This window comes from Oncorhynchus gorbuscha, linkage group LG06 (genome assembly GCF_021184085.1).
Source record: "Oncorhynchus gorbuscha isolate QuinsamMale2020 ecotype Even-year linkage group LG06, OgorEven_v1.0, whole genome shotgun sequence".
Lineage (NCBI taxonomy): Eukaryota > Metazoa > Chordata > Actinopteri > Salmoniformes > Salmonidae > Oncorhynchus > Oncorhynchus gorbuscha.
The window spans coordinates 100,103,540-100,170,313 of record NC_060178.1 but is presented as its reverse complement, the minus strand read 5'-3'; the positions used below and the strand labels follow the sequence as shown (position 1 = coordinate 100,170,313).

The window sequence follows — 66,774 nt, the reverse complement described above, 5'->3', positions numbered from 1 at the left end:
TAAAATTAAAATACTCAGTCATGGACACTCTTACACTCTTACTGACAGTTGTGGCTGCTTCGTGTGATGTATTGTTGTCTCTACCTTCTTGCCATTGTGCTATTGTCTGTGCCCAATAATGTTTGTACCATGTTTTATGCTGCTACTATGTTGTGCTGCAACCATGTTGTCATGCGGTGTTTTTACCATGTTGTATTGTCATGTGTTTCTGCCATGCTATGCTGTTGTCCTAGGTCTCTCTTTATGTCGTGTTGTGGTGTCTCTCTTGTCGTGATGTGTGTTTTCTCCCATATTTTTATTCTTAATCCCAGGCCCCTTCCCCACAGGAGGCCTGTTGCCTTTTGGTAGGCCGTCATTGTAAATAAGAATTTGTTCTTAACTGACTTGCATAAAGGTTAAATAAAAAAGGTATTCTAGATGGGATTGACAGAACGAGCCACACGATGGCAGCATCACCAACTTGGTCAAGTATGATATGTCTACACAAGGAAAATCTCTCAGAAGCATTTGTTTAGTTTCTTCCTTCAAAGGGTTTATCAGTTGGGTTGTGATGCTCTTTTACTGTCTAGACAGAATGTCTTGAATTCCACATAAAAAAATATTATTGAAAAGTAATTCACTCTGGAACCAAACAGAATAATGAATTATTTGATGTAACATACTTGTGTAAATCATATGCAATGGTTATCAGATAATGCTCTCATGTCATGTTTGTAAACTCCCCAGATGAGACACTTAAACTGGGAAATAAATGCACTTCCTTTTGCATCCCTTTGATATTTTAAATAGTAATCATGCTCCAAATATGTAACGTTTTAAAGCCTGTTATATTAAATGAAGTGCCCTTTAATATAGACCACATGGAAAATGCTATAAATCTGCTTTTTAATATAAATACAAATTTGCTGAAGTACCAAAATTCTGCATTTTGATAAAACAATTAACCTTAACATTTCTCCACGTTTTCACCATCATTGTAAAGCCCTAGTTATTTTGTTTTAATATGGTTAAAGTATTAATTTAAATAAATAAAAAATCAAAAGAAACATTGAACATCTAATAGTCAAATCCTGGTGTAAAAGCAGGTGAGCTGGTCCTACTCTTTTTGGCCATTTTCTGGTGTTTGTGGCGGAAACCTTAGTGGGTCGAGCATACAGTACCACGACAACCCTGTTACCCATAGATAGCCAGGCTAGAAATGTTTTAACAATTTGAATTGTTTAGTGAATTACCACTTCCTGTTGCACAAAACAAGCTTCACAAGAGAATGTCTGGCTTATTTAAGATGAAAGCCCTGTTACGATCAACCCTGTTACGATCAACCCTGTTACGATCAACCCTGTTACGATCAACCCTGTTACGATCAATGCTGTTACTATATTTGGCATTTAATAGAGACTTACAATAGTATTTTTTTAATTTAACCTCTTGAGATGGGAAAACATGTTTTTATTAAGTTGAACATCTGCTCTGTGACAGAATATTACAATTAGGTGAATCAAAAGTTTTTACACTACTCAAAATGTACCTAATTGGTGGAACTACCCAGAACAATCAAAATAATCCCAGGTGGGTAAATCCCTAGACTTCAGTTTGACATAATCTATATGAAGAGACAAAGTGGAATTTCATCTAGAGAGGAAGTTGAAGAAGTCTCATAAGATTGCTAATTATGATTATAAGTGACCCCATAATAAAACATTGATTTGGCACAATGCATGGTTGTGGTTCACTTGTGAAGTTGAAATACAGATTGAACATGATACCAGATTGAACATGATACCAGATTGAACATGATACCAGATTGAACATGATACCAGATTGAACATCTGCAGATGACTTCGTCAACCATTTTGAAAAGAAGATCGACGACATCCGATCCTCGTTTGCTAAGTCAAACAACACCGCTGGTTCTGCTCACACTGCCCTACCCTGTGCTCTGACCTCTTTCTCCCCTCTCTCTCCAGATGAAATCTCGCGTCTTGTGACGGCCGGCCGCCCAACAACCTGCCCGCTCGACCCTATCCCCTCCTCTCTTCTCCAGACCATTTCCGGAGACCTTCTCCCTTACCTCACCTCGCTCATCAACTTATCCCTGACCGCTGGCTACGTCCCTTCCGTCTTCAAGAGAGCGAGAGTTGCACCCCTTCTGAAAAAACCTACACTCGATCCCTCCGATGTCAACAACTACAGACCAGTATCCCTTCTTTCTTTTCTCTCCAAAACTCTTGAACGTGCCGTCCTTGGTCAGCTCTCCCGCTATCTCTCTCAGAATGACCTTCTTGATCCAAATCAGTCAGGTTTCAAGACTAGTCATTCAACTGAGACTGCTCTTCTCTGTATCACGGAGGCGCTCCGCACCGCTAAAGCTAACTCTCTCTCCTCTGCTCTCATCCTTCTAGACCTATCGGCTGCCTTCGATACTGTGAACCATCAGATCCTCCTCTCCACCCTCTCCGAGTTGGGCATCTCCGGCGCGGCCCACGCTTGGATTGCGTCCTACCTGACAGGTCGCTCCTACCAGGTGGCGTGGCGAGAATCTGTCTCCTCACCACGCGCTCTCACCACTGGTGTCCCCCAGGGCTCTGTTCTAGGCCCTCTCCTATTCTCGCTATACACCAAGTCACTTGGCTCTGTCATAACCTCACATGGTCTCTCCTATCATTGCTATGCAGACGACACACAATTAATCTTCTCCTTTCCCCCTTCTGATGACCAGGTGGCGAATCGCATCTCTGCATGTCTGGCAGACATATCAGTGTGGATGACGGATCACCATCTCAAGCTGAACTTCGGCAAGACGGAGCTGCTCTTCCTCCCGGGGAAGGACTGCCCGTTCCATGATCTCGCCATCACGGTTGACAACTCCATTGTGTCCTCCTCCCAGAGCGCTAAGAACCTTGGCGTGATCCTGGACAACAAACTGTCGTTCTCAACTAACATCAAGGCGGTGGCCCGTTCCTGTAGGTTCATGCTCTACAACATCCGCAGAGTACGACCCTGCCTCACACAGGAAGCGGCGCAGGTCCTAATCCAGGCACTTGTCATCTCCCGTCTGGATTACTGCAACTCGCTGTTGGCTGGGCTCCCTGCCTGTGCCATTAAACCCCTACAACTCATCCAGAACGCCGCAGCCCGTCTAGTGTTCAACCTTCCCAAGTTCTCTCACGTCACCCCGCTCCTCCGCTCTCTCCACTGGCTTCCAGTTGAAGCTCGCATCCGCTACAAGACCATGGTGCTTGCCTACGGAGCTGTGAGGGGAACGGCACCTCAGTACCTCCAGGCTCTGATCAGGCCCTACACCCAAATAAGGGCACTGCGTTCATCCACCTCTGGCCTGCTCGCCTCCCTACCACTGAGGAAGTACAGTTCCCGCTCAGCTCAGTCAAAACTGTTCGCTGCTCTGGCTCCCCAATGGTGGAACAAACTCCCTCATGACGCCAGGACAGCGGAGTCAATCACCACCTTCCGGAGACACCTGAAACCCCACCTCTTTAAGGAATACCTAGGATAGGATAAAGTAATCCTTCTCACCCCCCCCCCTTAAAATATTTAGATGCACTATTGTAAAGTGGTTGTTCCACTGGATGTCATAAGGTGAATGCACCAATTTGTAAGTCGCTCTGGATAAGAGCGTCTGCTAAATGACTTAAATGTAAATGTAAATGTAACATGATACCAGATTGAACATGATACCAGATTGAACATGATACCATATTGAACATGATACCAGATTGAACATGATACCAGATTGAACATGATACCAGATTGAACATGATACCAGATTGAACATATCTAACATCTATAAATGAGTAGTATCAACTCACAGCTGCTGGGTATTAAATGAGCTCAAAAGGTGATAGATACTGTAGGTGATAACATGACAGTCACGTCTCATCTGCACTGTAGCCACTTTGTGTTGAATAGTGACATAAAAACAGATTGATTTTATATTTGGACAAATAACTAACCGTGAACCAAATCTGATATAGGCCTTTACCCCAACCTCGTCCAGGCCAGCCCCCCACCCATGTCTGTAACCTCTTCTCAGGGACTTAGGCAGACTCAGAGGCATGGTGCACTTTGAGTGTCTTCAAAGGGTCTGTGTCTGGTTCTACAGAGACCTATTCAGAAACCATCTTTCACTGGGGACAACCCCCTGAGGGGAAGATGCATATGTTTAGCTGAGAGAGTTAGTTCAGATTTACGGGATCCATCCAGCAGTTCATGTGCAGAGAATTAGTCAGCTAACTGTTTTAATCTGTAGATGGACTCACATTTAAACCAACATGCAAATCACACCTGTTCCCCACTTCTTTTCTCGTGCCTCGTTAACATATGAGCAGCTTTCGATTTGGCTCTTTGAAAATGTCAGCTCCAATAAGAATCAACGGGCCGAACCACATATGTTAACTTTTATATTTTTTACTGAAGTGTTTTAGTATTGTCTTTGAGATGCAACTAAAACTATTGCCAATGGGCATGATGCTCCTGTGACCCAATAACCCAATGACATGTGGCCTAATAGACCCCCATTTTAGGGATTCATGTTTTTCTCTTGTTAAAACTTTTTTCTTATCATGGAAGAGTTCAGTTACAGTTTTTCTCAATCATTCATACATTTTTTGGAACAATGTTGTCATTTTCAAAACAGTGCACACAAAACCCTAAACTCTGTGGCCTTCTGCAAAACAGTAAATGCATTTTCAAAATCTAGTTGCCTTCTAAAAGCAATGCATTTATCAAAACTATACAATAGTGTCAAAATTGTAAATATAAATGAATTTTATCAGAAGAACATGACTGTCTGCAAACAGCTGACTAAAAAGGGCCAAACATAATCCAAAAAACAACCAAAACAAACTGCAAATGCATCCAACAAGTTTGTAGAGTCACAATCTTTATGTAGTCATTGTGTGCAAGGAATATGGGGCCAAATACTAAGGTTTGGACTACTTTAATACACCATAAGTGAATTTGTCCAAATATTTATGATTTCGTCAAACTAGATACATAAAGAGCTTTCATTTCTAAACTGTAAAACAGATATGTATGAAAATCCCCACAAATAAAAGGTGACATACTGTACTGTCACCTAATATGAAACAGTGATCTCAAATCCAAAATGCTGGAGTATAAATACATAAATGTATATATATAATATAATAATATATGCCATTTAGCAGACGCTTTTATCCAAAGCGACTTACAGTCATGTGTGCATACATATATTTACATTTACATTTAAGTCATTTAGCAGACGCTCTTATCCAGATGTGGACTGTAGGTTCCTAACAATTTATTCTGATGATAGGTTCCTTTATAATGCTCCCCAGTTAACACCTACTCAGGACCCTTATTAAAGTCTATTTTTGGACGAAAGGAGAGAGACTGGCCCTTAAAAACCACTGTCCAGTGTTTACAGATGTCTATAAAGCCATTGTAATGATGACCTAATTACAATATGAGTGAAATAGTTTTCCTTCCAAAAAAGGATAATTGACCTTACACTAAGCCTCGCCCCCATTGGTTAGTGTTGCAACCTCAGACAACATTTTCCCTGGAAGCCCATTTCGAAACTCAACCACTGGTGAAATCTCCCCCCAATGATCTCAAACAGTGTTTCTAATACACAATGAAATTAAACACAGACTACCCCTTGCTAATCAGGAAACTTTTGGGTATGTTTTGGTGGACTGTCATTACAATGGCTTCATGGGGACCTGGTAAAATTATGTTTGTAGTGTGGCTAGCCACTGAATGGCTCTGAATTCACGGTCAGCATGCTGTCAAAGCTATAACCACTTTTGGAGATAACCAGCGCTCTCATATCCAGCCTAGTTGTCATGCCCTGGTCGAAGTATAGAATGTTTGTCTTCATTTATTTGGTCAGGCCAGGGTGTGACATGGGTTTTTGTGGTGCGTTTTTGTCTTGGGGTTTTGTGGGGTGTCTAGCATAGTTTATGGCTGCCTGAGGCGGTTCTCAATCAGGTGATTATCGTTGTCTCTGATTGGGAACCATATTTAGGCAGCCATATTCTTTAAGTGTTTCTTGGGTGATTGTTCCTGTCTCTGTGTTTGTAGTCATCAAATAGGCTGTATAGGTTTTCACGTTCCATTTGTCGTTTTTGTATTGTTCATGTTTTTGTCGTTCAATAAACATGTATGGAATTTACCACGCTGCATTTTGGTCCGACTCTCCTTCGACGGAAGAAAACCGTAACAGAATCACCCCCCACAAGAGGACCAAGCGGCGTGGTGACAGGTAGCGACAGCAACAGCAGCGAAAGGAGGAATGGACATGGGAAGACGTTTTGGATGGCAAGGGTTGTTACACTTGGGAGGAGATACTGGCTGGAAGAGATCGCCTCCCATGGGAACAGGTGGAGGCACTTAGGAGAACAGAGGCAGCCGGAAAGAGGAGCCGACAATACGAGGGAACAGGGTTGGCAAGGAAGCCCGAAAGTCAGCCCCAAACATTTCTTGGGGGGGGGGGGGGGGGTGGCTCAGGGAGAGTGTGGCAGAGTCAGGGTTCAGACCTGAGCCAACTCCCCGTGTTTATCGTGAGGAGCAGCGATCACAGGACTTCTGGACTTGGGAGGAGATATTGGACGGAAAAGGACCCAGGGCACAGCCTGGTGAATATCGATGCCCCAAAGAAGAACTGGAGGCGGTAAAGCGGAGAGGCGCTGGTATGAAGAGGCAGCACGGCGACGCGGATGGAAGCCTCGAGAGTCAGCTGCAAAAATGTATTGGGGGGAGGCTCACAGGGAGTATGGCTATGCCAGGTAGGAGACCTGCGCAAACTTCCTGTGCTTACCGGGGGGCTAAAGAGACCGGGCAGGCACCGTGTTATAGTCCGGTGCGGTACATACCAGCTCTTCGTATTGGCCGGGCTAGAGTGGGCATCGAGCCAGGTAAGGTTGGGCAGGCTCGGTGCTCAAGAGCTCCAGTGCGCATGCACGGTCCGGTCTATCCAGTGCCACCTCCACACACCAGTCCTCCGGTGGCAGTTCCCCGCACCAGGCTTCCTGTGAGTGTCATTGGTCCAGTACCACCAGTGCCAGCACCACGCACCAGGCCTTTAGTGCGCCTCGCCTGTCTAGCGCTATCAGAGCCTTCCTCCTCTCCAGCGCTGCCAGAGTCTCCCGCCTGTTCAGCGCAGCCAGAGCCTTCCTCCTCTACAGCGCTGCTGGAGTCTCCCGCCTGTTTAGCGCAGCCAGAGCCTTCCTCCTCTACAGCGCTGCCGGAGTCTCCCGCCTGTTCAGCGCTGCCAGAACCTTCCTCCTCTACAGCGCTGCTGGAGTCTCCTGCCTTTTCAGCGCAGCCAAAGCCTCCTGCCTGTTCAGCGCAGCCAGAGCTGCCAGCCTGCATGGAGCAGCCTGAGCTGTCAGTCTGCATGGAGCAGCCAGAGCTGTCAGTCTGCATGGAGCAGCCAGAGCTGCCAGTCTGCATGGAGCAGCCAGAGCTGCCATGCATGGAGCAGCCAGAGCTGCCATTCTGCATGGAGCTGTCAGTCTTCATGGAGCAGCCAGAGCTGCCAGTCTGCATGGAGCAGCCAGAGCTGCCAGTTTGCATGGAGCAGCCAGAGCTGCCAGTCTGCATAGAGCTGCCAGTCTGCATAGAGCTGCCAGAGCTGCCAGTCTGCATGGAGCTGCCAGTCTGCATAGAGCAGCCAGAGCTGCCAATCTGCATGGAGCAGCCAGAGCTGTCAGTCTGCATGGAGCTGCCAGTCTGCATAGAGCAGCCAGAGCTGCCAATCTGCATGGAGCAGCCAGAGCTGCCAGTCTGCATGGAGCAGCCAGAGCAGCTAGATCCACCAGTCAGCCAGACTCTTCCAGATCCGGCAATCAGCCAGACTCTTCCAGATCCGCCAGTCAGCCAGACTCTTCCAGATCCGCCAGTCAGCCAGACTCTTCCAGATCCGCCAGTCAGCCAGACTCTTCCAGATCCGCCAGTCAGCCAGACTCTTCCAGATCCGCCAGTCAGCCAGACTCTTCCAGATCCGTTAGCCAGCCAGGATTTGCCGGATCCAATTACCTGCCTGAGCTTCCTCTCAGTGCCGGGCTTCCTCTCAGTGCAGAGCTTCCCCTCAGTGCCGAGCTGCCCCTCAGTGCCGAGCTGCCCCTCAGTGCCGAGCTGCCCCTCAGTGCCGAGCTGCCCCTCAGTGCCGAGCTGCCCCTCAGTGCCGAGCTGCCCCTCAGTGCCGAGCTGCCCCTCAGTGCCGAGCTGCCCCTCAGACCAGTGGGGTTCTGGGTGAGGACTACTAGGCCATGGTCGGCGGCGAGGGTGGACTATCCTAGGACGCGAGGGGGAGGAACTAAGACATTAATGGAGTGGGGTCCACGTCCCGAGCCGGAGCCGCCACCATGGGCAGACGCCCACCCGGACCCTCCCTATTGTTTTGATGTGCATCCGGGAGTCCGCACCTTAGGGGGGGGGGTTCTATCACGCCCTCGTCGAAGTATAGTATGTTTGTCTTCATTTATTTGGTCAGGCCAGGGTGTGACATGGGTTTTTGTGGTGCGTTTTTGTCTTGGGGTTTTGTGGGCTGTCTAGCATAGTCTATGGCTGCCTGAAGCGGTTCTCAATCAGAGTCAGGTGATTATCGTTGTCTCTGATTGGGAACCATATTTAGGCAGCCATATTCTTTGAGTGTTTCTTGGGTGACTGTTCCTGTCTCTGTGTTTGTAGTCACCAAATAGGCTGTATAGGTTTTCACGTTCCGTTTGTTGTTTTGTATTGTTCATGTTTTTGTCGTTCAATAAACATGTATGGAATTTACCACGCTGCATTTTGGTCCGTCTCTCCTTCGAAGGAAGAAAACCGTAACACTAGTCTCATAGACTATACGTAACATAGTAAACGTAAATCTGGGACACTCAAATTAGTATATGTTACATTTGGTATGGTGAACGGCACCTCAGTACCTCCAGGCTCTGATCAGGCCCTACACCCAAACAAGGGCACTGCGTTCATCCACCTCTGGCCTGCTCGCCTCCCTACCACTGAGGAAGTACAGTTCCCGCTCAGCCCAGTCAAAACTGTTCGCTGCTCTGGCCCCCCAATTGGTGGAACAAACTCCCTCACGACGCCAGGACAGCGGAGTCAATCACCACCTTCCGGAGACACCTGAAACCCCACCTCTTTAAGGAATACCTAGGATAGGATAAGTAATCCTCCTCACCCCCCCCCTTTAAGATTTAGATGCACTATTGTAAAGTGGCTGTTCTACTGGATGTCATAAGGTGAATGCACCAATTTGTAAGTCGCTCTGGATAAGAGCGTCTGCTAAATGACTTAAATGTAATGTAAATGTAATGTAAATGTTACATAAAACAGGTGGCTACTCAAGGCAAAAATGAAAGTAGGATGGTTGGGTGGGCGTATAACGTCTAGCAACCCAAAGGTTATGAGTTAAAATCTCATCAAGGACAACATAAGCGTTTTAGCTACTTTGCAACAACTGTACTTAGCATGTTGGGTAACTCTTCCCCTAACCTTAACCCTTTAATCCAACTCAAACCGAACCTTATCCCCTAGCCTAGCTAACATTAGCCACCTAGCTAGACTTTGTAACATATTATATGTTTAGCAAATTTGTAACATATAATACAAATTGAAATTCGTAGCATATCATTCTTAGTCCTTAGTTTCCAAGATGGCGTAGCAGCCAGGCGTTTTTTGTCTTTGTCTTGTCGTGTATATCTTTTTCTATATTTTTTATTCTCATATTTTGTTATATATTTTTTTATCCCCAACTTCAACATACTCTCCTGCAACCTGCCTCACCCAATGTGGTATGGATCTGCTATTTCTTTACTTCAGAAACCGGAACCCCCAACAGAAGCTAGCCAGCTAACTAGCTACTAGTCAGCTAGCCACTGCTAGCGGTCATCAGCTAACCTTTAGCCCGGACAACTCCTGCCAGTCTGCACAACGCGATTCAACCTAGAGCGTATCTCCATATTCCCAGATACCTACCGCAAGCTCTGAACCTCTTCACCTGGATCATCGCAGCTCGCTAGCTGCTATCTGATTGGTTTCTCCTGGCTAACATCTCTGTCCCAAAGCATGCAACAATTAGCCTAAAGCTAGCCTATGCTAGGCCCATCTCCCGACTAGCTGAAAAGGTCTATCAGCCACTCCTTGGGCTACAATACCCATTTTGCCATTTGGCCCGGACACCTTTTATTGCTAATACGGAGCCCCGCCGATCCATCACAACTGGACTACCGACGTAATCCGCCAGAGTTTTTTAAAAACTGGCTCCCCCGTCGCGATGTCCCCTGTAGCCTGCTAGCCGCTGCACACTAGCTGTCTAGAGCACACCAGGCTGTTAGCTGAAAAAGACCATCAGCCAATTTTTTGTGGCTACTATACCTATTTTGCCAATTGGCCTGGGCCCTTGTACTCCACGGAGCCGTGCGGAGCCATCATGACTGATGGACAACTACAACTGACTTCTTCCATCACGACGTCCCTCTAAGGCCCTTCTGCTAGCCTGCTATCCCCGACCCGCTAGCTGTCTGAATCGCCATGTCTCCAGCTCGCCGAGCTACTCATTAGACTCAATGATCACTCGGCTACGCATGCCTCTCCCTAATGTCAATATGCCTTGTCCATTACTGTTTTGGTTAGTTATTATTGCCTTATATCACTGTAGAGCTTCTAGCCCTGCTCAATATGCCTTAGCTAACCCTTCAGTTCCACCTCCCACACATGCGGTGACCTCACCTGGTTATATGATGTTTCTAGAGACAATATCTCTCTCATCGTCACTCAATGCATAGGTTTACCTCCACTGTATTCACATCTTAACATAAGTAAAAAGAGGCTATTCTTTTAGTACAGTTCACAAACACAGTTTGATTATGCTTACTAAATAACTAAAACTCTGTTTTCTGTCATTTTCTACATATTTACAATATTCTGTACATTATGCCTTGAATCTATTCTACTGCGCCCAGAAACCTGCTCCCTTTACTATCTGTTCCGAATACACTGGACGACCAGTTCTTATAGCCTTTAGCCGTACCCTTATCCTACTCCTCCTCTGTTCCTCTGGTGATGTAAAGGTTAATCCAGGCCCTGCAGTGCCTAGATCCACTCCCAAACTCCCCAGGCACTCATTTGTTAACTACTGTAACTGTAAAAGCCTTGGTTTCATACATGTTAACATTAGAAGCCTCCTCCCTGAGTTTGTTTTATTCACTGCTTTAGCACACTCTGCCAACCCGGATGTTCTAGCCGTGTCTGAATCCTGGTTTAGGAAGACCACCAAAAACCCTGAAATTTAACACTAACTATAACATTTTCTGACAAGACAGAACTGCCAAAGGGGGCGGAGTAGCAATCTACTGCAGAGAAAACCTGCAGAGGTCTGTCTTACTATCCAGGTCTGCGCCCAAACAATTTGAGCTTCTACTTTTAAAAATCCACGTTTCCAGAAACAAGTCTCTCACCGTTGCCGCTTGCTATAGACCACTTTCTGCCCCCAGCTGTGCCCTGGACACCATATGTGAATTGATTTCCCCCCCATCTATCTTCAGAGCTCTTGCTGTTAGGTGACCTAAACTGGGACACGCTTAACACCCCGGCCATCCTACAATCTAAGCCTGATGCCTTCAATCTCACACAAATGATCAATGATCCTACAAGGTACAACCCCAAATATGTAAACACGGGTACCCTCATAGATATCATCCTATCCAACCTGCCCTCTAAATACACCTCTGCTGTCTTCAACCAGGATCTCAGCGATCACTGCCTCATTGCCTGCGTCCGTAATGGGTCTGCGGTCAAACGACCACCCCTCATCACTGTCAAACGCTCCCTAAAACACTTCAGCGAGCAGGCCTTTCTAATTGACCTGGCCCTGGTATCCTGGAAGGATATTGACCTCATTCCAATAGTAGAGGATTCCTGGTTATTCTTTAAAAGTGCTTTCCTCACCATCTTAAATAAGCATGCCCCATTCAAGAAAATGTAGAACCAGGAACAGATATAGCCCTTGGTTCACTCCAGACCTGACTGTCCTTGACCAGCACAAAAACACTCTGTGGTGTACTGCATTAGCATCGAATAGCCCCCGCGATATGCAACTTTTCAGGTAGGAACCAGGCAGGCAGTTAGGAAAGCAAAGGCTAGCTTTTTCAAACAGAAATGTGCATCCTGTAGCACAAACTCCAAAAAGTTAAGGGACACTCTAAAGTCCATGGAGAATAAGAGCACCTCCTCCCAGCTGCCCACTGCGGCTGAGGCTAGACCCCTAACCCGTTCAACAGCGCTGCACTCCCACAGCAACTTCCCCAAGCCTCCCCATTTGTCCTTCACCCAAATCCAGATAACTGATGTTATGAAAGAGCGGCAAAATCTGGACTCCTACAAATCAGCCGGGCTAGACAATCTGGACTCTCTCTTTCTACAATTATCAGCCGAAATTATTGCAACCCCTATTACTAGCCTGTTCAAACTCTCTTTCGTATTGTCTGAGATCCCCAAAGATTGGAAAGCTGCTGCGGTCATCCACCTTTTCAAAGGGGGAGACATTCTAGACCCAAACTACTACAGACCTACAGACCTACAGACCTATATCTATTCTGCCAAGTTAACAAATAGATCACTGACCATTTTGAATCCCACCGTACTTTCTCTGCTATGCAATCTGGTTTCCGAGCTGGTCATGGGTGCACCTTAGCCACGCTCAAGGTCTTCAACGATATCATAACCGCCATCGATAAGAGACAATACTGTGCAGCTGTATTCATCGACCTGGCCAAGGCTTTCGACTCTGTCAATCACCGCATTCTTATCAGAAGACTCAACAGCCATGGTTACTCAAATGACTGCCTCGTCTGGTTCACCAACTACTTCTCTGATAGAGTTCAGTGTGTCAAATTGGAGGGCCTGTCTGTTTTGTCACCAAAGCCCCATATACTACCCACCACTGCGACCTGTATGCTCTCGTTGGCTGGCCCTCGCTTCATATTCGTCGGCAAACCCACTGGCTCCAGGTCATCTATAAGTCTCTGCTAGGTAAAGCCCCGCCTTATCTCAGCTCACTGGTCACCAGAGCAACACCCACCCGTAGCACGCGCTCCAGCAGGTATATCTCACTGGTCACCCCCGAAGCCAATTCCTACTTTGGCCGTCTTTCCATCCAGTTCTCTGCTGCCAATGACTGGAACGAACTGCAAAAATCACTGAAGCTGGAGACTCATTTCTCCCTCATTAACTTTAAGCACAAGCTCACAGATCACTGCACCTGTACACCGCCCATCTGTAAATTGCCCATCCAACTACCTCATCCCTCATACCGATCATAACGTCATCCTCTATGAGGAAATAGCAAGCATTTTTGAAACTTCTTTTTGAAAGTTTGAGGTAGGGGTTTTTAAGTGTTTTTTCTCCAGTTTATGCTTTGGCCACAAATACGAGTACAGGACGAGTCAACAACATTATTTGGGTATGAATATGAAATTTGATATGATCAAATTTGATAATTTTGGGGGTGGCAGGTAGCCTAGTGTTTAGAGTGTTGGACTAGTAACCGAAAGGTTGCAAGATCAAATCCCCGAGCTGAAAAGGTACAAATCTGTCATTCTGCCCCTGAACAAGGCAGTTAACCCACTGTTCCTAGGCCATCGCTGAAAATAAGAATGTGTTCTTAACTGACTTGCCTACTGGATGGGTATTTTAAGTAGCCTGACTGCTGATTTTATTGCTCTTTGGGGTTTATGTAAAAAATTTGGTGAAATGTGTTTTTTATTTATGAGGAGTGTCAAATCTTTCTGTGATTTTATTGTGAAATCGGTGATATAAGCGTAACTTTTTGCTTTTGTCAGCCCAACCCAAACCCTATATGCAGAACATACAAACGTTACAGCAAGACTACATTCAAGCACACAGGATCTGGTTTGTTTTTCATTCTTTACAATCAGTCTGTTCCATTTTCAGACACTCCGCCTTAGTTAGCTTTAGTTTATCATCAGCCTTTATGTAACTAAGACATCGTGGCCACAAGTACGTCTCTGATAACTGCTGACTTACTTTAAACTGTCTGGTGTACCAGAGGGGTGTCATCTGGTCTACTAGCAGACACCTTATGAGTCATCCTGTAACTCAGACTCATACATGATCATGATGCAAAATGAAACTCCCTGTATCTCATTTTCAGCAGGTACTTACGGTTATTCACCCCATAGGCAAGGTGTACATAGCCTGTGTCGGTTAGTCACCCCATAGGCAAGGTGTACATGGCCTGTGTCGGTTCGTCACCCCATAGGCAAGGTGTACATGGCCTGTGTCGGTTCGTCACCCCATAGGCAAGGTGTACATGGCCTGTGTCGGTTCGTCACCCCATAGGCAAGGTGTACATGGCCTGTGTCGGTTAGTCACCCCATAGGCAAGGTGTACATGGCCTGTGTCGGTTCGTCACCCCATAGGCAAGGTGTACATGGCCTGTGTCTGTTAGTCACCCCATAGGCAAGGTGTACATAGCCTGTGTCGGTTAGTCACCCCACAGGCAAGGTGTACATAGCCTGTGTCGGTTAGTCACCCCACAGGCAAGGTGTACATAGCCTGTGTCGGTTCGTCACCCCATAGGCAAGGTGTACATAGCCTGTGTCGGTTAGTCACCCCATAGGCAAGGTGTACATAGCCTGTGTCGGTTAGTCACCCCATAGGCAAGGTGTACATAGCCTGTGTCGGTTAGTCACCCCATAGGCAAGGTGTACATAGCCTGTGTCGGTTAGTCACCCCATAGGCAAGGTGTACATAGCCTGTGTCGGTTCACACCCCATAGGCAAGGTGTACATAGCCTGTGTCGGTTAGTCACCCCATAGGCAAGGTGTACATAGCCTGTGTCGGTTAGTCACCCCATAGGCAAGGTGTACATAGCCTGTGTCGGTTAGTCACCCCATAGGCAAGGTGTACATAGCCTGTGTCGGTTAGTCACCCCATAGGCAAGGTGTACATAGCCTGTGTCTAAATGAATAGTTGTGAAAGGATCTGTTGGGTATTGCTACCATGATCAACTTGTTTTTTTTTGCTTTTAGATAACAGGGTCAGCATTGGTTACTAACGCGGATACACCCACTTCCTATTGCAAAACAGAGCTTGCAGCTCAACTTCCTGAATTGAAACTGAAATTCTGAGCTATAACAATTTCACATAGGCTTAACATAAACATATGTTCTAACCCTTGACCATGTGCAACAACATGGTAACTGCCAGATGATAATACAGCCACCCACTTTGCATGCAAAGTTATTTTCAGATCACATGTTAATGGCGGTAGACTGAACCACGCAAACACTTTTCCTCCCTCCCACTCACTCCTGAAATGTCACATCTGCCCAACAACAAATATCCCTTCCCTCAGCAGCATTAGCTTCTTATGAAGACTTTCCTTTCTGCTGTGACTCAACTGTGAGGATTCTGAGTAAGGGGGTTGACTCTTTTTCAAGCACTATGAACCAAGGCCTTAAGAGGTACAGCTTTGTGGGTTTACTTTCAGAATTACATTGTTAGAAAGAGTGAAAAAAACTACCTGACGAAGTGAAAAAAAGATATACAGTACCAGTCAAAAGTTTGGACTGTCACGCCCTGGTCCTAGTATTTTGTGTTTTTCTTCATGTATTTGGTCAGGCCAGGGTGTGACCTGGGTTTTTGTATGTGGTGTGTAGATAGTGGGATTGTAGCTTAGTGGGGTGTTCTAGGTTAGTCTATGGCTGTCTGAAGTGGTTCTCAATCAGAGGCAGGTGTTTATCGTTGTCTCTGATTGGGAACCATATTTAGGCAGCCATATTCTTTGGTTGTATTGTGGGTGATTGTCCTGAGTGTCTTGATGTCCTTGTTCGATGTTAGTTGACACAAGTATAGGCTGTTTTCGGTTCGTTTATTGTTTTGTAGTGTTTGTGTTTATTGGTGTTTACGTTGTGTGATTAAACATGGATCGCAATATACACGCTGCAGTTTGGTCCGACTCTCCTTCACCATATGAAAACCGTGATATGGACACACCTACTCATTCAAGGGGTTTTCCTTATTTTTACTATTTTCTATATTGTATAATAGTGAAGACATTGTAACTATGAAATAACACATATGGAATCATGTAGTAACCAAAAAAGTGTTAAACAAAGCAAAATATATTTTCTATTTGAGATTCTTCCAAGTAGCCACCCTTTGCCTTGATGACAGCTTTACACATTCTTGCCATTCTCTCAACCAGCTTCATGAGGTAGTCACCTGGAATACATTTCAATTAACAGGTGCACATTGTTAAAAGTTAATTTGTGGAATTTCTTTCCTTCTTAATGCATTTGAGCCAATCAGTTTCGTTGTGACAAGGTAGGGATGATATACAGAAGATAGCCCTATTCGGTAAAGTCCATATTATGGCAAGAACAGCTCAAATAAGCAAAGAGAAACGACAGTCCATCATTACTTTAAGACATGAAGGTCAGTCAATCTGGAACATTTCCAGCACTTTGGAAGTTTCTTCAAGTGCAGTCGCAAAAACCATCAAGTGCTATGATGAAACTGGCTCTCATGAGGAACGCCACAGGAAAGTTAGACCTAGAGTTACCTCAGCTACAGAGGATAAGTTCGCTAGAGTTACCAGCCTCAGAAATTACAGCCCAAATAAGTGCTTCAGTGCTCAAGTAACAGACACATCTCAACATCAACCGTTCAGAGTACAGTCGTGGCCAAAAGTTTTGAGAATGACACAAATATTAATGTCCACAAAGTTTGCTGCTTCAGTGTCTTTAGATATTTTTGTCAGATGTTACTATGGAATACTGAAGTATAATTACAAGCATTTCATAAGTGTCAAAAGCTTTAATTGACAATTACATGAAGTTGATGCAGAGTCAATAATTGCAGTGTTGACCCTTCTTTTTCAAGACCTCTGCAATCTGCCCTGGCATGCTGTAAATTACCTTCTGGGCAACATCCTGGCTGATGGCAGCCCATTCTTGCATAATCAATGCTTGGAGATTGTCGGAATTTGTGTTTGTTTTTTTGTCCACCCGCCTCTTGAGGATTGACCACAAGTTCTCAATGCGATTAAGGTCTGGGGAGTTTCCTGGCCATGGACCCAAAATATCGATGTTTTGTTCCCTGAGCCACTTATTTATCACTTTTGCCTTATGGCAAGGTGCTCCATCATGCTGGAAAAGGCATTGTGCGTCACCAAACTGTTCCTGGATGGTTGGGAGAAGTTGCTCTCGGAGAATGTGTTGGTACCATTCCTTATTCATGGCTGTGTTCTTGCGCTTCACCGTCTGGCAGTCCGGTGGACGAATCTGGGTTTGGCGGACGCCAGGAGAACGGTACCTGCCCCAATACATAGTGCCAACTGTAAATTTTGGTGGAGGAATAATGGTGTCTGACTGTTTTTCATGGTTCGGGCTAGGCCCCTTAGTTCCAGTGAAGGGAAATCTTAACGACACAGCATACAATGACATTCTAGACATTTCTGTGCTTCCAACTTTGTGGCAACAGTTTAGGGAAGGCCCTTTCCTGTTTCAGCATGACAATGCCCCTGTACACAAAGCGAGGTCCATACAGAAATGGTTTATCGAGATCAATGTGGAAGAACTTGACTGGCCTGCACAGAGCCCTGACTTCAACCCCAGAGAACAGATTTGGGATGAATTGTAACGCAGACTGCGAGCCAGCCTAATCGTCCAACATCCATTGCCCAACCTCAATAATGCTCTTGTGGAAAGCCTTCCCAGAAGAGTGGAGGCTGTTATAGCAGCAAATGGGGGGGACCAACTTAGATGTTCCACGAGTAGGTGTCCACATACTTTTGGTCATGTAGTGTATGTTCTATAGAATTTGACGCACCTACGTGCAAACACACACACACAGTTGAAATAAGCAACAAGACCATGTCAGGTTTTCTTAATAAAAATAATTCATTTCAGGACATATAAATAAGTATTGAAACGCACAGTACAGATATTATTTGATATTAATAAATACTTAACAAAACAAAGCTTTTCATACAATACCCTATTATTGACAGGTTACACAAAAATGTCTCACAACTTTTGCATGTTTTGTTACAACTTTGCATGTTTATGTGTAACATTGGAATGTCGTCCCTATGTATCTCAAGGAAAGTACCAGAGCAGCTTATTAAGTATTGTGTAGTATGTAGTGGGTGAACCCCGTCTGAACGGGGTTCAGACCCATAACCAAAGAGCATGTACTGACAACTAATTACCCTTGTAATATATTATATTATGTGTATCATCTGCTTAAAGCGCAGATCTATATCTGCCATAAGTCTAATCAACAAAATACATTTTTTGCAGGCGTCAGATATGCATATTGAACAGGTGTCGGATATGCATATTGAACAGGTGTCAGATATGCATATTGAACAGGTGTCGGATATGCATATTGAACAGGTGTCGGATATGCATATTGAACAGGTGTCGGATATGCATATTGAACAGGTGTCGGATATGCATATTGAACAGGTGTCGGATATGCATATTGAACAGGTGTCGGATATGCATATTGAACAGGTGTCGGATATGCATATTGAACAGGTGTCGGATATGCATATTGAACAGACTTCAACAATGCCTTAGTTAAGAGGTCAAATCAATGCTTTGAAGACGATGGCATGTTTTTGGGCAGGAAGGAAATGTCAGTTCAAATATATAGATTTAAAAGAAGAAAACACAGGCATGTTTTTATATCAAACAGAGTAGTAGAGTGAGGCATCATGTGAGCAGAGCAGATTTCAGCAGACCCCTACGATAAAGAGGTACTATACTGCAGGCCAAGTTCTATGGGTGGTGAGGTATTTTGCTGCAGGCTTGTATTTGTATTTATTATGGATCCCCATCAGCTGCAGCCAAAGCAGCAGCTACTCTTCCTGGGGTCCAGACATGCCACAGCTACAAGGTATGAACCAAGCTAAGGGCTGTGTTGCTGTTTTTCCCCACAGGTGTTTGTTAACGTTCTCCCTCCCTCCATCCTCTGAATGAGGTGTTGAGCTCTACGGGGATTTCTCCTGGATTTATGTTCTCCCTCCTCTGAATGGGGTGTTGAGCTCTACGGGGATTTCTCCTGGATTTATGTGTTGAGCTCCTCCTGGATTTATGTTCTCCTCTGAATGAGGTGTTGAGCTCTACGGGGATTTCTCCTGGATTTATGTTCTCCCTCCTCTGAATGAGGTGTTGAGCTCTACGGGGATTTCTCCTGGATTTATGTTCTCCCTCCTCTGAATGAGGTGTTGAGCTCTACGGGGATTTCTCCTGGATTTATGTTCTCCCTCCTCTGAATGAGGTGTTGAGCTCTACGGGGATTTCTCCTGGATTTATGTTCTCCCTCCTCTGAATGAGGTGTTGAGCTCTACGGGAATTTCTCCTGGATTTATGTTCTCCCTCCTCTGAATGGGGTGTTGAGCTCTACGGGGATTTCTCCTGGATTTATGTTCTCCCTCCTCTGAATGAGGTGTTGAGCTCTACGGGAATTTCTCCTGGATTTATGTTCTCCCTCCTCTGAATGGGGTGTTGAGCTCTACGGGGATTTCTCCTGGATTTATGTTCTCCCTCCTCTGAATGGGGTGTTGAGCTCTACGGGATTTCTCCTGGATTTATGTTCTCCCTCCTCTGAATGGGGTGTTGAGCTCTACGGGGATTTCTCCTGGATTTATTTAATGTTCTCCCTCCTGGATTTATGTTCTCCCTCCTCTGAATGAGGTGTTGAGCTCTACGGGGATTTCTCCTGGATTTATGTTCTCCCTCCTCTGAATGGGGTGTTGAGCTCTACGGGATTTCTCCTGGATTTATGTTCTCCCTCCTCTGAATGGGGTGTTGATGTTCTCCCTCCTCTGAATGGGGTGTTGAGCTGGGGATTTCTCCTGGATTTATGTTCTCCCTCCTCTGAATGGGGTGTTGAGCTCTACAGCGATTTCTCCTGGATTTATGTTCTCCCTCCTCTGAATGGGGTGTTGAGCTCTACGGGGATTTCTCCTGGATTTATGTTCTCCCTCCTCTGAATGGGGTGTTGAGCTCTACGGGGATTTCTCCTGCCTTTATGTTCTCCTTCCTTACCTCCAAACACACACTCCTTTCCTCACTGGCAATCCCATTGGACGAGATCAACTGAACTCTGCTCTCATCTATAAGTAACTCATTAACTAGGAGTCCGTGTGAAGGTAATTGCCCAGCATTACCACATAGAGAACACACTGTAACATGGTACAACTCTCAGGACAAGCGCTAACTTGGACTTCTACAGTAGAGATGCAAAACGTGGTTGACAGCAAACAACGTCACAACGACATATGTACTGCCTGTAGACATCTGTGTGGTGGTGGGAGAGGTTGAAAACAAGAGCACAACAGCATATGTACTGCCTGTAGACATCTGTGTGGTGGTGGGAGAGGTTGAAAACAAGAACACAACAGCATATGTACTGCCTGTAGACATCTGTGTGGTGGTGGGAGAGGTTGAAAACAAGAGCACAACAGCATATGTACTGCCTGTAGACATCTGTGTGGTGGTGGGAGAGGTTGAAAACAAGAGCACACAGCATATGTACTGCCTGTAGACATCTGTGTGGTGGTGGGAGAGGTTGAAAACAAGAACACAACAGCATATGTACTGCCTGTAGACATCTGTGTGGTGGTGGGAGAGGTTGAAAACAAGAACACAACAGCATATGTACTGCCTGTAGACATCTGTGTGGTGGTGGGAGAGGTTGAAAACAAGAGCACAACAGCATATGTACTGCCTGTAGACATCTGTGTGGTGGTGGGAGAGGTTGAAAACAAGAACACAACAGCATATGTACTGAGGTTGAATATTATGGAGTTTTAACTACCGTTTTTCTCTGTCATGTAACATAACCTCTACGTTTCACTTCTGTTCAAGTAGCACCATTCAGTACTTAAGGGTACTGCCCACTCACAATCACTCAGATACTGTACATTAGCTGTCTAGGTATATAACAGTTTTGACTGTACCTAATCCTGTTTAAACCACATTTCTACTGACCAAACTCTCATTTTGTTAGTGGTCGTGATGGCTTTGGCACAACTTTGCAGTTGTCAGAATTTTGGTCGATTGCTTGGCCGTATTATTAAGCAGCTTAGGTATTGCGCTTTTTCAAGATACAATCAGTAGTACAGCATGATACTGTACACGTTGTCCGTTGTCTGACACGTATACCTCACCTTTCATCCTGTACACGTGGGATAATAATAATTGCACTAAGAGGTATTCTGCCTGCCATTTCTACTGCCCCTGCTCTTTTCTCTTCATGAGCACATGTTAAAACGGGCGTCTGGCCTTAGGGTCACTAGTTTCAGAGATGCTTTGACTAGCATGGTGGCACGACCATTTTAATCTTCCCCAAACCTTTGGGCTCACCCCCTGTAGACCTGCTTAAAGTGGTCACATTCGTTACAGAAGCCTTGCTTCTCTATGTTGGCATAGTGGTCACAGCCTTGGGCTTTACAACTCTGCTTCATCGTCTCCTTAGGTGCCCCTGCCCTCTCCCTGCGGCTCGCTCTCTGCCCCCGTGTGGCCCGGCACTCTGGACACGGGTCTGTGCAGCCGGGGGAGAAGTTACTGCAGCCATTCCACCTGCACGTGGCCTGGGTCTGGGTCTTTCTGGGTTTGTCTTGTTCTGGTTTAGCAGTCCGCTGCAGATAGAGAAAAACAAAGAGGAAACAAATCATTCTACACTCTGAAACTGTAAAAATGATTTTCAATTCAAGATGTGGTGTACAGCCACTGGGCCCTGTGTGAGAGGGAGTGAGACACTCACCATGACCAGTGGAGGGGAGTGGGCACCGGGAGCCCTGGTAGCATTCTGGTTGAACCTGGAGCTCTGCTCTTTAAAGAAGCACTTGTTACAGTAGCCCTCCAGCATGGCATTGCCCATGGCCCCACACCCCAGGCCCTGACAGCGCAAAGCATTCTGGAAGCCTGCCTCTGACGCACGGTGAGTCTGGATTGGAGCAGGAGGAGGAAGGGTCCCTACTGGAGGAGATAAACCCAGAGAAACCACATGTCAAACTAACATATGACCACACACAATATCAACTATTCTTGAGATTCAGGTAAATTTGCAGCTTTTCCAGTTCTGTCTGGTATAAACATAGAGTCAGTTTCATGCTGTTTCTCAGTATACTGAAATAAGTACACCAAGATAAGACATGACAGCTGTGGCTTTTGATGTGGCCTGATTCCTTCTATATATTTTGCTGAGACATGAAAAGAAAAGCATTTCTTGTTAAAATGACTAAGAACAAGCATCTGGTTAGACTTACGGTGGTTGGTCTGATAGTCCACATAGCAGATGGTGCAGAATCCACGCTTCTGTTGAGTCCCAAAGAACTGGCATCCCGACCGTTTACAGGGTCGGCCCGAGCACTCAGATTCCCTGGGCGGGGGCTGGGTCCATAGCGACCCAGAAGAGGACGCTGCTGCCGGCGGCTGGGGCTCCTCACCCCGCTCTGTGCCAGTACTCTGGAAGCAAGGGGGGCACAGTCCGTTAAATATCCTGAAGGCCTCCTGGTGGCACATGCCGCACCTTCCTGGTGCATTCTGCCGGCTGTTAAAGCAGTGTTCACACAGACCATTGTGCTCCTTGCTGCGGGTGAAAACGCAGCCAGGCATCTTGCACTTCATGGCGTGGGTTTCGCTGTAACAGCATGACGCCGAGCGCGATGTAGCGACGGAGAGCGGGCTGGATAACACCGCCAGGTAGCCAGAAGGGCTGGGCCGTACTCTACTACTACACCCTGGCTCACAAGCCTGATTTCCGCCTTTCGTAGGGGCAGACTCTATCCTCCCGTTAGGCTGGCCCTGGCGTTTCTCAAAGCACTCGTGGCAGTGTGGCTGGGTGTCCACGGAGACGTAGAAGGTGCATCGTGGTGTGGCACATCGGATCTCGATGAGGGACAGCTGAGACACGGAGAAGGGGGGTGGTCTATGGGGGTGGGGGGCCCACAGTTGGTCCTTGTCCTCCTGCCAGCGCTTGTACTCGTGGTTGACCAACTGGAGGTAGTCCTCCATCAGGTTCATGTCCTCAGGTAGGTTCCCTTCATCCAGCCTGGGAAAGGCAGCACGCAACACACTCAATACTACTGATAGTATAATTATACACCTCTTGGCCAGGCTGCCAGGTCGTCAATAATGACAATTGGTTCTCAACTTGACCCACCCCAATAAATAAAGCACTATTATGCCACAAAGACTTTTTAAAAACAGATTTGTATTGTGCTTTTTAAACAGTGCTTTACATCCTTTTCTCTATCGTTCTCCATGGCTCTAGAGTCCCACCCACCTGGCAGCGTTGATGATGCGTGTGGTATCGTAGCCCAGTCCAATGACAGGGATCTCCATCAGCATTAGGTAGTCCTTCAGAAGCCTCTCCTTCTGCGTCTGCTCCTTCTCCATCAAGAAGTGCACGTTGAGCTCCTCGAAGCCCGCGCGGCCCGGGTTGATCAGTGGCACTGCTCGGATCTCTGGGGCACACAGTCATAATGATGATAAACAGGAAGTAGTATATAGCTAGCACCTTTCTGGGACACAATGACACTGTACACCAAAACAGCACAATAAATGACCCAATTTAGTAAGATGTGGAAGATAGGTCACATTCCCCCTCATCCTACAAGCACTTCTCAACACAGTAATCTATCAACGACGGTTACTGTTCACACCTGGGCCACTGTCTTTGATGGTGATGAGGGGGGCAAAGTGCTGGGAGTCGTAGCCGAGCACTATGGGGTACTTGTAGCACTCCCTTGGAGGCCAGTGCAGAGGAAGGTAGATGCCCCCCACGTTGAGGGGAGAGAAGGAGGAGCAAGACCTCATGCTGCGCAGCACCTGGTCTGTAAGGATACAGCCATGAGTTAGTCACTGAACACAATACAGCACACTGACTGCTTCTACTGCTGTAGAGGACAAATCTACAGAAAGACCTACAGAAACTGCATATACGTCTGCGTTTGAACTTCTGATGAACTGAGTGATGAGAGGGTCCATTGAGGAAGGCTGTACCTGCGATGATGATGATGGGCCTGCGGAGGATGTTGGAGAGGATAAAGATGTGCATGTCCTCCAGGGAGTCAAACTGCAGCCCATTGCGGCTGGACACAGGCGAAGCCATCTTGATGATCTTCTCCCATTCCTCCTCCCAATTCTGACAGAAGAATAATCAATTACAACCTATTTAGCTGCTATAAACATCATGATCCTACTAACAGGTGATACTACTAACAGACCTGGGTGATACTACTAACCACAGTTGGTGATACTACCAACAGGTGATACTACTAACAGACCTGGGTGATACTAGCAACAGGTGATACTACTAACAGACCTAGGTGATACTAGCAACAGACCTGGGTGATACTAGCAACAGGTGATACTACTAACAGACCTGGGTGATACTAGCAACAGACCTGGGTGATACTAGCAACAGGTGATACTACTAACAGACCTGGGTGATACTAGCAACAGACCTGGGTGATACTAGCAACAGGTGATACTACTAACAGACCTGGGTGAAACTACTAACAGACCTGGGTGATACTAGCAACAGGTGATACTACTAACAGACCTGGGTGAAACTACTAACAGACCTGGGTGATACTAGCAACAGGTGATACTACTAACAGACCTGGGTGATACTAGCAACAGACCTGGGTGATACTAGCAACAGGTGATACTACTAACAGACCTGGGTGAAACTACTAACAGACCTGGGTGATACTAGCAACAGGTGATACTACTAACATACCTGGGTGATACTAGCAACAGACCTGGGTGATACTAGCAACAGACATGGGTGATACTAGCAACAGACCTGGGTGATACTAGTAACAGACATGGGTGATACTAGTAACAGACCTGGGTGATACTACTAACATACCTGGGTGATACTACTAACAGACCTGGGTGATACTACTGACAGACCTAGGTGAAACTACTTACAGACCTGGGTGATACTACTAACAGACCTGAGTGATACTACTAACAGGTGATACCACTAACATACCTGGGTGATACTGCCGACAGACCTGGGTGATACTACTGACAGACCTGGGTGAAACTACTTACAGACCTGGGTGATACTACTAACATACCTGGGTGATACTAGTAACAGGTGATACTACTAACATACCTGGGTGATACTAGTAACAGGTGATACTCCTAACAGACCTGGGTGATACTACTAACAGACCTGGGTGATACTACTAACAGACCTGGGTGATACTACCAACAGTTGATACTACTACCAGACCTGGGTGATACTACTAACAGATCTGGGTGATACTACGAAAAGACCTGGGTGAAACCACCAACAGACCTGGGTGATACTAGTAACAGACCTGGGTGATATAGTAACATCATCCTGGTCATAGAGGAGGTCTGCTATAGTAACACCATCCTGGTCATAGAGGAGGTCTGCTATAGTAACACCATCCTGGTCATAGAGGAGGTCTGCTATAGTAACATCATCCTGGTCATAGAGGAGGTCTGCTATAGTAACACCATCCTGGTCATAGAGGAGGTCTGCTATAGTAACATCATCCTGGTCATAGAGGAGGTCTGCTATAGTAACACCATCCTGGTCATAGAGGAGGTCTGCTATAGTAACATCATCCTGGTCATAGAGGAGGTCTGCTATAGTAACACCATCCTGGTCATAGAGGAGGTCTGCTATAGTAACACCATCCTGGTCATAGAGGAGGTCTGCTATAGTAACACCATCCTGGTCATAGAGGAGGTCTGCTATAGTAACATCATCCTGGTCATAGAGGAGGTCTGCTATAGTAACACCATCCTGGTCATAGAGGAGGTCTGCTATAGTAACACCATCCTGGTCATAGAGGAGGTCTGCTATAGTAACACCATCCTGGTCATAGAGGAGATCTGCTATAGTAACACCATCCTGGTCATAGAGGAGGTCTGCTATAGTAACATCATCCTGGTCATAGAGGAGATCTGCTATAGTAACACCATCCTGGTCATAGAGGAGGTCTGCTATAGTAACACCATCCTGGTCATAGAGGAGGTCTGCTATAGTAACACCATCCTGGTCATAGAGGAGATCTGCTATAGTAACACCATCCTGGTCATAGAGGAGGTCTGCTATAGTAACATCATCCTGGTCATAGAGGAGGTCTGCTATAGTAACACCATCCTGGTCATAGAGGAGGTCTGCTATAGTAACACCATCCTGGTCATAGAGGAGGTCTGCTATAGTAACACCATCCTGGTCATAGAGGAGGTCTGCTATAGTAACATCATCCTGGTCATAGAGGAGGTCTGCTATAGTAACACCATCCTGGTCATAGAGGAGGTCTGCTATAGTAACACCATCCTGGTCATAGAGGAGGTCTGCTATAGTAACACCATCCTGGTCATAGAGGAGGTCTGCTATAGTAACACCATCCTGGTCATGGAGGAGGTCTGTTATTCAAACACAATCCTGGTCGTAGAGGGGGCCTCCGTTCCTCACCATAGTGCTGTAACGCAGGCCAGTCTGGGTGAACTCCTGAGACTGCAGTAGCTCTGTCTGGAAACGGGCTCTAAAGTTGCCTGTTTCGTTCTCCTTGAGCACACTGTGCAGGGCCTTCCTCAGGACCAGGTCTGTGTCCTGCACCCCCAGCATGTACTGAGAGGCAGCATGGAGAAGACAGTTCCCATCTCCTGCAACACACACAAAGCAATGACATATGGGGGCAGATATTACATACAAGTGTTGGCTCTTACACCTGCATTGCTTGCTGTTTGGGGTTTTAGGCTGGGTTTCTGTACAGCACTTTGAGATATCAGCTGATGTACGAAGGGCTATATAAATACATTTGATTTGATTTGATTCTTAATTTGATCACTCCTTTGTTGCTGAGAATTTATTATGTTCACACATTCAAACTTTGTAAAGTTCCATCTGGTTTGATCCAGGCATGTAGAGTGGAGGGTAAGTTTATCTACAGTTCCGTTACTAATACAACTCTTTACTATGATTCTGTGTTTGTGAAATACAAACTTCCCATCACCACAGGTAAGACTGCGAGTTATTGACAGCAAAACTATCCATCGCCGACAAAGACCTGTATCGCTCTGAGAAAAAGGAGGAAAAGGAGAGGGGATTTCCAGAGCAGCTCTTGCAGCGCTCTTTAGGCATCTGTTATATCTGACCACCATTACAGAGGAAATATAAAATGGCCTGAGAAAGTTTGATATCATAGACTATCAGCACTGTTGGGTTTGTTATATCTGACCACCATTCATCACCTTACAGTGGAAATTATGTCACAGAATATCAGCACTGTTGGTTTGTGTGGTGTACTTTCGTCGCTTTCCATGTGTTGTCTTCTATGGTCGTCTTCATGCCATACAACATGGCTAAAACAGACTGGACCACTAGGCCAATGACACATACAGTATTGGTTTAAACTCTAACTGTAGTTTAATTAGGCCGTCATATGCTCCCTTGGCACGTTAACACTAAAACAACCTAAACTAAATAAGAGAATGAAATAACAAGCCTTCAGTGATGACTGGAGAGGCAGACAGATGGGCAAAATGAGTAAATCAGGTAAAGTTGCATTTGCAGGTTTAATTCCTAGTTTAAGAAATCAATGATAAACCATCTGGCAGACAAACCGTCTGACTCTTACTGCAGGGAGGTGGGGTCTTTTTGTCATTGTAACAAAATGGGCCTAAAGCATTTGAAATACCCTGCTGCCTGCCACACCAAAGAGAGGAATTTCCCTGATTGTGGTTCTCTGTGACTAAGTGCCGTGAAGCTGCCATTTGACTCTTTCTTCCCCTTGTCAGCTACTCCAGAGACATCCGAGACATGTGGCCCTGGACTTTCCAGAGGGGCGGTGCTTGGCTCGGCTGGAATGTTTTCTATTCACGAGCTTCACCAACAACCAATAGAGATCTCATTTTTGTGTGGTATGATATATTTTTATATTTTACACCCGCATATTTCTTTACCTAAAAGAAGAAGTTCTGAGTTCCGACACTGAATACCTTCGGCCTTCCTCTTTTTGTCTTCCGCCATGTTGAATACACCAGTAGAGGTAGACAGTGTGTTGAAAACACCAGCAGAGGTGGACAGCGTGTCGAGTACACTAGTAGAGGTGGACAGCGTGTCGAATACACCAGTAGAGGTGGACAGCGTGTCGAATACACCAGTAGAGATGGACAGCGTGTCGAATACATCAGTAGAGGTGGACAGCGTGTCGAATACATCAGTAGACGTGGTCAGCGTGTCGAATACATCAGTAGAGGTGGACAGCATGTCGAATACACCAGTAGAGGTAGACGGCGTGTCGAATACATCAGTAGAGGTGGACAGTGTGTCGAATACACCAGTAGAGGTGGACAGCATGTCGAATACACCAGTAGAGGTGGACAGCGTGTCGAATACATCAGTAGAGGTGGACAGCGTGTCGAATACATCAGTAGAGGTGGACAGCATGTCGAATACACCAGTAGAGGTAGACGGCGTGTCGAATACATCAGTAGAGGTGGACAGTGTGTCGAATACACCAGTAGAGGTGGACAGCATGTCAAATACACCAGTAGAGGTGGACAGCTTGTCAAATACACTAGTAGAGGTGGACAGCGTGTCGAATACACCAGTAGAGTTGGACAGCGTGTCGAATACACCAGTGGAAGTGGACAGCGTGTCGAATACACCAGTAGAGGTGGACAGCGTGTCAAATCCACCAGTAGAGGTGTACAGTGTGTCGAATACACCAGTAGAGGTGGACAGGGTGTCGAATACACCAGTAGAGGTGGACAGCGTGTCAAATATACCAGTAGAGGTGGACAGCGTGTCGAAAACACCAGTAGAGGGGACAGCGTGTTGAATACACCAGTAGAGGTGGACAGCGTGTAAAATACACTAGTAGAGGTGGACAGCGTGTCGAATACACCAGTAGAGTTGGACAGCGTGTCGAATACACCAGTGGAGGTGGACAGCGTGTCGAATACACCAGTAGAGGTGGACAGCGTGTCGAATACACCAGTGGAGGTGGACAGCGTGTCAAATCCACCAGTAGAGGTGTACAGTGTGTCGAATACACCAGTAGAGGTGGACAGGGTGTCGAATACACCAGTAGAGGTGGACAGCGTGTCGAATACACCAGTAGAGGTGGACAGCGTGTCGAATACACCAGTAGAGGTGGACAGGGTGTCGAATACACCAGTAGAGGTGGACAGGGTGTCGAATACACCAGTAGAGGTGGACAGTGTGTCGAATACACCAGTAGAGGTGGACAGCGTGTCGAATACACCAGTAGAGGTGGACAGCCTGTCGAATACACCAGTAGAGCTGGACAGCGTGTCGAATACACTAGTAGAGGTGGACAGCGTGTCGAATACACCAGTGGAGGTGGACAGCGTGTCAAATATACCAGTAGAGATGGACAGCGTGTTGAAAACACCAGTAGATTTGGACAGAGTGTCGAAAACACCAGTAGAGTTGGACAGCGTGTCGAATACACTTGTAGAGGTGGACAGCGTGTCGAATACACCAGTGAAGGTGGACAGCGTGTCAAATACACCAGTAGAGGTGGACAGCGTGCTGAAAACACCAGTAGAGGTGGACACTGTGTTGCGATAAGTGCAACACTGTTTTTACATACTGTATGCTCTCAAATATTATACCTTTGTAATGTGTATCACTATCATAATATGTGCATTACTATTACAACTATATAATATGTAATATAAACTGGTTGTTTTGAGTCCTGAATGCTGATTGGCTGAAAGCCATGGTATTTCAGACCGTATTCCATGGCTATAACAAAAAAGTACAATTTACTGGTCTAATTACGTTGGTAACCAGTTTATAATAGTGATAAGGCAATAAGGTATTTGTGGTATATGGCCAATATGTCCTCCTCTATTTCTCCTGTCCTCCTCTACCTCTCCGGTACAGTCCTCCTCTACCTCTCTGGTCCTGTCCTGTCCTCCCCTAGTCCTCTACCACTCCTGTCCTGTCCTTATTCACCAGTCACCTTACGCAATGGATTCATTCCAGTGAGTCAGCAGCCAGCCAGCCAGCAACAGACAGAGTGGTCCTCCTCAGTCTAAAAGTCATAGCTGCTATGTCATTCATAGGAAAAGCTACTCTATACTATAATTTCCCAAATCAAGGTCTGGCTAAGCCCTCCAGAGACTTCTATATATTCTAAATCAAGGCCTGTCTGGGCCCTCCAAAGACTTCTATATTTTCCAAATTTCGGCATGGGTGGGCCCTCCAGAGACTTATATGAGGAAATTCCACTAACTCAATAGAAAGGAAATATGTATCATGTCAAGGGTCTTTCTGGATTGGATTTACAGGAAGACAAACTTCTCTTATCACTATAATTTTACTGGAATTACTTTAGTTTCAACATATAGGGAAAATACATGAGCCTTTTATTCACGTTTCATGTACTGTTACTATGGTGTGACAGCATTAAAATGGCAAAGGATCAACAAACCCTCATTGTTTACTGTGTATTAATCCATATTATGTCCTCTTTTTGTCTTGGTGTGAATAAACCATGGATTAAAATACAGCAGTAATCAACCTTAACAATAAGATTGTAGTTATTAAGCAGCTATATGTGGAATAAGGCAACCACATGATAGTGAGGGAACCCATCAGCATTGTAATGTAAGACATGCCTGTACAACTAATTCTAGTTGATGATGTTGGGAACTAGTTTTGAGTGAGGTAAGATATTACCCTTAATAAGACAATAAACCTAATAACCTGGTTATATATCCACCTGACAATAACATTCTATCTTTGCAATGATTCAATGAAATGACATGATTGACATGGTCACTAACCCACGTGTGAGTCAAGACAAGTGGGGTTTTTTGCTGTGTGATTTGTGAATAAAGGTCCAACTCACTTAGCTACTTATTGAGAGATGGGGTATACCCAAACCTCCACTGCAAAGCAGACAGAAACAAATCATTACAGAGTTTGAATGTGTCAACAGAATTAACTCGGTCAACATGGTCTTTAGATCAATGGAGGGGAAATTATCAGTATGACATCATAGAATTTCTGCTTTGGGATGTCCCACATAAGTACCCTAGACGTTATGATCTACAAATACTGTACTGTAAATCTGCAGAGTCATGTTAGGTACCATTCAATCCCCCCCCCCCCTCTTTTCACAAATACCTCCTACCTTCCTACTGGAATGACCAACAAGGCACCCAAACCAAACTAATACATTACCATTGGTCCTCAGTGGTACCATTTTCTTGACCTCGTGGCACCAGTTGAGCTTCTTCTCCTGCTCTAGGGAGCTCTGCATGGCCCTGTCCAAGATGGCTGCCTGAATGACCTGTTGGAAGGCCTGAGGGAACTGGCTCATGCTGATCATTTCCAGTGTGTACCGGTGCATGCCCCGCAGGTGGTGCATCAGGCTTTCACTGCCCGCAGGCTTCACTACATCGTTGGGCACCCGCTCCCGGATCTTGACCGCTTTCAGCAGGTTACTCACAAAGAGGAACTTGGGCAGGAAATTCTGTCCCTGGGACATGGTGTTCACCAGATGTAACGTGTATCAATGCAGAACTGAAGAGTAAGAAAACAGTTGTTGGTTGGTTTCATTGGCAGCATGTGGTTCTGATCTCTGGACTATATGGCCCACTTCTAATACTAGACAAAGTGGGGGTCATGACTAAAGACAAACAAGACAGCTTTTGTGTTATTTTCCAAGTTAGAATCCCCCCACAACCTCTGTTGCCCCAATGGGACAGAGGCACCCTCTACAAGCTGAAGGTGATTTTTCAGACCCTAAACCAAAGGACAGCTGTAAGCAGAGGCTAGTTAAAAAAAATAAAAAATAAGGCCCACTCACAACCACCATCACAGAAAAGTCATGCTTCGAATATACTGGCAATGATTGATGCATAAGAATGGAACTATTTAAAACCCTTACAGTTCCTTCCATTTGTCAAATTGGAGGACCATTGAAACAGGAACTTGTCAGTCAGGCATTACTTATAACATAACAATAGGCTCTTATGATCTTATTGAAGAGGTACCTAACTACAATGTGATAAAATAAGATGTATACACTGTATATTTGTTGCACCGTGTACAGTGACAAAACTATTCAAGCATCCTTCATCAATTACAGTATAGCCTACATTGAAAGCGCATAATGTAATTGTAGAATAACCTCTAAATATCTATGTAATAAGGAGAGTGTCGCTCTTTCAATATTGGCAGACTTTGGTCAGAGCACGGGGAATCGTGAGCGCTGCAGTTGACACAAAAGACAGTAACAGGAGCCTGCTGACTGACGTTCGAATTACTTAGTCCATTCCTCTGACAGCAACGTTCGAAACATTGTAACATTGCATCGCGAGTATTGTCATAAACATAGTTAAAATGTAACATGAACTATTAATTCCATATTTAATTGCTTGAGGGTGACGTCTTCGTAAACAATGGCGCCCACTGACGTGCGCAACCTCGGTCTGTCTCCCCAGAAACACAACAATGCAACGACGTATAGTATATAGATTTCAAACGCTAAAACGAAAGTGAGTTCCAATTATTGATAGAGAAACATATAGAATATGAATGAATATTACCTGTGCAATAAGACCACCAACAAAGCCCTAAGGATGCTCCTGGTAGTCCTCTGCCACTTCAATCAGGGTAACGGCAGCAGTCCAAACAGCGCCATTCAGCCTTCTTCACAATCAATTATATGTTGGTATGTTTACTCTACATGTCGAAGCATAGATCACGTCCTCCAACTTAATGTAGTTCATGCAGACTGCGGAAAAGCCCAGGCAGACAAAGGGGATTTCCAGTGTTAGGGACTTTCCACTTATCTCTCACAGCCTTCAGACGCAGTTACAGCTCACAAAACATAGGGGGTGTCTGAGCAAAGCGCCATTAAGCTACGTTCTCTGGGTCGTGTTGGTGACGAATAGCGCACTGAAATGCATGGTCCCAACTACTGTGCACAATGGAGGCGCGTCAGTGAGCACAAAGAGGGAGTGTCATTGTTTTATGAGACAGCGAGCCCTAGAAAAAGTTATTACATTGGAATGAGATAAGTCATAATTCTGACCTAAATCCTGACTCAGATCCACGATAAAAATGTAGACGTTGGCCTACATACCCTAGTCTTATTATGGGAGAAATGTATTTCCACAATCCTATGCATTGCCATGAATAGAATAGCATGGAATAGAATGAAATGGAATGGAATTGAATAGAATTTAATGAAATGGATTAGAATGGAATGGAATTTATTGTCCATTTGGTTAGAATGGCTGCTGGTCCGCCTCTCTGACCTCTCAAAAATAACTACATGTTTGTTACATGTGGGTAGGCCTACAGTAAATACAATTAAGATTTAAATCACTTTATTGGTCAATTGCACATAAGGTCCAACCAAAATTTGACTTCCGCTTTTAACCCAACACTCCGAAAGACACACATACTTACATATCCAGGTTTTTGGAGCGGTGCGGGGTAATTACAGTGTTGGAAGGCGAAGCATACTGTAGTCACATAATTACACCTATACAGCATGCACTTAAACGATTTGCAAGCAAACTTACATGGAGATTACTGATTCATCTAAAAGAATACTTCTAGGGTGATGGGGCTTACCCACAACTCATTTGAGTTTATTAACACATCTAATCCATATAAAGGGTATGTGTAATTACCCATAACCTCATGTCTACTCAACATAGACAGCTATTTGCAGCAGCATAACCCTCAGCTACACAGAGCATCATACTTTACCTGCATTGTATATAAAGACTGTTTAGGGGCTCCCCCTCTGGTGTAATGCAGTCTGATGAAGGCCATTTGCAGCCACTGTAGAGGAAGGAAGTCAGGAAAGAGCTGGTCCTCTACCAGATAGCAACTCCCTCTGTGCAGTGTAGAACATTGAGCTGACAAGGTAAACATCTATTGTTTTGCCCCTGAACAAGGCAGTTAACCCACTGTTCCCTGGTAGGCTGTCATTGTGAAAAGGAATTTGTTCTTAACTGACTTGCCTAGTTAAATAAAGGGGGGGGAGCTTGAGTCATCATAGTCTAGCTAGCTGGTTCATTGTCTTTAGATATCAAGCAGCAGTGCCATCTATTGGACAAAGCTGTATAAATAATTCAGGGAAAAGCAACACAAGGGGGCAGACATGTTCCACGATGAGAATGTCACAGAACTAAAGGTGTCCTTCATCCAAAAGGCAGAAGCTCCATACTCTGAAAATACTCCATAAAAGTGCAAAACACAAATGGTGCCAGCATACCTCACTCAAAACGAGTTCCCAACATCATCAACTACAATTAGTTGTACAGGCATGTCTTACATTACAATGCTGATGGGTTCCCTCACTATCATGTGGTTGCCTTATTCCACATAGCTGCTTAATAACTACAATCTTATTGTTAAGGTTGATTACTGCTGTGTTTTAATCCATGGTTTATTCACACCAAGACAAAAAGAGGAGATAATATGGATTAATACACAGTAAACAATGAGGGTTTGTTACATAGAATAAGTCAAGAATTCTAATTGTATGGTTTGGTCAATGGAACTTTAATGTGGAGATAGGGTGAACACGAAAAATATACAACTTTGTTCTTGCAAAGTGTTTTACATTTATTGTATTCAATATTTAGCCAGCCCTGACATTTCGGCTGCTGCCTTTCTCAAGGGATCCTGCTAATGGTCAATGGACTTTACCAATGAGAAATGTAATCACAGTCATACACAGCAAATGTTTGACTTTATTGGATCACCTGCTACAGTAAACAGGACCAAAGTATCACTCAGCTCTCTATCATGCTACATTTCTGAACTTCGTGAAACAAATCGAAAGTTCCTTTTGTCTACTGTAAGCACTGGGAAGAAAAAAGTGTTGTATCATAAACATAAACCGAATGGCCGGGTGTGCTCTTATGATCACATTGTTTGACATTTTGAGTTTTAAAGTGCAGTAAATGCATTTTGCCCACACAAATAACATAACCATAAAATTATATTTATGAACATCCTACAGCCTATTGTATTTTCTTGCCTGGCTCTTTATCATGTGGCGTAGCACCTGCTAAACTGACAGTTGTATTAGCATGATAAACCATGGAGGTTGTGTGATGTACTGATTGCCTGTTGAATCTCCACCTGAGGGGTTAGAACCTAACTGTCAAGCATGGAAATTACAGGGCAAATCATTGCCATACCATTGGCACCATTGCCATCTTGAGTCCGAAAGGAGGTGGGCAGATTGGTCCCTTACTTTTCACAAAAACGCAAAGGCGTGCTCTTTATGTAAGTAGGGGAAGTCTATAAAAATAAGCCTCTGCTCTCCTCACCGGCAGTTTACCACTAAAACATTTTTATAATCAGCCTTTATTGTTCATTCCCTCCTTGTGGGAGATGCGCACATTTTCATTTTTTAAAAGGGCAAATCAACCATAAATCAGTTTATAAACTGCGACGACGGTTGAGAATGCCTGGATGAATATTCATTAGCCTCTCTCAAGCTGCCACACACTGTGATTCATTAGGCATATGTAAATATCACTCACTTTAATTGCCCCTAAACTGACTCAACATAATGTTGTCATTAGCAAATGATTACTTATTTGTGAAACTAATGGTACAGTATGGTGTGCATGCTAAAAAACCCACGTATATGATTACAATTTTAATCCCCTTTTTTAGGGCAGTTTGCTGTCCCGTTGTCAGGTTGTTGAGGAGTCTGGTGTATTATGGACAGAGTTGGAGTGATGGTAATGAGTGAGTTAGGGAGGAAGGTGGATGCTTTCGTCTGCACGGTTGATGTGCCAACAATTAAACAAACTGGCACTTTGATAGGTTTAGGACACCATTGATCTTCCTCTCTCTCCCTGCCCTCCCATCACACACATGGCAGCAGCGATCCTTCACCATCCCATCTATCCCTCTCATCTGCAGTGATTACCAGGATTAGTATCGCTGACTGGGAGCATTAGCAGAGACATGCTGTAGAGGTGAGGCAGGGGCTGTACACTGTAGTGTGTGACTGTAGCAACCTATAGGAAAAACACAACCATTTCATATTTTTTACATTTCTTTGACAAGTGCATCAAGACTGGAAATGTTGCAAACCATCTTTGTCATAAAAAATGATCACATTTTTTTGTTTTCTTTAAAGTGTAATTTATAGAAAATTATAAATACAAACAAATGTTCACTGATAATAGATTGTGTGCTCTTTATTTTCTTCATTTGCCCCTATAAGAATAAAATACACATTTTTATTTCAGGTGTTGATAAATGCTTCTAATGTTTTCCAAAAATTCGTGTTTGATATGTTGCTTAAAAATATAAACAGTACCTCTATAAAGTGCCACATTAACTAAATAAAATTTTAAATAAATGTGGCTTTCTCAGCTGTGTTAGTTATTGCTAATGAGATCAGAATTCTTTAATTCAGTTAATTGATTTACTCAAATTAACAACTTTAACTTCAATTTCAGTCTTTCTTCTGCGGATTCTGTAGATTATGCTCCAATTCAACATTCTCAAAATGCTATCTGAACAGAGAAAACAATTTCCTTGAATTACATTTTGAACCAATAGGGGTTTCCTTTGTCAATATACTTACTGTTATAAACAAATGATCCTCAGCTATTTATTTGCTCAGTCCTCAACACAGAAATTAAACTTTTTTCAGCTAGGGATTTCATCATAATGACAGTATTCATGATTAGTGTTTGTTGTTTTCTGTTGTTGATATGAAGACTGGTCTGAAAATGAGACTGTTCAGTAGTCCAGGCACGTATCACAATGTGACAAAGCCATGTTCGACCTTAACAGATCCTGTTAAGGTTCTTGTTATTCAGTTGGGAATATATTCAGGGGGAAATAGTGTAAATGTGCTTGGTGCCACATTTTAACACTAATCCCAAACTCTTGGCTGTCACAAACATGCACATTTTCTACAGCCCAGCAATTAAGCTGTTTGTAGTTTTTAAGGGGCCAGTAACGATTGGCACAATAACCATGATAAAACATGCAAACAAACAAAAGAGAACAGGGAGAGAGAGAGGAGAGGGGGGGAGAAGGAGAGAGAGGAATGGAGAGGGAGAAGGGGGAGAGAGAGAGAGAGAGAGAGAGAGAGAGAGAGAGAGAGAGAGAGAGAGAGAGAGAGGTAGAGGGAGATGGAAAAGGAAAGGGAGAAAGAAAGGGAAAAAGAAAGGGAAAAAGAGAAGGAGGGAGGGAGGGAGGGAGGGAGGGAGGGAGGGAGGGAGGGAGGGAGGGAGGGAGGGAGGGAGGGAGGGAGGGAGGGAGGGAAAGCGAGAAGGAGTGGGAGAGGGAGAAACGCTAATAAAGTAATATGATGGATTATCTTCTCTTCACAAATGGTGCAACACCATGTAGGTAACACCAGGTAACATACCATGTAACACCATATAACACCATGTAAATTGGCCCAGACAAAGCATTATGGATAAGGCAGTTGAGATTACAGCTTGTTAATGTGTCCCACCCTCCCAACCCACACACAGCATCCTTCCTTCCTCATCAGCCCCTCTGCTTCTGTTCTGGCGGTGACCCAGTCACCTCATTGTCGGGGCATGCATGTCTTTAGGTGCAGATGGAGAGGGATGTCTCTGCTGCAATCTTCCAGGCGTTGACGCGGTCCGGGAGTGAGTGTGTCTGGGAGAGGGACGGGCTAAGGCAGAGTGGTGGCTTACCCAGAGACAAGCAATCAGTAGGGGACAGAGCTGTGGCCATATGCCTCTACTCAACCACTACCCCCTCCTTCCTCTGGCAACCCAGTGTGGTCCACACAGCTAGGTGCCCTGTCCAGAGAGACGTACGTCAGGCCATCTGTTAAAGGAATTTGGGGAGTGAGGTGCTTCCTTGGTTAGCCTAATACTGAGATTAGATTGAGGATGATTAGGCTAACTAGGGTTTCCATGACCACGAGTGGTGCCCTGATCCCTTATACAGGGTCATCCCCATCATTTGGTAATTCATGGTTATGGTGAGGATTAGGGTAAGAATAGATGTCCCTGGATCAGTGCATCCATACTCTCTCAACAGGTCAAAATCTAAACTTTTACTGTACATGTAGTATGTGCAGGGTTGATATTCTGCATGCAGTCAATCGTGTAACAAAAAGGGAAACATATCTAACAAAATCTCATTGTTTGAGTCATTCATGGTAAAATAAAATATTTAACCTTTATTTTATAAGGGGGAAACAACAATAGACCCTGGTCTATTTTACAAATGTGCCCTGTATATACAATACAAATATACACAATTATACCAAAACATATACACGTAAAAATAAAGAAATACAGGCATGGGAAGCACAAATAAAACATCACAAATCACCCAGAAAACAGCTACATTCCTACACAAATAAGTCCCCAAACAATACTTTATTTAAGGATCGGACTATTGTTTTCAAATTTGCACCTAAAAATAAATACCGAAATCTAACTGCCTGTAGCTCAGGACATGCATATTCTTGATATCATTTGAAAGGAAACACTTTGAAGTTTGTGGAAATGTGAAATTAATGTAGGAGAATATAACAAATTAGATCTGGTTAAAGATAATGCAAAGAAAAACATGATTTTTCTTTGAAATGAAAGAGAAAGGCCATAATGTATTATTCCAGCCCAGGTGAAATTTAGATTTTGGCCACGAGATGGCAGCAGTGTATGTGCAAGGTTTTAGACTGATCCAATGAACCATTGCATATATGTTCAAAGTGTTGTGTCAAGATTGCCAAAATGTGGCTAATTGGTTCATTCATACATTTTGAAGTTCAGAATTGTACACTCTCCTCAAACAATAGCATGGTATCATTTCACTTAAATGGCTACGGTAAATTGGACAGTACAGTCAGATTAACAAGAATTTAAGATTTCTGCCCATATCAGAAACAGCTGAAGTCAGATGTTTACATACACTTAGGTTGGAGTCATTAAAACTAGTTTTTCAACCATTCCACAAATTTCTTGTTAACACACTATAGTTTTGGGAAGTCGGTTAGGACATCAACTTTGTGCGTGACACAAGTCATTTTTCCAACAATTGTTTACAGACAGATTATTTCACCTATAATTCACTGTATCACAATTCCACATACACTAAGCTGAATGTGCCTTTGAACAGCTTGGAAAATTCCAGAATATTATGTCATGGCTTTAGAAGCTTCTGATAGGCTAATTGACATCATTTGAGTCTATTGGAGGTGTACCTGTGGATATATTTCAAGGCCTACATTCAAACCCAGTGCCTCTTTGCTTGACATCATGGGAAAATCAAAAGAAATCAGCCAAGACCTCAGAAAACAAATTGTAGACTTCCACAAGTCTTGCCTTGACAGGAAGCCAGTGTAGGGAGGCTAGCACTGGAGTAATATGATCCAATTTTTTGGTTCTAGTCAGGATTCTAGCAGCCGTATTTAGCATTAACTGAAGTTTATTTAGTGCTTTATCCGGGTAGCCGGAAAGTAGAGCATTGCAGTAGTCTAACCTAGAAGTGACAAAAGCATGGATGAATTTTTCTGCATCATTTTTGGAAAGAAGGTTTCTGATTTTTGCAATGTTACGTAGATGGAAAAAAAAGCTGTCCTTGAAATGGTCTTGATATGTTCTTCAAAAGAGAGATCAGGGTCCAGAGTAACGCCGAGGTCATTCACAGTTTTATTTGAGACCACTGTACAACCATTAAGATTAATTGTCAGATTCAGCAGAAGATCTCTTTGTTTCTTGGGACCTAAAACAAGCATCTCTGTTTTGTCCGAGTTTAAAAGTAGAAAATGTGCAGCCATCCACTTCCTTATGTCTGAAACACATGCTTCTAGCGAGGGCAATTTTGGGGCTTCACCATGTTTCATTGAAATGTACAGCTGTGTGTCATCCGCATAGCAGTGAAAGTTAACATTATGTTTTCGAATGACATTCCCAAGAGGTAAAATATATAGTGAAAACAATAGTGGTCCTAAAATGGAACCTTGAGGAACACCGAAATGTACAGTTGATTTGTCAGAGGACAAACCATTCACAGAGACAAACTGATATCTTTCCGACAGATAAGATCTAAACCAGGCCAGAACATGTCCGTGTAGACCAATTTGGGTTTCCAATCTCTCCAAAAGAATGTGGTGATCGATGGTATCAAAGCAGCACTAAGGTCTAGGAGCACGAGGACAGATGCAGAGCCTCGGTCTGATGCCATTAAAAGGTAATTTACCTCTACCACTGAAGGTCATCTCATCCTCTACCACTGAAGGAAGATTACAGTCAGGAATTCTTTCCTAATAATATAAAACATGTAAAATTAACAAATGTACAGAAACATCAGTGTGAAGGCCAAATTCCAGAGGAATAACCTTTTGAGGCTATTAAATCCTTTCAATCTGGAAAAACCCCAGGGCTTGATGGCATACCGGTAGAGGTACATCAATACTTTTTTATATACTAAAAGCTCCATTGTTAGATTGATTTACCTACTCCTATAGAACTGGTAGTCTGTCAGGTACTCAGCAGGAAGGTCTGATTTCTCTTTTATTAAAACAAGACCCAGATGACAAATATGAAGATTGTCTATCTAAAAAACTGGAGGCCCCTTCACTTCAATGTTGTGATGCAAATACACTAGCGAAATGCATAGCACTCAGAATTAAAAGGGTTTTACCATGTATTGTTCATCCTGATCAGACAGGTTTTTTACACGGACGATACATTACAGATAATATATGACAACTACTAGAAATAATGGAACATCATGAAACATATAAGAAGCCAGACCTGGTCATTATAGCATTTTTTGATAATCATTTGATAAAGTAAGACTGTATTTGATTAATAAATGCCTGAATTTCTTCAATTTCGATGATTCTCTTATAAATGGGTGATCGAAAAAGCCTTGGTTTCATGCATGTCAATATCAGAAGCCTCCTCCCTAAGTTTGTTTTACTCACTGCTTTAGCACACTCTGCTAACCCTGATGTCCTTGCCGTGTCTGAATCCTGGCTCAGGAAGGCCACCAAAAATTCAGAGATTTCCATACCCAACTATAACATCTTCCGTCAAGATAGAACTGCCAAAGGGGGAGGAGTTGCAGTCTACTCCAGAGATAGCCTGCAAAGTAATGTCATACTTTCCAGGTCCATACCCAAACAGTTCGAACTACTAATTCTGAAAATTACTCTCTCCAGAAATAAGTCTCTCACTGTTGCCGCCTGCTACCGACCCCCCTCAGCTCCCAGCAGTGCCCTGGACACCATTTGTGAATTGATTGCCCCCCATCTAGCTTCAGAGTTTGTTCTGTTAGGTGACCTAAACTGGGATATGCTTAACACCCCGGCAGTCCTACAATCTAAGCTAGATGCCCTCAATCTCACACAAATCATCAAGGAACCCACCAGGTACAACCCTAACTCTGTAAGCAAGGGCAACCACATAGACGTCATCCTGACCAACTGGCCCTCCAAATACACCTCCGCTGTCTTCAACCAGGATCTCAGCGACCACTGCCTCATTGCCTGTATCTGCTACGGTGCCGCAGTCAAACGACCACCCCTCATCACTGTCAAATGCTCCCTAAAACACTTCTGTGAGCAGGCCTTTCTAATCGACCTGGCCCGGGTATCCTGGAAGGACATTGACCTCATCCCATCAGTTGAGGATGCCTGGTCATTCTTTAAGAGTAACTTCCTCACCATTTTAGATAAGCATGCTCCGTTCAAAAAATACAGAACTAAGAACAGATACAGCCCTTGGTTCACTCCAGACCTGATCGCCCTCGACCAGCACAAAAACATCCTGTGGCGGACTGCAATAGCATCGAACAGTCCCCGCGATATGCAACTGTTCAGGGAAGTCAGGAACCAATACACGCAGTCAGTCAGGAAAGCAAAGGCCAGCCTCTTCAGGCAGAAGTTTGCATCCTGTAGCTCCAACTTCAAAAAGTTCTGGGACACTGTGAAGTCCATGGAGAACAAGAGCACCTCCTCCCAGCTGCCCACTGCACTGAGGCTAGGGACCACGGTCACCACCGACAAATCCATGATTATCGAAAACTTCAACAAGCATTTCTCAACGGCTGGCCATGCCTTCCGCCTGGCTACTCCTACCTCGGCCAACAGCTCCGCCCCCCCCCCCCCCGCAGCTCCTCACCCAAGCCTCTCCAGGTTCTCCTTTACCCAAATCCAGATAGCAGATGTTCTGAAAGAGCTGCAAAACCTGGACCCATATAAATCAGCTGGGCTTGACAATCTGGACCCTCTATTTCTGAAACTATCCGCCGCCATTGTCGCAACCCCTATTACCAGCCTGTTCAATCTCTCTTTCATATCGTCTGAGATCCCCAAGGATTGGAAAGCTGCCGCAGTCATTCCCCTCTCCAAAGGGGGAGACACCCTGGACCGAAACTGTTACAGACCTATATCCATTCTGCCCTGCCTATCTAAGGTCTTCGAAAGCCAAGTCAACAAACAGGTCACTGACCATCTCGAATCCCAACGTACCTTCTCCGCTATGCAATCTGGTTTCCGAGCCGGTCACGGGTGCACCTCAGCCACACTCAAGGTACTAAACGACATCATAACCGCCATCGATAAAAGACAATACTGTGCAGCCGTCTTCATCGACCTTGCCAAGGCTTTCGACTCTGTCAATCACCATATTCTTATCGGCAGACTCAGTAGCCTCGGTTTTTCGGATGACTGCCTTGCCTGGTTCACCAATTACTTTGCAGACAGAGTTCAGTGTGTCAAATCCGGTCCTCTGGCAGTCTCTATGGGGGTGGCACAGGGTTCAATTCTCGGGCCGACTCTTTTCTCTGTATATATCAATGATGTTGCTCTTGCTGCGGGCGATTCCCTGATCCACCTCTACGCAGACGACACCATTCTATATACTTTCGGCCCGTCATTGGACACTGTACTATCTAACCTCGAAACGAGCTTCAATGCCATACAACACTCCTTCCGTGGCCTCCAACTGCTCTTAAACGCTAGTAAAACCAAATGCATGTTTTTCAACCGATCGCTGCCTGCACCCGCATGCCCGACTAGCATCACCACACTGGATGGTTCCGACCTTGAATATGTGGACACCTATAAGTACCTAGGTGTCTGGCTAGACTGAAAACTCTCCTTCCAGACCCATATCAAACATCTCCAATCGAAAATCAAATCAAGAGTCGGCTTTCTATTCCGCAACAAAGCCTCCTTCACTCACGCTGCCAAGCTTACCCTAGTAAAACTGACTATCCTACCAATCCTCGACTTCGGCGATGTCATCTACAAAATTGCTTCCAACACTCTACTCAGCAAACTGGATGCAGTTCATCACAGTGCCATCCGTTTTGTCACTAAAGCACCTTATACTACCCACCACTGCGACTTGTATGCTCTAGTCGGCTGGCCCTCGCTACATATTCGTCGCCAGACCCACTGGCTCCAGGTCATCTACAAGGCCATGCTAGGTAAAGCTCCGCCTTATCTCAGTTCACTGGTCACGATGGCAACACCCATCCGTAGCACGCGCTCCAGCAGGTGTATCTCACTGATCATCCCTAAAGCCAACACCTCAATCGGCCACCTTTCGTTCCAGTACTCTGCTGCCTGTGACTGGAACGAATTGCAAAAATCGCTGAAGTTGGAGACTTTTATCTCCCTCACCAACTTCAAACATCAGCTATCTGAGCAGCTAACCGATCGCTGCAGCTGTACATAATCTATTGGTAAATAGCCCACCCATTTTCACCTACCTCACCCCCACAGTTTTTATTTATTAACTTTTCTGCTCTTTTGCACACCAATATCTCTACCTGTACATTATCATCTGATCATTTATCACTCCAGTGTTAATCTGCAATATTGTAATTATTCGCCTACCTCCTCATGCCTTTTGCACACATTGTATATAGACTCCCCTTTTTTTCTACTGTGTTATTGACTTGTTAATTGTTTACTCCATGTGTAACTCTGTATTTTCTGTTCACACTGCATGCTTTATCTTGGCCAGGTCGCAGTTGCAAATGAGAACTTGTTCTCAACTAGCCTACCTGGTTAAATAAAGGTGAAATAATAAATAAATAAATACATAAATAAATAAATAAATAAAAACTTTTACATTACCCTGCAGTTTACCTATAAAATGGGCTAATGGTGAAGTAGACATACTTGGCATTCATATCACAAAATATATAAATAAGCTCTCCACAATGAATTTCAATAGAACACTTGTAAAAATAAACAAGATCCTGCAACCATGGAGAGATAAATACCTATCTATTTATGGAAAAATTGCCCTGATTAACTCCTTAGTCATATCTCAGTTTACTCACTTACTTATGGCGTTGCCTACTCCCGATGATTCGTTTGTCAAATCATATCAGCAAAAAATATTTAGCTTTATCTGGGACGCTAAACCAGACAAAATAAAGCGTGCCTATCTATATAATAATATGAATTAGGTGGGTTGAGACTAATAAAAATAAAAGCACTTAAACTCTCTCTAAAAGATTCACTTATTCAAAAGTTTTACTTGAACCCTAAGTGGATCTCAAGTAGATTATTAAGAAAAGCTCATCCATTGTTTAAAAATGGCCTTTTTGCCTTTGTGCAGATTGCCATGTCTCATTTTAAATTGATTGAAAATTTGACTTTTTTCAAAGTATACCTCTTTTTCAACAAGCATTGCAGAGCTGGCTACAATTTCAATATCATCCGCCTGATAAGATATCACAACAAATATTATGGCTGAACTCAAATGTGCTGGTTGATAAAATACCTGTATTTATGGGAAAGAGTTTTGAAAAGGGTATTTTGTTCTTATATTACATTGTAAATTGTAATGGTAGTAATGGTATGTCCTTCGTGGAGTTGTCATAATTGTATGGGAAGGCCTGCTCAATCCAAGAGTACAAACAATTGATTACTGCATTACCCCAAAAATAGAGGAGGCAGGTGGCAGCGGGAGGAGGTAGGGTACTGGTCTGTCTGCCCAATATAAAAGATCAAAGCTGTCAGAGGAATAAAAATAGCATAAACAGGAAAGTACACCAGTTTCATTTGAGGACCAGCATGTTGACAACTGTGCCATACAGATAGCAAAATGGTTCAGAAGAGATTTTTGATGTACCGATTCCATGGTGCAGGAAATATGAGTTGATATATGAAACAATGCAAGATTCAAGACTTTGTGCTTTTCAGATAAATTATTATATAGAATTCTTGAAATTTGGGGCATAAAATGGTCAAAGCTCTGCAGATGTTTTTGTGAGGATACAGAATCAATAGACCATATATTTTGGTATTGCCCTCAGGTAGCCTGTTTCAAATCAAATTAATTCAAAGTTGACCCTCACCACCTGGGGGCCGCCCGTCAGGAAGTCCAGGATCCAGTTGCAGAGGGAGGTGTTTAGTCCCAGGGTCCTTAACTTAGTGATGAGCTTTGAGGGTACTATGGTGTTGAATGCTAAGCTGTAGTCAATGAATAGCATTCTCACAAAAGTGTTCCTTTTGTCCCGATGGGAAAGGGCAGTGTGGAGTGCAATAGAGATTGCATCGTCTGTGGATCTGTTTGGGCGGTACACAAATTGGAGTGGGTCTAGGGTTTCTGGGATAGTGGTGTTGATGTGAGCCATTACCAGCCTTTCAAAGTACTTCATGGCTGTGTACTTGAGTGCTACGGGTCTGTAGTCATTTGGGAAGGTTGCCTTTGTGTTCTTGGGCACAGGGACTATGGTGGTCTGTTTGAAACATGTTGGTATTACAGACTCAATCAGGGACATGTTGAAAATGTCAGTAAAGACACCTGCCAGTTGGTCAGCACATGTCTGCAGCACACGTCCGGGTAACTTGTCTAGCCCCACAGCCTTATTGAACTGTTTAAAGGTCTAACACACGTCGGCTATGGAAACCTTGATCACACAGTCATCCGGAACAGCTGATGCTCTCATGCATGCCTCAGTGTTGCTTGCCTCGATGGGAGCATAGAAGTGATTTAGCTTGTCTGGTATGTCATTGGGCAGCTCGTGACTGTGCTTCCCTTTGTAGTCTGTAATGGTTTGCAAGCCCTGGCACATAAGTCGAGCATCAGAGCCGGTGTAGTATGATTCAATCTTAGCCCTGTATTGACACTTTGCCTGTTTGATGTTTGGTCGCAGGGCACAGCAGGATTTCTTGTAAGCTTCCGGGTTAGAGTTCCGCACCTTGAAATCGGTAGCTCTACCCTTTAGCTCAGTGCGAATGTTGCCTGTAATCCATGGCTTCTGGTTAGAGTATGTACGTGCAGTCACTGTGGGGACGATGTCCTCGATGCACTTTTTGATGAAGCCATTGACTGATGTGGTGTACTCCGCAATGCCATCGGAGGAATCACGGAACATGTTCCAGTCTGTGACAGCAAAACAGTTCTGTAGTTTAGCATCTGCTTCATCTGACCACTTTTTTATAGACCGTCTAATTTAATGTCCAGTGATTGCACGCTGGCGAGTAATATTGACTTCATCGGCAGCTTTCCCACACACCTTCTGCGGGTCCTCACGCGAGGCATCCCGCTCTGTGTCCTCTGTACCGGCGTCTCTTCCTCTTTCAAATAACGGGGATGTTGGCCCTGTCGTGTGTTTGAAGAATGTCCAGTGCGTCCTGCTTGTTGAAGAAAACATCTTGGTCTAATCCGAGGTGAGTGATCCTGATATCCAGAAGCTATTTGTCTAATCCGAGATGAGTGATCGCTGTCCTGATATCCAGAAGCTATTTGTCTAATCCGAGATGAGTGATCGCTGTCCTGATATCCAGAAGATCTTTGTCTAATCCGAGATGAGTGATCCTGATATCCAGAAGCTATTTGTCTAATCCGAGATGAGTGATCGCTGTCCTGATATCCAGAAGATCTTTTTTGCCGTAAGATACGGTTGCAGAAACATTATGTACAAAATAAGTTACAACACATAATAAACACACAATTGGTTGGGCGCCCGTAAAACTGCTGCCATTTCTTCTGGCGCCATTTGTGTGGTGTCAGGTTCAGGAATGGCTGAAAATGCATAGCATTGATCTAAAATTGACCCTAGAAATAGTACTGTTAGGAGAGCTGTAGAGACCGGGTCAGTCAATTACTTAAATACAAATACTCTTAGTAAAAGTATTTATCTTCAACTCAAAATCTGTGGATTCTATTCGATGAGATAGATTGAAATTGTACGTTTAAACATCACAGAATAGTTTAAAGATATCTGTTGAGTAGAAATCTGAAGAGGGTGCCCAGCAGATATAGACGGGATAGGCTGAGGGGAGCTGAGGGTTGGGATGTAGAATTGGAGACAAGTGGGAGTGGAGTTGCGGTGGGGGAGATAGAATGATGGTCAAAGATTAAAGAAAAAATTAAGTCTAAATAAAACATAATAAAAAGTACATTTGAATGACACGGAGGGGTAGTGTTTTTACAACTAATGCTGGTATGCCTGAGGCTGGTGCCGTGCAGGTGTTTGTACACATGCATATACACACACTCTCATTCAAAACCTCTCTTAGGTCACCACTTTATTTTAAGGATATGAAATGTCAGAATAATAGTAGAGAGAATGATTTCTTTCAGCTTTTATTTCTTTCATCACATTCCCAGTGGGTCAGAAGTTTACATACACTCAATTAGTATTTGATAGCATTGCCTTTAAATTGTTTAACTTGGGTCAAACGTTTCTGGTAGCCTTCCACAATCTTCCCACAATAAGTTGGGTGAATTTTGGCCCATTCCTCCTGACAGAGCTGTTGTAACTGAGTCAGGTTTGTAGGCCTCCTTGCTCGTACATGGTTTTTCAGGTCTGCTCACACATTTTCTAAAGGATTGAGGTCAGGGCTTTGTGATGGCTGATTCCAATACCTTGACTTTGTTGTTCTTAAGGCATTTTGTCACAACTTTGGAAGTATGCTTGGGGTCATTGTCCAATTGGAAGACTCATTTGCAACCAAGCTTCAACTTCCTGACTGATGTCTTGAGATATTGCTTCAATATATCCACATCATGTTCCTGCCTCATGATGCCATCTATTTTGTGAAGTACACCAGTCCCCCCCTGCAGCAAAGCACCCCCACAACATGATGCTGCCACCCACATGCTTCATGGTTTGGATGGTGTTCTTCGGCTTGCAAGCCTCCCACTTTTTCCTCCCAACATAACAATGGTCATTATGGCCAAACAGGTCTATTTTTGTTTCATCAGACCAGAGGACATTTCTCCAAAAAGTATGATCTTTGTCCCCACGTGCAAAACGTAGTCTGGCTTTTTATGGAGGTTTTGGAGCAGTGACTTCTTACTTGCTGAGCGGCCTTTCAGGTTATGTCGATATAGGGCTCGTTTTACTGTGGATATAGATACTTTGTACCTGATTCCTCCAGCATCTTCAGAAGGTCCTTTGATGTTGTTCTGGGATTGAGTTGCACTTTTCGCACCAAAGTTTGTTCATCTCTAGGAGACAGAATGCGTCTCCTTCCTGAGCAGTATGACGGCTGCGTGGTCACATGGTGTTTATACTTGCGTACTATTAATTTGTACAGATTAACATGGTACCTTCAGGCGTTTGGAAATTGTTCCAAAGGATGAACCAGACTTGTGGAGGTCTACAATTTGTTTTCTGAGGTCTTGGCTGATTTCTTTTGATTTTCCCATGATATCAAGCAAAGAGGCACTAAGTTTGAAGGTAGGCCTTGAAATACATCCACAGGTACACCCTCCAATTGATTCAAATGATGTCAATTAGCCTATCAAGCTTCTAAAGCCATGACATAATTTTCTGGATTTTTCCAAGCTATTTAAAGGCACAGTCAATTTAGTGTATGTAAACTTCTGACCAACTGGAATTGTGATACAGTGAATTATAGGTGAAATAATCTGTTTGTAAACAATTGTTGGAAAAATTACTTGTGTCACCCACAAAGTTGATGTCCTATTCAATAGGTTGTCAACAAGAAATTTGTGGAGTTGTTGATAAACATGTCTTAATGACTCCAACATAAGTGTATGTAAACCTCCAACTTCAACTGTATATATTTTTTTGCATTGTTCGCTGTTTTCTTCTGTCTTTTTCTTTCTTCTCTTTAGTTCATTTGATTGGTTGTTGGTGCATTGTGGGGTCCTTGGGGGTGGGGGAATGGAATTAAGTCTACTTTTTGGATACATTTTTTATTCTGGGGGGTGGACTGTGGGAGGGGTCTCGAATGGTTGAGGGACAGCTATTGGGGAACTGTGGGGGGGGGGATCTTGGAGGATTTAGGTTCACATTGTTTGGCCTGGTGGATCTGTCAACGTGCCCTTGAGCAAGGCATTGATCCTGGATGCTTCTGTGTGTCGCTCTGAATGGGAGTCTGTTGGATGACTGGTGTGGTGTAGTTTTTGAGCGGCTTCACTGCACATATATTGTATGTTTCTGATATTCAATAAAATAAAATAAAAAAATAAAGTGATATTGTATATACCTCCCTACATTACTTTGATACGCAACATGGGGATTAACAATTGAGTATATGCAATGCCCACAGAAGAAAAAGTGTGTAGCCTGTATGGCATATACAGTTCCGTTGGGAAAGTATTCAGACCCCTTGACTTTTTCCACATTTCATTACATTACAGCCTTATTCCAAAGTTTATTAAATTATTTTTTCCCCTAATCAGTATACACATAATTATATACACATAATAATATACACATAATTCCCCATTGACAAAGCAAAAACGTTTTTATTTTTATTTTAGCAAATGTATTCAAAATAAAAAGTGAAATATCACATTTACATAAGTATTCAGACCCTTTACTCAGTAGTTTGTTGAAGTACATTTGGCAGCGATTATAGCCAGTCTTCTTGGGTATGACGCTACAAGCTTGGCTCACCTGTATTTGGGGAGTTTTTCCCATTCTTCTCTAAAATCCTCTCAAGCTTTGTCAGGTTGGATGGGGAGCTTTGCTGCACAGCTATTTTCAGGTCTCTCCAGAGATATTCGATCGGGTTCAAGTCCGGGCTCTGGCTGGGCCAATCAGGGACAGGTTTTCATCAAGGATCTCTCTGTACTTTGCTCCGATCATCTTTGCTTCACCGTAGGGTTGGTGCCAGGTTTCCAATCTTGGTTTCATCAGACCAGAGAATCTTGTTTATCATGTTTGTTCAGGCGGCCAGCTCTAGGAAGAGACTTGGTGGTTCCAAACTTCTTACATTTAAGAAGGATGGATGCCACTGTGTACTTGGGGATCTTCAACACTGCAGAAATGTTTTGGTACCCTTCCCCAGATATGTCGGAGCTCTACGGACAATTTATTGGTTTTTGCTCTGACATGCACTGTCAACTGTGGAACCTTAAATAGACAGGTGTGTTCCTTTCCAAATCATGTCCAATCAATTGAATTTACCACAGGTGGACTCTACTCAAGTTGTAGAAACGTCTCAAGGATGATCAATGGAAACAGGATGCACCTGAGCTCAATCTCGAGTCTCATAGCTAAGGGTCTGAATACTTACACCACAGTTCAAAAGTTTGGGGTCACTTAGAAATGTCCTTGTTTTTGAAAGAAAGAACATTTTGGGTCCATTAAAATAACATTAAAATATCAGAAACACAGTGTAGATATTGTTAATGGTGTAAATGACCATTGTAGCTGGAAACGGCAGATTTGTTATGGAATATCTACATATGCGTACGGAGGCCCATTATCAGCAACCTTCACTTCTGTGTTCCAATGGCATGCTGTGTTAGGCCAGCATCCTGGAGTCGCATCTTCCCTAATGACTTTGAGACTAGTGTTTTGTGGCTACTATTTAATGATGCTGCCAGTTGAGGACTTGTGAGGCGCCTGTTTCTCAAACTAGACACTAATGTACTTGTCCTCTTGCTCAGTTGTGTACCGGGGCCTCCCACTCCTCTTTCTATTCTGCTTAGAGTCTGTTTGTGCTGCTCTGTGAAGGGAGTAGTACACAGCGTTGTATCAGATCTTCCATAAAAATGTGCTGTTTCCAGCTACAATAGTCATATACAACGTTAACAATGTCTACACTGTATTTCTGCTCAATTTGATGTTACTTTAATGGACACAAATTGTGCTTTTCTATAGGACATTTCTATGTGACCTCAACATTTTGAATGGTAGTGTATGTAAATAAGACATTATTTTGACTGTATTTTTGTAGTGACTGGTTGTATTGATACACTGTCCAAAGTGTAATTAATAACTTCAACATGCTCAAAGGGATATTACATGTCTGTTTTTTTATCTGTATCCATCTACTAATAGGTGCCCTTCTTTACGAGGCTTTGGATCACCTCCCTGGTCTTTGTGGTTGAATCTGTGTTTGAAATTCACTGTTCGACTGAGGGATCTTACATATAATTGTATGTGTGGGGTACAGATACGAGGTAGTAAGTTAAAAATCATGTTAAATACTATTATTGCCCACAGTGAGTCCATGCAACTTATTATGTGACTTGTTAAGCACATATTTACTCCTGAACTCATTTAGGCTTGCCCTAACAAAGTTGAATACTTGTTGACTCAAGACATTTCAGCTTTTCATATTTTATTAGTTTGTGAAATTAAACGTAATTCCACTTTGACATTATGGGGCATTGTGTGTAGGCCAGTGACACACAATCTCAATTGAATCAATTTTGAATTCAGGCTGTTACACAACAAAATGTGGAAAAGTCTGAAGGCACTGTATATATCTTTAGGAGTCAGATGTTGAATAGATGCACAAGATTCCCAGCCATCGGCAAAGCATTCTGTCCACATTAGTATAGAGATGAGGCTAGTGTGACAGGTGTCCTCACAACAAAACACAATTAACTGTGTCCATAAGCTGATGTGCTGACAAAACAGAGAGGGCCAGGAGGAGCACAAAAACACAGGCCCAGACAGACATGTCCCATACTCCTTTCCATTGCCTGGGCAGGCTACAATAACTCCTAATATCCCCAAATCATCCTCCTCCTCTCATTGCCCACACCGCCACTGAAAAGAAAGATCTGGGCCATTCCTCATTTTCTCTTCTAACCCGTATGCGCCATAATTTTGGGACAAGGACAGCCCCCCCCCCCCCACACACACACACCTGCTCAAGCACACACCCACTCACTTTAAAGATCATTTATAAATGCAAATGATATGTTTCTTTGAAAACTTCTCCTTACACGGAGAGGATAATTCTGCTTTGACAAGAACCAGTGACAAATGATGAAACTAATACCCCAAATTGCTGCAGCTCCTATCACAGGCCTATTAGCTATTCATTTATGGGCTAAGATTCAAACAACCACAACCATGAATGAATGTGGCTGAATTTGCCTCTGTCTTATTGATGTACTATATTTTATGTGGACCATCTGAAAAGGAGTCTGGGTATCCAGAAGCCTATTCAAACTATTTACTCCTGCCAGAAATGTCTCACTCTGCAGCAGATTAATTTGAGAATCTAAAGAGTGTACTGAAATGGTATGGAAATTATAAGGAAGTACTGTACTAAAATAATGCAATTTAATGGCAAATAAAATAGAGAAACAAATTATGTTGGAAATAGCCCATAGAACATTTGGGATAGTGCGGCATGTATTTACAAATGTAATCTCTTCTCAATTGTAGTATTCTAGCACAAGACAATAGCTTATTTTCTATAGATAATATATATACATGTAATACGTTTTGTATTTTTTTTTTATCCAACTACAACTTAGTGATTGGTGTGAGGAGTCCCTGTGATTGGTCAAAAGCATCTCATCTATCTCTCTGCTACAGACATGCTGGCTCAAGTTGGGACCACCTCCTGTCTATGCGGCAGGCAGTCTAGCAGTTAGAGCTTTGGGCCAGTAACACAAAGGTTGCTAGTTTGAATCCCTAATTTGACAAGGTGGAAAATCTTAGCCCTAATTGCTCCAGTGTTGCTGTTGATAATGGCTGTGACCCCACTTTCTGAGGGTGTCTCTGGTAGAGTGGGATATGCAAAAACATATTTCCAATTAATACATACTTGTACATGTGTGAAATAGGACAAATATAGGCACCCACCAAATGATTATTATTACTTGTGTCTTAATTACCTCAATAGCAGTTGAAATTTGAACTGGGCCCTGTGAAGTGAGCTGGAGGCCACACTGGTACCTAGAGGAGTAGCGGCCAAGAGCGTGCTAGCGAGGTGTGTTGTCTCAGTGATGGGTCTGGTCTAGGCTCCCAGCGAAGAGAATGAGAGCTGTGCTCTGTTTCATATGAGGCTTTAATAGTTCTAATGACTACATGAGGCCAGCTAATACTAATCAGGTTAGTGAGGAGGGTACCCAACCATCCTCTTAATATGAATGATTGACGGGCAGGAGGCAAAGGTCACATGCTCTTTTTAAGACACATCCCATACCTTTCCCCAAAATCTCTATCAGCTTTAAGAGTATCATCCTGACTAGACGACACGTTCACACTATAACTATCCATAGAAGGGAAACTAGCACTCATGAATTCTTCGTTGTTGAGACAGTTTTAAGACAATTTCCCTTTTATGTGCTGTACCATGAGATTTTACTTTCTTTGCAGTGTTTACAGGAAGGCTTTGCATTTATTTTCTTGTTCTGCCACAGCCCTTTCTCTTGCTACTGTGAGTCTTGTGATTGGTCGAGACATCCCACCTGTGAGTGTTGTGGTTGGTCGAGACATCCCGCCTGTGAGTCTTGTGATTGGGTGCATGTTAAGGGATTTTTATCAATAATGACTAATTATGTATACATTTCAATCAGAACTGACTAATCAGAATACTATTATGTTACTGTATACATGTACGAATTTTATTTTAATCCTAGTACGGAATATAATATGTGTTTAATTATAATCAATAATTAGAACAATGACTGTCTGTTCCTTGGTAGAAACGAATAAACTTATCGTCAGACTGGCTAGAATGCTTATCTACACAGGGAGGCTTTGGCCTGGTCATAAATGATCTATACTGGTGGGGATCGATGTAGGAAGGCTTGAGAACTATACTGCCATTGTACCGGAGTGGAGGAGGGACGGGACAGTTTGAAACCGAATGACGTCATTTTCAGTTTATAACCTGTTGTAAATTGTATCATGTTCAGTACTCTCGAGAATAAACGCTGCTGATTGATTTTGAGACTGGTCTCTGTCCATTTTATGAAAATAAGTGTCTTACAAATTGTTAGGAGTGGGCAGAGTGTTTAATTGAATTGGTTAATTAAAACATAAAGGAATTTAATTCCTCTAACGGTGCAATAAAAACAAAGAAAGAAAAGACATGAGGGCAAAGGGGGAGGAGCCACCAACATCCCGTTTGTTCAGGAGTGACCCCCAGGGCTAACATCCAGTTATTTCAGGAGTGACCCCCAGGGTTTACATCCCGTTAGTTCAGGAGTGACCCCCAGGGATAACATCCCGTTAGTTCAGGAGTGACCCCCAGGGATAACATCCCGTTAGTTCAGGAGTGACCCCCAGGGCTAACATCCCGTTAGTTCAGGAGTGACCCCCAGGGCTAACGTCCCGTTAGTTCAGGAGTGACCCCCAGGGCTAACATCCCGTTTGTTCAGGAGTGACCCCCAGGGCTAACATCCCGTTTGTTCAGGAATGACCCACAGGGCTAACATCCCGTTTGTTCAGGAGTGACCCCCAGTGCTAACATCCCGTTTGTTCAGGAGTGACCCCCAGGGCTAACATCCCGTTAGTTCAGGAGTGACCCCCAGGGCTAACGTCCCGTTAGTTCAGGAGTGACCCCCAGGGCTAACATCCCGTTTGTTCAGGAGTGACCCCCAGGGCTAACATCCCGTTTGTTCAGGAATGACCCACAGGGCTAACATCCCGTTTGTTCAGGAGTGACCCCCAGGGCTAACATCCCGTTTGTTCAGGAGTGACCCCCAGGGCTAACATCCCGTTTGTTCAGGAGTGACCCCCAGGGCTAACATCCAGCCTAGACTAAAGGAAAAAGACTGCTCAGAAATGCACATTTTCTAACCATTTCCTTAGAGACAGTAGGGTGCTGCAAGTACACTCCTTGAAATGAGGGGGAGTAGCTTGTTCATTTGTTTTTGAAATAATCTTTATGGCATAAACTGCTCCTAAAGTTTAGTGAACTTCCTCAGAGGGAAACTATGTCATAAAGGGGTTTATTATTCAAACCCCTTTATGACATAGTTATTAAAGAAAACATTCCTCAGTGAACAACTGTTGTAAAGTGTGTCCCCTCCCAGACTGTCGACAATGGGTGTTCTAATGGTCTGAGACAGATATTAATGATGACAGGGAGGAAGAAGTTATTGTCCAACTGTAAACTTTAGACCATTCCTGATGGGGATCTCTTAGATGAAAAAGACTATGTTTACCCAATGTGTTATTAGTAAACTAGTCAACTTATCTGGGCCTTCTTCAGACCTATTGAACCTTACGCTCTGTGGCAGGAGTATAGGCAGCACATGGTGCTCGGTGTTCATCAAGACGGTACAAGGAGAACTCTGTAGGACCTGGTCATTTTATTGCTGACGAGGAACAAGCAGGGCCACCATGCTGTTCAGCATTATGGGTGGGGAGGAGAACCCCTCCCTATTCTCCACACACATCTGCATTTTCAAATCCTTACCTCACACTTTGCCGATATGTACGAATGTGTAATTAATTAAACAACCACTCTCAGATTGCTCAGACAATGACCAGTGGGCTTTTCACCAGTCCCTGTTAGTGGCTAAAGCAAGGCCAGTCCCCATTCTCCTTACATGTAACCCCTCTCTATCACAATGCAGCTCTCCTCTGTTCAGCTTATCTGCCAAGCTTACATATTAATCTGTTCTCTTCTACTCCCTTCTTGGGGACCCCCAGGCAAACCTTAATTTGCTGGTAATGTTCACCCACAGGAAGGGGGCGAACCAGACACAAAGTAACATAAAAAGCAGAATAGGGTCTGCCAGGCTGAAACTGAGCCTGAAAAGAGGCCATGGGAGATTAACAATTATCCTCAGTGAAAGGGACGGTTAAAAGAAGGCATTGAGGGGCCTCCACAGCGATGTTGTCCAAGTCTCTAGTGAGCATGCTAACAGTGGTACTTGCGTTCTACCTGCCAGACAAACAGAGCCATGCTAATACTAAACCAGGGCATGTGGGCCATCTGGCTGCTTGAGAGCAGGCATACAAGCACTCAGCCACTATAAGGGAGGTTTTGAGGGTGTTTGAAAACAGTGCATCATTGACCTCACATCTCTACCAGTAATGCCACTATCATCGTATCCTTCCAAAATCAACAGGTCATAGCTTACATTTTTAATATGAATTCCCATCCTGTCAATGAATGGAAAAGATTGAGATGAGTGGGAACAAAGTGTTGACGTACTATATGCGTCCTCAATGCATTTACAATATCATTTTTCAGAGCTTAAAATGCAGTCCTATACATCAAGACATGACTTGCTTGATAGTTCAAAGTGTTTTCAACTAGATCAAGTGTTTGCTTCAATATTGCAATGCCTTTAAACAGTGGTAATGGGTAGGGAGTTTTGATTGAAAAAATGAGTTATAGCTTTGTGAACTAAATAACATGGAATGTCTCAAACAGCTTAAGAGTGATTTTTGTTTCTGAACATTTTAATTCAACAAAGAACATGAAGGTACATATTTAGCGCTGACATTTTTGTTTTTTGTTTTGCCTAATTAATGTGAATGTGTTCTCTGAACAAAACAACCCTTCAATTATTAATTAGAACCCAAATATCCTAAGTGGAGCTATTATTGTTTGATCGTAATGTTAGTGAAATATTTCTAATTTGAAGGTTTGTCTACTTGTCAGTTAACAGACTACAGAATCAAGGAACATAAAGTGTTATTGATATATCTTATTTCACTCAGCAAACCTCATGATATCTGGATTGGCAAAGTCTTTTAAGTAATACATTTCATTTATTTTGTTATGTTTTCTCTGCATTTGTATGTACAGACATAGGATCTTAATTTGATCACACTGCTGCTGGAGAACTTTGCTGCAATGGGAAAGATTTTAAACTTCTGAAGTTTGTAATTTCCACTTCCATTTTTTCCCACAATTTCAGACATGATTTCCCCTTATCAACCCCTACAAAAATGTCCATTAATTATAATCCACATTATAATTCCCATTTCCTGTTGCTGCAGGATTATTTTCTTGCTGTAGCAATCTGACTCATATTAAGATCCTACATTTGTACACTGTAAAACAAAGTGTTTAGCATCTGAACACATAACTAGGCACTTTTCTGTAACACTGTAAACATGTCAAGGCATTTCGAGTTTTGATGAAAACATGTCACAGTGTTTAGACTGTAAACACCAGAGCATGTTTATTTGTTGCAACACTTTTTAAACACATGAACACGTTTATTCAGCACAAAATGTTTAAGTTTTAAACACTAAACACTGGATATGTTGTTTTTTAACACTGTAGGGTGTAAAGCCGTATTTGGCAATTTCCCATCATGCCTTTCGAGTGAATGTGAGAGATCAAATCAAATCTCAAATCAAATTGTATTGGTCACATACACGTGTTTAGCAGATTTTATTGCGGGTGTAGCGAAATGCTTGTGTTTCTAGCTCTGACAGTGCAGTAATATCTAACAAGTAATATTTAACAATTCCACAACATATACCCAATAAACACAAATCTAAGTAAAGGAATGGAATTCAGAATATATAAATATATGGACGAGTAATGTCAGTCCCACAGCTGTAATCGCTGCCAAAGGTGCTTCTACAAAGTAATGACTCAGGGGTGTGAATACTTATATAAATTAGATATTTATGTATTTCATTTTCAATAACTTTGCCAAGGTTTTGACAAATATTTTCACTTGTCATTATGGGGTATTGTGTGTAGATGGGTCAGAGTAAAAATAAAATTGAATTCAGGCTTTAACACAACAAATTGTGGAATAAGTCAAGGGGTATGTACTGTATACTATCTGAAAGCACTGTAGGTGTTCTTCTGGTTGTAAACTGACTGGAAAAAGCTGACTATCATGTTTAATCTTGCATTTTAAATGCCTGTGTTTAAGATGAGAACACTTGGCAAATCAAAATGCCTAATGTTTAAGTTTTAAACACTGATGTTAAGGTTATAAATGTGTTACATGTTTCATAGTTTTACAGTGGAGAATAGCCTAATGGACTCAACTTTACTAAGGCTCTAGTCTAGAGAAAAGACCGGTAACTCCTTGAAGTATAATATCTAAATGGTAACTTTCTTATTAACAGACAAAAACTGAAATGTATGGTGATTAAATTCCATGTGTCTTGTGCAACAACATTATCAAACCAACTCCTTCAACATTCAGCACAACATCGACGGCCTCCAAGACGACCTCTGACCTTGATTCCTCTCTCAGACTTATAGTGGCACGTTGATTCTCATCAAACCAGGGAACTCATTCTGTCTGGCTGCCACTGGCTTTAAAAAAATGTATTTAACTAGGCAATTCAGTTAAGAACAAATTCTTAATTACAATGACAGCATACCCCGGACGACGCTGTGCCAATTGTGTGCAGCCCTATGAGACTCCCAATCACGGCCGGATGTGATACAGCCTTGATTCAAACCAGGGACTGTGGTGTCGCCTCTCGCACTGAGATGCAGTGCCTTAGACCGCTGCGCCACTCTGAAGCCCTACATGCTGACTATTGCTAATTCATTCACACTTTACTACTGTTGGGCCCTGGTGGGTTATTGGGCCATTACTGGGCTGTGCTGGCCACCCTGGAGCGGCTGAAAGATGTGGTTTGTTGTGCTGCTAATTACACTCAACAAAAATATAAACGCAACATGCAACAATTTCAAAGATTTTACTGAGTTACAGTTCATACAAGGAAATCAGTCAATAAAAATAAACAAATTAGGACTTAATCTATGGATTTCACATGAATGGGAATTCAGATATGCATCTGTTGGTCACAGATACCTTTCAAAAAAAATAGGAGCATGGATTAGAAAACCAGTCAGTATCTGGTGTGACCACCATTTGCCTCATGCAACCTGACACATCTCATTCACATAGAGTTGATCAGGCTGTTGATTGTGGAATGTTGTCCCATGCCTCTTCAATGGCTGTGTGAAGTTCTGGATATTTGTGGGAACTGGAACATGCTATCGTGAACATCGATCCAGAGCATCCAAAAATGTGCTCAATAGGTGACATGGTGACTATGCAGGTCATGGAAGAACTGGGATATTTTCAGCTTCCATGAATTGTGTACAGATCCTTGCGACATGGGGCCTTGCGTTATCATGCTGAAACCTGAGGTGATGTCAGCAGATGAATGGCACTACAATGGGCCTCAGGATCTCGTCACAGTATCTCTGTGCATTCAAATTGCCATTGATAAAATGCAATTGTGTTCATTGTCCGTAGCTTATGCCTGCCCATACCATAACCCCCACCGCCACCATGGGGCACTCTGTTCACAACGTTGACATAAGCAAACCGCTCGCCCCCACAACTCCATACATACTGTCTACCATCTGCCCGGTACAGTTGAAACATGGATTAATCCGTGAAGAACACACCTCTCCAGTATGCTAGTGGTCATCGAAGGTGAGCATTTTCCCACTGAAGTCAGTTACGAAGTCGAACTGCAGTCAGGTCAAGACCCTGTTGAGGACGAAGATCACACATATTATCTGCCCTGAGACGGTTTCTGCGAGTTTGTGCAGAAATTCTTTAGTTGTGCAAACCCACAATTTCATCATCTGTCCGGGTGGCTGGTGTCAGACTATCCTGCAGGTGAAGAAGCCGTATGTGGAGGTTCGGGGCTGGCGTGGTTACACATGGTCTGCGGTTTTGTGGCTGGTCGGAACGTACTGCCAAATTCTCTAAAACAACGTTGGAAGGTTGCTTATGGTAGAGAAATTAACATAACATTTTCTGGCAACAGCTCTGGTGGACATTCCTGCAGTCAGCATGTCAATTGCACGCTCCCTTAAAACTTGAGACATCTGTAGCATTGTTGTGTGACAAAACTGCACATTATAGAGTCCACTGCATTTATTGTCCCCTGCATGCTGTTTAATCAGCTTCTTGATATGCCACACCTCTCAGGTGGATGGATTACCTTGGCAAAGGAGAAATGCTCACTAACAGAGATGTAAACAAATTTCTGCACAAAATTTGAGAGATATGCACTTTTTGTGCATATGGAGCATTTCTGGCATCTTTTATTTCAGCTCAGAAAACATGGGACCAACACTTTATATGTTACGTTTATATTTTGGTTCAGTATATATTGTGTTTCTGCTGAAATAGTCTTCTTCAATTACTTATGTTGCATGTGCTGAGACCAGGGGACCAAGGATCTGTTCAGGAATGTTACAAAGTTAGGCCGTTCAGATATACTATTCGTGGAATTTCTATCTGCAATGTTCGGTACGTTGCACACTCCTGCACGCCACCCAAATCCTGGTCATGTGTATATTATACGTTCAGAATTTTTATTTTTATTTTTATTTATTTCACCTTTATTTAACCAGGTAGGCTAGTTGAGAACAAGTTCTCATTTGCAACTGCGACCTGGCCAAGATAAAGCATAGCAGTGTGAACAGACAACAAAGAGTTACACATGGAGTAAACAATTAACAAGTCAACAACACAGTAGAAAAAAGAAAGAATGCAGTTACTGTCTCAATCTGTATACACTCATATTCCAATTCCAAAATTAATGCAAAAACTGTTTACAAAGACTTTCATTAAAAGCTGATGATCAGGTGTCTGTTCTGAGTGAAGAAACCTAATAGTAAAACTTAATGAACACAAGATAATTAAAGCATTTTTTGGAATGTACAACAACAATACGGCCCAAAGAATCTCAAAGACTCAAAGAAACATGTTTTTGTCACTGCACCTTAGTGTCACTCGCTGCACCTTAGTGTCACTCGCTGCACCTTAGTGTCACTCGCTGCACCTTAGTGTCACTCGCTGCACCATAGTGTAACTCGCTGCACCTTAGTGTAACTCGCTGCACCTTAGTGTCACTCGCTGCACCATAGTGTAACTCGCTGCACCTTAGTGTCACTCGCTGCACCATAGTGTAACTCGCTACACCATGGTGGTCCTTGCTGCACCATAGTGTAACTCGCTGCACCATAGTGTAACTCGCTGCACCATAGTGTAACTCGCTGCACCATAGTGTAACTCGCTGCACCATAGTGTAACTCGCTGCACCATAGTGTAACTCGCTGCACCATAGTGTAACTCGCTGCACCATAGTGTAACTCGCTGCACCTTAGTGTCACTCGCTGCACCATAGTGTAACTCGCTGCACCTTAGTGTCACTCGCTGCACCATAGTGTAACTCGCTGCACCATAGTGTAACTCGCTGCACCATAGTGTAACTCTCTGCACCATGGTGTCACTCACTGCACCATGGTGGTCCTTGCTGCACCATGATGTTACTCACTGCAACATGGTGTTACTCACTGCACCATTGTGTTACTCGCTGCACCTTAGTGTCACTCGCTGCACCATAGTGTAACTCTCTGCACCATGGTGTCACTCACTGCACCATGGTGGTCCTTGCTGCACCATGATGTTACTCACTGCAACATGGTGTTACTCACTGCACCATTGTGTTACTGCACCATGATGTTACTCACTGCAACATGGTGTCACTCGCTGCACCATTGTGTTATTGCACCATGATGTTACTCACTGCAACATGGTGTTACTCACTGCACCATGATGTTACTCACTGCACCATTGTGTTACTGCACCATGATGTTACTTAATGCACCATTGTGTTACTACACAATGATGTTACTCACTGCACCATGAAGTAACTCACTGCACCATAATGTTACTCGCTGAACCATGATGTTACTGCACCATGATGTTACTCACTGCACCATGGTGTTACTCACTGCACCATTGTGTAACTGCACCATGATGTTACTTAATGCACATTGTGTTACTGTGCCATGATGCTACTCACTGCATCATTGTGTTACTGCACCAGGATGTTATTCACTGCACCATGGTGTTACTCACTGCACCATGGTGTTACTCACTGCACCATGGTGTTACTCACTGCACCATTGTGTTACTGCACCATGATGTTACTTAATGCACCATTGTGTTACTGCACTATTGTGTTACTCACTGCACCATTGTGTTACTCACTGCACCATGATGTTACTCACTGCACCATTGTGTTACTCACTGCACCATGATGTTACTCACTGCACCATAATGTTACTCACTGCACCATTGTGTTACTCACTGCACCATGATGTTACTCACTGCACCATGATGTTACTCACTGCACCATAATGTTACTCACTGCACCATTGTGTTACTCACTGCACCATGATGTTACTCACTGCACCATTGTGTTACTCACTTCACCATGATGTTACTCACTGCACCATGATGTTACTCACTGCACCATGATGTTACTCACTGCACCATAATGTTACTCACTGCACCATTGTGTTACTCACTGCACCATGATGTTACTCACTGCACCATTGTGTTACTCACTGCACCATGATGTTACTCACTGCACCATAATGTTACTCACTGCACCATGATGTTACTCACTGCACCATTGTGTTACTCACTGCACCATGATGTTATTCACTGCACCATGGTGTTACTCACTGCACCCACTGTGTAACCAGTGAATCAGTTATAATAGAATATCACAAAGGTGTAATCCAGGGCTGTTCAGTGTTGGCAATTGTGCTGGAGGATTGTGCTGGTCTTCAGATACCAACACCAGGGTAAGCCTACACGAAACACAGACTTTATTTTAAGTGTTTCTAAATCACCTATGGGAAAAATGAATGGTGGAAAACGATTAAAACCATTTACGTTTGACCACTGTGGGACTTTACTATCACAGATTATTGTGAAATAGACACAAATTACTTGTTCTAAATTTGTGACAGGCACACAAAAAATATAGAATCCTGTGCAGTACATGATTTTGTATACAGTGCACTTCAATCCAACCCAGAGGTTTATGTCTGTACACACTAAAACAAGTACAGTCAATCCCAATTCTGGTCATGATGACTTTGATGACACTGAGCATCTAAACTCCCTCAACACTGGAAATCAAATGTACACCGAGTGTACAAAACAAGAGGAACACCTTCTCTTTCCATGACATAGACTGACCAGGTGAATCCAGGCGAAAGCTATGATCCCTTATTGATGTCACTTGTTAAATCCACTTCAATCAGTGCAGATGAAGGGGAGAAGACATGTTGAAGAAGGATTTTTAAGCCCTGACACAATTGAGAAATGGATTGTGTATGTGTGCCATTGAGAGGGTGAATGAGCATGACAAAAGCTGTAAGTGCTTTTGAATGGGGTGTGGTAGTAGGTGCCAGGCGCACTAGTTTGAATGTGTTAATTAAGAACTGCAATGCTGCTGGGTTTTTTCACACTCAACAGTTTCCTGGATTGACTGTACTTGTTTAAGTGTGGACAGACATAAACCTCTTGATGGACCACATTATCAGCCCTGCATGGTCAAGGAAGCTGAACTGCCCTGGGTTGGATTGAAATGCACTGTATACAAAATCATGTACTGTACAGGAAAACGTTTACTTTTATGTGTGCCTGTCACGAATTTAGAACAAGTCATTTGTGTCAACATGAGCCAGCATTTATGTGGAAGGTATTCGAACACCTTGTAGAGTCCATGCCCTGACGAATTGAGTCTGTTCTGAGGACAAAGGCGGCGCAACTCAATATTAGGAAGGTGTTCCTAATGTTTGGTACATTGTATGTTGTTATGATATGAGGACACAATACAAGTATCTATTTATATTCACAATTGTTTTTTATCAGATTTACTTTACAATAACTCAACTACTTTTTCAACAACATTCAAGTATCTTGTGTGAACTGTATGAACAGGTTAAACATATGTCTACACACAATGGTGCTTTTTCAAACAGCTTTGTTATGTCCAAAAAAACAGACTCTTGGAGGGATTATATTCTCTGTCACCATTCCAAGCTGACCAACAACATGGTTTCAGGTCTGTTTTGGGAAGAACTGGCGAGACCGCGGGGAAGAGAGAAAGTGTGGTACGAGGTGAATAATGAAAAAGAGGAGGGTCTTAAGAAATTAATTGAGGCACATTTTAGGTAACCTGCTGGGACTGTACCACTGGATAAGGGGGATTTGTTTCTAAATCCTCAATTTCGGCAAATGTCCTGGCCCTTGGTGCAGGGTAAGTAGTGTGGGTCCTGTTCACTGGCGGAAGGGGCCTCCCTCATTCTGCTGATTGGTGCTTCCCTCCCCTGGGGTAGTTGAGAGTAGGCAAGCCCCCCCCACCCCACCCCACCCCCACCACCACCACCACCACCACCACCACTCCACAGCCCCACAAACCACCATGACACCTTCCTTTCACCTCCCTGTGCCTCAGAGCAGTTCCCTCTTCCCCTGGCTCTCTCACTGAGACAGTTCTCCACATTGCCTGGATTAGAAACACTCTCACTTAGATCTATGTGGTTGCCCGACAGACAAAGAAACACTTGGGGACAGGATTTGTGGGTTTTAAAGGGATTCACATATGTCTAGTTAAAGCAATTGGTATTCAAAGCTTTCCATTTCAAATGGCACCAATAGAGAGCAAAGAAGTTCAGAGCTTTTCTTTGCATTGCAGCACCTTTATGTGGGTCGGTTTCTTTTCTATTCCAACAGAGACATGGTGAATACACATTTTCAAAATGTTTATTTGAGGGGGGTTTATTGCTGTGGAACACCAAGAAGAATATGAGATTGAGTTGTTTTGTGCCTGTACCCCTCCAATTACTGTGCATTTAATTATTCCTCTCCTCCATGACACATTTGAAGATAGGAATTAGTCTCAATGTTATCGTAAACTCAATACTATGGTTCTCAGTGTTGTCTTGGGATACTTCATCACAGAGTTAGTTTAAATTATATTGAAATGAAGAGTTGCCTTCAGGACTTCAGTCATCTCTCTAATGATTGTATGCAGTACCTGTATGGGTTGACCTCCAATGTAATGTGGCTGAAATGATTAACTAAGTGATTATGGCTGGTTTCTACATACACTGTCATTATTCTAGACACTAGCCTTTTCTTGGCAAAGCTTTTCCAACCAAGTTTGCATCAACAAGTTCTATAGTTCTATGTCAACATTTCTACAAGATAGGATTCACTGATGTGTAAGCACTGCCATACATTCTGGTTGTAGGATATATTCATTTATTTGAAGGATCAAAAGTTAATGGACAACAACGATTGCATTATTCATGACTAGAGGATCTGTGTTATTATTATCATTATTATTATTATGAAAATGTTACATCTACTTTTTAAATATATTATTCAGTTCATGTTTTCTGTTTTATGCATTGATCGACGTCCATCACAATATTGCTGATACTCTTCACAAATGAAACATTATTATGAGGAGACATTATATTCCCAGAAAGTTATCTGATAAAAGGACTGAGATTCCTTTGTAGACGAATTGAAATGACGTACTTGCAGCAACTAAACAAGCAGCCACATGAAATGGCCTATAGCTAGCCCAATACAACTTTTAGAAAAAAAAATAAAAATGTTCTGTATGAATTGAACAGATATTTAATTTCAACTATACACAATTCAAAGTTCGGAATGGTTGCAAAATATGCTATAAAGGCCTACCACATGTTCACATGAGCAATATATCAGTCCCCGCCCGCGCATGAGGCCTTTGCCTTTTGGCAGGCCGTCATTGTCAATAAGAATTTGTTCTTAAACTGATTTTCCTACTTAAATAAAGGTTAAGTAAAAATAAAAATAAATAAAATAATAAATATTTAGGCCTAATGTAATATCCGTAGGCTATGCACACGTAGAGTACAGGCCTACTAAAACCAACCACCTGAGGAAAACCGGGTTGCGATGCTATATTTGGACAATTCATATTCAAGTCAGTTTGGTTTCTATTCTGGAGGTGGTCTAATTTAACCTCCAAATGTAGTAAGCCCCATAATGAGATTTTTATGGGTTAAAAGGGTAGGCCTACGTCTATATTTGTAGCAACAAGAATGAAAGCAGTAACTACAGACTAATGATATAACATTGCTAATAATATGAATAATAGTTGTGGTTGTCATAATCAATTCAAACATATTTTCAACATAAAATAAAATCCTCTATTTAATAAAACATTTCACTTCGTCTATTTGTGTGAAAAATGTGTATAACTAAATGGAAACCACATGTAGTTTTTGATTGGAGTTTCATAGCCTATTCTGTTGCAGTGGTGCATCATGCGTCCCGGCCCATTCCAGTTCCAGCTTGGCCTCTGATCGGGATAACTATTTTGGGCTGTCATACGTGGCCTATAATTGTGATGGTAAAATAAATTCCCATCCAATCTGAATGTCATGTTATGGCAGGTGTGTACTTAAGGTGGAAGGACATTGAATAACACTATAATCAGCAAAGAACATGTTATGTGGATTCCTGCATGGCTGAGAACAGTGAGAGACGCCAAACGTGTCATTATAGCACGTTATAGTGACATCATCTTATATATTATTTTATCTAATTGATGTAAAAAATAGTGTGAGAGGCTACCTTATTTTGCTTTTATCAAATTCTAAAACAATTATATTTTCACGAAGTTCAGGTTAATTGCTGATTAAGCTGAAACGCCATGAGGCTGAGTAGATTTTGAATCGATTTTCTTATTAGTTAGCTACATAAA

The 66,774-nt window shown here is 43.4% G+C and overlaps 1 protein-coding gene across 2 annotated transcripts; it reads right to left on the bottom strand.

Moving 5' to 3' along the window:
* Positions 1-19,883: 19,883 nt before the first annotated feature.
* On the bottom strand, positions 19,884-34,026 carry LOC124038624 (tumor necrosis factor alpha-induced protein 3-like). 2 transcript variants are annotated; one of them, XM_046354695.1, is made up of 9 exons: positions 33,814-34,026; positions 31,270-31,611; positions 26,521-26,711; positions 24,054-24,195; positions 23,714-23,884; positions 23,335-23,515; positions 22,316-23,100; positions 21,811-22,025; positions 19,884-21,685 (listed from the first exon to the last, which is right to left on the bottom strand). In XM_046354695.1, the coding sequence occupies exons 2-9, from the start codon at positions 31,574-31,576 to the stop codon at positions 21,407-21,409; spliced, it is 2,271 nt and encodes a 756-aa protein (XP_046210651.1). In that variant the 5' UTR covers positions 31,577-31,611; positions 33,814-34,026; the 3' UTR covers positions 19,884-21,406. The 2 variants fall into 2 exon arrangements, with proteins under 2 accessions (XP_046210651.1, XP_046210650.1); XM_046354694.1 differs by lacking the exon at positions 33,814-34,026 and adding an exon at positions 32,640-33,259.
* Positions 34,027-66,774: the final 32,748 nt, after the last annotated feature.

Excerpts from the sequence above, each read along its gene's own strand:
- LOC124038624 (XM_046354695.1), bottom strand. The coding sequence starts at position 31,576 with ATGTCCCAGGGACAGAATTTCCTGCCCAAGTTCCTCTTTGTGAGTAAC. Across the intron at positions 26,712-31,269 it reads GGTACCACTGAGGACCAATG|GAGATGGGAACTGTCTTCTC; the intron begins GTAATGTATTAG and ends TGTGTGTTGCAG. Across the intron at positions 23,885-24,053 it reads GCCCATCATCATCATCGCAG|ACCAGGTGCTGCGCAGCATG; the intron begins GTACAGCCTTCC and ends GTATCCTTACAG.